This window comes from Triticum urartu, chromosome 4A (assembly GCF_056163025.1).
Source record: "Triticum urartu cultivar PI428250 chromosome 4A, HENAU_Tu73, whole genome shotgun sequence".
Classification (NCBI taxonomy): domain Eukaryota; kingdom Viridiplantae; phylum Streptophyta; class Magnoliopsida; order Poales; family Poaceae; genus Triticum; species Triticum urartu.
The window spans coordinates 211090850-211162938 of NC_141876.1; the positions used below are offsets into that span (position 1 = coordinate 211090850).

At 47.3% G+C, this 72089-nt stretch overlaps 1 long non-coding RNA gene across 2 annotated transcripts; it reads right to left on the reverse strand.

Moving 5' to 3' along the window:
- Positions 1-33749: 33749 nt before the first annotated feature.
- On the reverse strand, positions 33750-40978 carry LOC147975403 (uncharacterized). Of its 2 annotated transcripts, XR_015600732.1 has the most exons (3): positions 39996-40942; positions 39079-39167; positions 33750-37836 (listed from the first exon to the last, which is right to left on the reverse strand). It is a non-coding gene; the product is annotated as an uncharacterized LOC147975403 (long non-coding RNA). The 2 variants fall into 2 exon arrangements; XR_015600731.1 differs by having other exon boundaries at positions 39079-40978.
- Positions 40979-72089: the final 31111 nt, after the last annotated feature.

The window sequence follows — 72089 nt, forward strand, 5'->3', positions numbered from 1 at the left end:
TGCAGGTGCCGATGAGTCCGTGCAGATGACGCAACCAAGCTCAGGAGGAGCTCGTTGAAGATCTTGTCCTCTGTGTTGTTTCCGTTCTAGTTGATCAGTAGTGGAGCCCAGTTGGGGTCGATCGGGGACCTTCGTCGCATTTGGGGTTCTTCTTTTATTTTGGTTCCGTAGTCGGACCATGAGTGTATTTGATTGACGTAATGTTTATTCCTGTAATTGTGTGAAGTGGCGATTGTAAGCCAACTATGTATCCCTTTTCCTTATGTATTACATGGGTTGTGTGAAGATTACCTCACTTGCGACATATGCCTTCAATGCAATTATGTCTCTAAGTCGTGCCTCGACACGTGGGAGCTATAGTCGCATCGAGGGTGTAACAACCCACCTGGTCGAACCGTACGTAGCGTTGTCATTCTGGTTACGAACATGTACGTACATATGATCTGTCTGTCTGCAGGCTGCAGCGATGAACTGTGGCCGTGTAAGGAAGTGCACGTGTCATAGTATAGGCACGCACGTGTCGTAGTAGAGGAGCGCACGTAGCATCTCACGCAGTCCTGTTAATCTCATGTACATGGACGTACAGCCATGGTGCAAGAAAGTAAATATGGCCATGTACGTACATACGGGCTTGGTCTCGAATGCCAACTCGCGCATACGTAAGGCCAGGGATCATGTACATGGATGTGTAGGAATGGAGAAACTGCATCGTCGTGTTCTTCGGGAGCCAAACGGCTTGGACTGAACAACCGATCGAAACGAGCCTGGCATACTGCAGAACGGAGAAAACGGCCTTGTGTTTGACCGGCCATGGTCGAAACGGGATCCTGTTCATCGGGAGGGGTCTGGCGTGCCGCAAAACGGAGGAAACAGACTTCTCTTGGACCTCCTACATTCGAAACGGGGTACTGTTGATCGGGAGGGGTGTGGCATACCGCAAAAAGGAGGAATCAAAATTGTGTTGGAGCACTACAGTCGAAACAGGGGTCCTATTCATCGGACGGGTGTGGCGTACCGCAAAACGGGATTCCACGGGATACTGTTCATCTCCAGCGTCGACTGCCTCCACGGGCTACTGTTCATCCACCATTGACCTCCTCTAGCCTCCACCTGCGACTGTTCATCCATGATGTCTCCCTCCTGCCTTCACCAGCCATTGTTCATCCATGGGCTCCTGTTCATCCAACCTCCACTGCTCCTCCACCGACTACTATTCAACCAGCCCTCTCCATGGGGTCCTGTCCAACCGCCCCTCCACGGGCTACTATTCATCTAGCCCTCCACCGTCTACTCTTCAACCAGCCCTCCACAGGGTCGTCTTGTTCATCCAGCGGCAACGGCCTCTACTACCACGGTGTCCTATTCATCCAACCCGTCATCGGGAACTATTCATCCAACCCCCCCAACAACGCTCACTATTCGTCAAGGGAAGGAGGCAGCAGGTTTTGAGAAGCTTCAGTTAGCAGTAGTAGTGTCTGTGTATTAGGAACGTTGGTACCCAGACTTGGCTGCCTGCGGCCCACGGCGTGGCTCCATCGGTGGCCCGGTACGCCCCAGTTCGGCAGTAACAACACAAGACCCAGACATCAAGAGCTCCCTAGGGGCGGCCTCACTAGGCTGGCTCCCAAGGAGCGGAGATATCAAGGCAAGGCACTCCTCACGAGGTTCACATGATGTGAGCCATGACGACCAAGGCCAGGCAGGCGCTAGCGTGCGCTAGCGGATGCAGCGTACCAGTTTCCCCTTTGGTGTCAAGGGGGCAAGCGCAGGGGCGGAGTCCCAAGGAATCAGGCAAAGGTTCCCATATTGGTACACCAAGACCAAGACCGCTAGGACGACAGGACGAAGGTCATCGTGGAGCCCACTATAGCGTAACCACCAGAGCCTTTGTACATGGCTGACTCCGGGTGGCTTGTCATGGCCCGGTGAACGCGCAGGCTGCGTTGCTCATGGCACATGAGCTCCTGCGCTACCGCCCAGTCAAGGACCTCTACAAAGACTGGCTCGACTGGCTCGCCAAGCTAGTCAGCACGGCTGGGGGCTCAGCTGCACCGTCCCACTCATTGCCTTGCCTGCTGCCCACTACGCGCGACATAGCCCATGGAGCGCCTCCGCCACCTCCTCGTCAGGACGCCACCCTCGGTCTAAGATGCGCGGTCCCACGGCGTGACCCACCACGCGGGCGCCCGCGCACAAAGAAGAAAGCTGTCGGGAGGTCCAACGGCCTCAAGAAGGTGCCCCAGCGCTCCTCCACCAACACGTCAAGACCGCGCGCCGCCTGCGGATCGTGGTGCGTGCTCACCAAGATCAGGCTCCACCTCCACGACGAGCTCCGGTGACCACCGCGGGCTGCCGCGCCTTCACCCCTGAGTTGCGCAGTGTTGTCTGGCCAGGCAAGTTCAAGCCTGACCTACCTCCACGTTATGACGGTACCCCTGACCCTGCAGAGTTCCTACACCTCTACGAGCTGAGCATCGGGGCGGCCAGCGGCGACGAAAAGGTCATGGAAAACAGGTTCCACATGGCCCTCAAGGATGGCACACGCTCGTGGCTCCTGATTCTGCCTGCGGGGTCGATCTCCTCCTAGGGAGAGATGTGCGAGCTTTTCATTGCCAACTTCCAGGGCACTCGTGACCGCCCACCTACTGTGGGTGACTTGCCATGCATCAAGCAGCAGCCAGGGGAGACCCTGCAGAAGTATATCCAGCGCTTCAACAAAGTTCGCCTCAAGATCCCCAGTGTTTCTAACGAAGCCATCATCTCAGCGTTCTCCGATGGCGTCTGCGATGTCAAGATGAAGGAGGAGCTCGCCATCCATGACAACCTGTGCAAGGCTTTGGAGATGTTCAACATGGCTACAAAGTGCGCGAGAGCTGAGGAGGGGCACCTCTCCCTCCTCGAGCTCCCAACTGCCGACCCGGAAGACATGAAGGCCCAAGTCAAGGACACGAAGTGCAAGGGGGCTGCCGTGCTCGCGGCTGAACCAGAGATGAATTAAGCGGCTGCGACCACCCAGAGTCGTCCAAGAGCAGCCGTCCCTTTTGCGTCTTCCACAACATACACAACCACAACACGAATTACTGTCAAGAGCTCAGGGCCATCCGCGACGGGCACCTCGGTTGATGCCCCGAGCACAACGATCGAGGCTACAACCGTCGAGGAGGCAGAAGCGGAGGATATTGGGATGACCGCGGCCCCCACCAGGACTGGCGTGACCAGCTTTGTGAGGATCGCTGGCAAGGCTAGCCTCGCTAGGGCGCCTGGAGAGACCAGCCTCGTGAGGACCATCCTCAGGGCAATACTGGCGTCCCTCCGCTGCCACCACCACCGAAAAGAAATGACGACCACCACTAGGACGAGGGGGCTGGGGGCTTCCAGGAGCCTCGTGCCATCGCCTGCATCTTGGGTGGCGCTCAGACCCCAGCCTCACACCGCATCTTCAAGCAGTTCGCTCATGAGGTGAGCGCGGCCCTCCCTAGGTTCGAGGGCACACGTCCGCTCAGGTGGTCCAAGTGCACCATCACCTTCAGCTCCTCCGACTAGCTCAAGAGCGCTGTGAGGGAGTCCTGGATTATGGGGTCCTCAGGCGTCCGGGCTATGTGACGTGGGCCAGACTGATGGGTCGTGCAGATACAAGACAGAAGTCCTTCCCCCGTGTCCGGATGGGACTCTCCTTGGCGTAGGAGGCAAGACTGACATGCAAATATGAAGATTCCTTTCTATATAAACCGACATTGTACACACCTAGCCCCCTCCGCTGTCTATATAAACCGAAGGGTTTAGTCTGTAGAGGCAATCATAATCATACATCCTAGACATCTAAGGTTTAGCCATTACAATCTCGTGGTAGATCAACTCTTGTAACCCCTATACTCATCAAAGTCAATCAAGCAGGACGTAGCGTATTACCTCCATCAAGAGGGCCCAAACCTCGGTAAACACTGTGTCCCTGTCTCCTATTACCTTCGATCCTTAGACGCACAGTTCGGGACCCCCTACCCAAGATCTGCCGGTTTTGACACCGATATTGGTGCTTCCATTGAGAATTCCACTTTGCCGTTGTCGAAAGGCTCAAAGGCTCGCCTTGTCATCAAGGACATTATCACTTCCGGAGGAGCCCTAGTTTCAGGGAAAACTCTCCGGCTTGGCGGCTTCACCATGGGTGCCCGCTCAGCCGTTAAGCCGAAAGTGACCCCCCAAGTCGCCGAAAATCCTGTCCGTATTACCCCTGAATACTCCGACAAGATGGATCCGATAGATCTATCATCGTTGAACGAGCTGCTAGATCGCATCGCCGCCCTCGGGGTCTCAACTGACTATGATCGGACTGGGCTTAAACCCAACCAGAGAGAAATCAAAACTCCACCGATCACCCATCAGGTAGCGATTGTGGTGGAACAAGCTGACAATAACTCTTCTCCTACGTTGAGAAGAAACTATGTTCGGATTTCCAAACCTAGAAAACCGGATACCCGTCCTCGGGAGGACACTCCCTGCCCTCCGAACACAAAATCAGATATTAAGCCTGAGAATTCACCGGACACTCCGGAACCTGGGCTGGCAACCTCAAAAATTCTTGGATCTCCGGATTCCATAGTGGGTCAAGGTGCGAATTTAATCCCGCCCACCCACCACAAGCAATATTCTCCAAGAAATTCCGGCCCTCCGAACATATGCGACCTAACGTATGTGTGGCAGTAGCCTTGGGAGACAGTCCATCTCTTTTGGGCCAAATTCCTTCTTGTTAAAAACAAGATAAAAGACTGCTGCAACGACGACACAATTTTAGTATTTCGCAACAACTGCACGGACGAGGGAATCCTTAATGCCCTCAATCTCCGTCGTGTACTGCACTTTGCATATTTGGCACACATAGTACAGAAGTATTGCACAATGGAAAGCGCCTGGAGAAGTTAGACAACCCGCTGGGAACCGCAGGCCTTTAAGCCATCTCCCAGGTGGGCAAAAAGGATGCACCCTCGCGGGGCACCTGATCATCATCTCGTGGACAAGAAACCCAAGCCCTTTACGGGACAAAGAACTTTCTTCGAGGAATGGCTCGATAGGCCGTGTCAAATACACATGACGCCGAATACCGAACCAACACGCAGCCTACGGGCATGTTGGATACTGCGGCAGGTGGCCAAGAGTGGCGAGGGTATCCTCACCAACAATACCCCAGAGAAGTACTCTTCGGAGAACACCTATTTCAAGGTATTCACGGTCTTCGAGACCTTCTCATCAAATAATCGGTGCAAAAGGGCGTTCCGCGACCTCGCTGAAGTTTGCCAAATAGCAGCAATAAAACCCTTGGAACGATACGGTGATCACTTTCAATGCCAAGGACGAACCAAGGTCCCGCTTAGTCCGGGCACTCGTAGGTAGTATCGGCGCGCACGTGTCGTAGTAGAGGAGCGCTCGTAGCATGTCACGCAGTCCAGTTAATCACATGTACATGTACATACAGCCAGGGTGCAAGAAAGTAAATATGGCCATGTACGTACATACAGGGCTTGGTCTCGAATGCCAACTCGCGCATACGTATGGCCAGGGATCATGTACATGGCTGGGTAGGAACGGAGAAACTGCATCGTTGTGTTCATCGGGAGCCAACCGGCTTGGACTGAACAACCGATGGAAACGAGTCCTGGCGTACCGCAGAATTGAGGAAACGACCTTGTGTTTGACTAGCCATGGTCGAAACAGGACCCTGTTCATCGGGAGGGGTCTGGTGTGCCGCAAAATGGAGGAAACAGACTTCTCTTGGACCTCCTATGGTCGAAACGGGGTCCTGTTGCTCGGGAGGGGTGTGGCATACCGCAAAACGGACGAAACAAACTTGTGTTGGAGGGCTACAGTCGAAACAGGGGTCATGTTCATCGGGAGGGGTGTGGCTTACCGCAAAACGGGATTCCACGGGATACTGTTCATCTCCACAATTGGCTGCCTCCACGGGCTACTGCTCATCCACCATCGACCTCCTCCAGCCTCCACCTGCGAATGTTCATCCACATCGTCTCCCCTCCTGCCTCTACCAGCCACTGTTCATCCATGGGCTCTTGTTCATCCAGCCTCCACCGCTCCTTGACCGACTACTATTCAACCGCCCCTCCACGGGCTACTATTCATCCAGCCCTCCACCGTCTACTCTTCAACCAGCCCTCCATGGGGTCGTCCTGTTCATCCAGCCCTCCACCGAGGCCTGTTCATCCAGCGGCAACGGCCTCTACTACTACAGGGTCCTGTTCATCCAACCCCTCATCAGGAACTGTTCATGCAACATCCACCCCCCCCCCCAACAACGCTCATTGTTCATCAAGGAAGGAGGCAACGGGGTTCGATCAACTTCAGTTAGCAGTAGTAGTGTCGGTGTCCTAGGAACGTTGGTACCGAGATTTGCCTGCCTGCAGCCCACGGCGTAGCTCCTTCAGCGGCCCGGTACAGCCCGGTTTGGCAGTAACAACACAAGATCCTCGCGAGGGGCCAAGCCTCATGAGGCGGACAACACCGAGAGCTCCCTAGGGGGCGGCCTCACTAAGCTGGCTCCTAAGGAGCAGAGATATCAAGGCAAGGCGCACCTCAAGAGGTTCACATGATGTGAGCCATGACAACCAACGCCAGGCGGGTGCCAGCGGGTCAGCGTACCAGTTTCCCCTTTGGTGTCAAGGGGGCAAGTGCAGGCGCGGAATCTCGAGGAATCAGGCAAAGGTTTCCATAATGGTGCAGCAAGACCTAGACCGCAAGGATGACAGGACAGAGGACATCGCAGAGCCCGCTACAGCGTCACCACCAGAGCCTTTGCGGGCGAAGACTACTTTTGTCAGGATAACTTGTACTAGTTGTCTCCCTTTGAATTTGGCCGTTGTGGGATCCCTTCCCGCCTACATTTGGGAAGAGGACCAAGGCCACTATAAATAGGACTTAGCCACCACCAAAAAAGGGGATCATATCCATTGCACCCTCACCACCTCTCTAGCTCATCGAGCTCAAGAACACCTCGCCTCCTGGAGCTGTTCAACCACTATACTGCTTCATCCTCAGCCCCTCGACACAATCCATCACAAAGCTGGAGTAGGGTATTACACCGCTAGGTGGCCCAAACTAGTATAAACATATGTGTCTTTTGTCCCTTGGGTTCATTGAGCTAGGCTGTGGAATCGTTGGGCCGCAAGGAGTTCTTCATATGCCCCCCAGTGTTCGAACCTCTCAAGGGTCTGCGGAGCCCGGAATCCGAAATTTGGCACGCCAGTTAGGTGTGTGTCGGAGCTTCTCTTCCGTCAATCGACTCGCCGCCGCTCCACCATCTCCATGGCAGATGCTCGCCGAGCCCGCAATGAGCGTCGAGCCGCTCTTGCCGTGCACGTCATCCAGACGGCGCCAGTTGGCGGGCCTCCCTGTGATTCTCCATCACCTGCCGCCCACGCCGTCACCAGCCCAGCGGGGCATGAGTAGCAAGCATCGTCGCAGCATCCCTCCATGCGGTGGCACGGACGCACCGCCACCCTGTCGCTGACTCCGGCCAACTCATCATCCCACTCTTGTCACGGCCTGGTGAACGCGCAGGCTACGTTGCTCATGGCACGTGAGCTCCTGCACTACCGCCCGGTCAATGACCTCTGTGAAGACTGGCTCGACTACCTCGCCGAGCTAGTCAGCGTGGCTGGGGGCTCGCCTGCATCGTCCATCTCATTGCCTTGTCCGCTTCCTACTACTGGCGACATAGCCCATGGAGCGCCTCCACCACCTCCTCGTCAGGACATCACACTCGGTCCAACACGCGCGGCCCCGTGGCATGATCCACCATGCCGGGCGCCAGCGCACAAAGAAGAAAGCTGTCGGGAGGTCCAACGGCCACAAGAAGGTGCCCCAGCGCTCCCTCCATGACCACGTCAAGACCGTGCACCGCCCGCAACGGTGGTGCACACGCACCAAGATCAGGCTCCACCTCCACGACGGGCTCCGGTGACCACCATGGGCTGCTATGCCTTCACCCCTGATGCTGCGTAGCGTTGTCTGGCCATGCAAGTTCAAGCCTGACCTGCCTCAACATTACGAAGGTACCCCTGACCCTGCAGAGTTCCTGCAACTCTACGAGCTGAGCATCGAGGTGGCCAACGGTGACGAAAAGGTCATGGAAAACAGGTTCCCCGGAGCTCTCAGGGATGGCGCACACACGTGGCTCCTGATTCTGCCCGCGGGGTCGATCTCCTCCTAAGGCGAGATGCGCGAGCTTTCGTCGCCAACTTCTAGGGAAATCGCGACCGCCCACGTGCCGTGAGTGCCCTGCGGCGCATCAAGCAGTAGCCAGGGGAGACCCTGCAGAAGTACATCTAGCGCTTCAACAATGTTCACCTCAAGATCCACCAATGTTTCTAACGAAGCCATCATCTCTGCGTTCTCCGATGGCGTCTGCGATGTCAAGATGAACAAGGAGCTCGCCATCCATGAGGACATGTGCATGGCTTTGCAGATGTTCAACATGGCTACCAAGTGCGCGAGAGTTGAGGATGGGCGCCTCTCCCTCCTCGAGCTCCCAACTGCCGACCTAGAAGACAAGAAGGCCCAAGTCAAGGACATGAACTGCAAGGGGGCTGCTGTGCTCGCGACCGAAACAGAGATGAATTAATCGCGGCTGCGACGACCCAGAGTCGTCATAGAGCAGCCGTCCATTTTGCGTATTCCCCAACATACACAACCACAACACGAATTACTATCAAGAGCTCAGGGCCATCCGCGACGGACACCTCGGTCGATGCCCCGAGCGCAATGATCGAGGCTACGGCCGTGGAGGAGGCAGAAGCGGAGGACGTTGGGAAGACCACGGCCCCTGCAAGGAGTGGCGTGACCAGCCTTGTGAGGATCGATGGCGAGGCTAGCCTCGCTAGGGCGCCTGGAGAGACCAGCCCCGTGAGGACCGTCCGCAGGGTAATACTGGCCTCCCTCCGCTAACACCATCACCGAAGCACGACTTAGAGGCATAACCGCATAGTAGGCATGTCGCAAGAGGGGTAATCTTTACACATCCCATGACCTGAATAAGAAAGGGATAAAGAGTTGGCTTACAATCGCCACTTCACACAATACATAAATATAGCATTACATCATCCAGAATACAATCAAGGTCCTACTACGGAACCAAAATAAAGAAAGACAACCCCTAATGCTAGATCCCCGATCGTCCTGACTAGGCTCCATTACTGTAAAACCCACGATGCAGATATATCTCCCACGTGTCAGAGCATGACTTAGAGGCATAACCGCATAGTAGGAATGTCGCAAGAGGGGTAATCTTTACTCATCCCATGTACTGAATAAGAAAGGGATAAAGAGTTGGCTTACAATCGCCACTTCACACAATACATAAATATAGCATTACATCATCCAGATACAATCAAGGTCCGACTATAGAACTAAAATAAAAGAAGACCACCCCTAATGCTAGATCCTTGATCGTCCTAACTAGGCTCCACTACTGATCAACTGGAAACGAAACAGCACAATGAACACGATCTTCATCGAGCTCCCACTTGAGCTGGATTGCGTCACCTACACTGGCATCATCGGCACCTGCAACTGTTTTGGAAGTATCTGTTAGTCACGGGGACTCAACAATCTCACACTCGCGATCAAGACTATTTAAGCTTATGGGTTGGAAAAGGTAGTGAGGTGGAGCTGCAGCAAGCACTAGCATATACGGTGGCGAACTTACGCAAATGAGAGCAAGAAGAGAAGCAATGCACGGACGTGAACTAGAAGTGATCAAGAAGTGAACCTGAAACTACTTACATTCAAGCATAACACAAGACCGTATTCTCTTCCCGGACTCCGCCGAAAAGGGACCATCACGGCTACACACGCGGTTGATTCATTTTAGTTAAGTTAAGTGTCAAGTTTTCTACAACCGGACATTAACAAATTCCCATCTGCCCATAACCGCGGGCACGGCTTTCGAAAGTTCAAAACCCTGCGGGGGTGTCCCAACTTAGCCCATCACAAGCTCTCACGGTCAACGAAGGATATTCCTTCTCCCAGGACGACCCGATCAGACTCGGAATCCTGGTTACAAGACATTTCGACAATGGTAAAACAAGACCAGCAAAGCCGCCCGAATGTGCCGACAAATCCCGATAGGAACTGCACATATCTCGTTCTCAGGGCACACCGGATTGTCCAAACTTCCGGTAGGCCAGCCCATAGTTGCCCCTGGTGGCCACCAGCGGCTGACAGGTTGGACCAACACTCAGAGGAGCACTGGCCCGGGGGTTTAAAATAAAGATGACCCTTGAGGCTGCACAACCCAAGGGAAAAAGGCTTAGGTGGCAAATGGTAAAACCAAGGTTGGGCCTTGCTGGAGGAGTTTTATTCAAAGCGAACTATCAAGGGGTTACCATTATAACCCAACCGCGTAAGGAACACAAAATCAAGGAACATAAACTGGTATGACGGAAACTAGGGCGGCAAGAGTGGAACAAAACACCAGGCAAAAGGCCGAGCCTTCCACCCTTTACCAAGTATATTGGTGCATTAAAGTAAACAAGATGTAATAATGATATCCCAACAATATCCATGTTCCAACATGGAACAAACTCCATCTTCACCTGCAGCTAGCAATGCTATAAGTGGGGCTGAGCAAAGAGGTACATAGCCAAACAACGGTTTGCTAGGACAAGGTGGGTTAGAGTCTTGACATGGCAATATGGGAGGCATGATATAGGAAGTGGTAGGTATCGTGGCATAGCAATAGAGCGAACAACTAGCAAGCAAAGATAGAAGTGATTTCGAGGGTATGGTCATCTTGCTTGAGATCCCGCAAGGAAGAAAAACGAGTCCATGAAGAAGACAAGCGGACGTAGTCGAACGAATCCTCAAAAACGCGACGTTACAGGAACTAGCCCGAAGAAGCAACACCGGAAAGAAGCAAACAACATGGTTAACGGCCATCACATAATCATGGCATGATGCACAACCAAGTATGATGCATGTCTGGTTGAAATATGCATGGCATGGCAAAGTGCACAAACAAAACTACAAGTTAAATGGAGCCCAATATGCATCGGGATGCATATTGACAGAACACCACATCAATTATTTAGTTCTCTCTCGGTTATGTACTGACCAATATTAAATGTTGTTAAGCATGGCAAGAGGTGAAACATAAAGTAAACTACACATTTAGGCAATTTTAAGTGAGGCCGGAAGCAACAAATAACCATTCTGGTAAATCCCCACATGCATTTATCAATTTGGTGCAACAAAAATTTTAAACATTTAAATGTTATTATCATGATGCGAATGACATGTGCAAGTTTTATGCAATATTTATGAAAATGTTGATAAGAGCATTTTATGAAGCATTTGTCACCGTGATAGAAAGAAAGGGGTGCCACGGCGATGAAACAGAAATGATGCCATGGCAACATTCCGGTTCTGGTAACTCGACTAAGATGCCGGTGAAAAGATGGGGCATGGGCGAGTAAAGCAATATGGTGGGGTGCTCCCGACTACCGGGTTCCCACGGGTTAGTGGCATGGAAACGAGTGGTAATTCGGACACGGTGCAGACAAAGGGTGCATCTCATACGACACTGGCATTCATTCTCAGGCGGTCGTTCTCGGCGGTTATACCTTCGAAGTGTGCAAATGGGACGGTTCTCGTTCGGTGCAAATTAGAGGAAGTAGACGTTCTCGGGACAGTCATAGTGGAAGTAGTCGTTCACGGTTCGTTGTGGGAAGTAGTCCATCTCGTGGCGACGGTAGTGGAAGTAGTGATACTACCGGTCCTCAGCGATGGTAGTGGTACTAGCGACCTTGGCGACGGTATTTGTTCACGTTCTTAGTCTCACAAGTTTCCGTAGATGTTTGGGGTCACGACGAGGAACTTGACGTCCACGAGGTCTTGGAGGGTCGACGGTAGTGATACACAAGTCGTCGTGGGAGTAGTGGTCCACGCCACGGTAGTCGAACTTGACGAACCCTAACTCTTCGAGGGTCGTCGTGGTGCTTGACGATATCCAGGACGATCTTGTGATTTGCCGGTCTCGACGAACTATAGGGGTCCCTCATCTCGGGTTTTTGCGATGGTAGTGGAACTTGGCGCATCCAATGCCTTTGGGCGTAGAGGTACTTGCAAAAACCGAGATGGTCTTGATGATCCAGCGAGACGACGTGGTTCAGGGCGGTCTCGATCTTGATGGTCCTTGAGTCCAACAATACTAGGTGATCTAGGCCTCCAAGACTGTAAGGAAAAAAAAGAAAAAAAAATATGTGCACGGGATGCAACAGAAGGTGATGGTGATGCAGGGGAGCAGTGCAGGTGAGGAGGAGTCCCAGCAGCGGAACTCCTTGAGCAGAGAAGAAGCCGTTGGCGCGGAAGGCCGGGACAGGAGGTTGCCGCTGGGTGTCGGGGCCTTACGGTTCCAGGCAAGGTTGCCGCAGCAGAGCAGTAGCGACCCGAGGTCAACCACAGGAGGTGGGAGCGACGAGCTCGCTCCGGTAATGGCGGGTTACAAGGCGTGGGCGTGGCCGCACGCTGGGGATGGCCGGAGACGGAGGCGTTGCGAACTGCAGCGGTGGGCGCAGTCTTGGAGCACCCCAGCCGGAGGACGAGGCAGGGGCACGAGGGGCGGCGGAGGCCATGGATGAAGCAGCAGGGCGGCGTCGGACGTTGAACGACGAGGGCGAGGGGGATCCAATGGAGCTCGGGCTCCTGGCGAGAAGGACAAACAGGGAGGAGGAGATCCGGGCAAGGACACGGGGTTCATGAAGGTCGAGGTTGACGGGTAGGCGCGGAGGTCAGAGGGCGCGGCGACGAGGCTCGACGGCGCTCCAGGGAAAGAGATCGAGGGAGAGAAGGAGGAGCAATGCGGTAGTAGGTGGCGGGCACGGGAACAAAGGGATGGGCTAGGGTTACCACGGGCGCACGGCTGGGCTACAGATGGGCCTTAGAGGCCTCAGCGCAAATGGGCCGGCGTGGCAGGACTAGGCCCAAGAGGCTGGGCTTCTCTCTCTTATTCCCTTTTTATTTATTGCGTAAACAGAAATAAAGTGAAAAGTACAGAGGGTTTGGGGTTGAAGTAGGGATGGAGGTACATATTTCTGGAAACCATGAAATTTTCCCGATTTAAACAAATTAGTTTAGAAATTTTTACAGACTATAAATTTAAACATGTTCGAATTTAATTCAAACTTGCATGAATTTATAACCTAACCAAACTGAAACCAAATGGGCTTAAATTTTATAGGATGACCCTACATAATAAATATGATTAATGGGCAAAAGATGAACATTTATTTGAGCAATTCTATTTGCAACTCATATAAATAGAGAAAAGGGAAAGAAGGAAGTGGCATAGGGATATGAAACTTGGGTGAAACCAAGTTGGAAGTGATCATGGGGTTGATGGAAGGATCAAGATAAGAAAAAGAAGTTGCAATGAACATGAGCAACTAAATTAAATAAACACAACAATGGTATGGAGGAGATGCATTATGCAAAATAAAATAAAACAAACATCACAAGCGAGCAAGCACGCATGAACATAACACAAAATAAAAATAAAAAAGGAGGTCTCGGTCTTGGGGCGTCACAACACTCCACCACTACGAGAGGATCTCGTCCCGAGATCTAGGATGGCACCGGAGAGAAAATGGAAGAGGAAGAGGTAAAACAAAGTTGCTTCTTTGACAAACAAGTGAAACCAATGAACCTTGAGAGGTTAAAAATTGGAAAGAAGAATACAACTGAGATGAACGAAGTTGAAAACACTCCGTTAGAAAAGAGGAACAAGGAACATTACTAGAACTTTGTAGGTTGAAAGACCTAAGAAAAAAGGGTTGCAATGGACAAGAAGTACATTCAAGCACTCCGGTAGAAACGAGATGTACAAGGAACTATTAGGATCAATTACGACAACACTCCGGTTAGAAATGGAAGGCAAAGAATATGGACTTGGCAAAACAAGATGATGTGTTGAAGAGGGCAACATCACAAAGCCACCGGAAGAAAGAAAGAGTAGAATCAAATGAACGGAGGGAAACAAGATCTTGTGAGAGCACGCTTACGACAAATGCTAGAACAGAGTTGTTGGATTATCAACAACGAAAAGGATAAGCATGATGTGGGCTTATAGAAGACAACTCAAAATTATGAGATGAAATTCTGCCACTAACGGAAATGATAGATTGGATTGATATGAACAAGGAGACGAGAAGCTTATTTCACCAGGAGGATAAATGAAGAGTTTGGTTCATTTATGAGCACCATAAATAGCAACAATCCTTAGGGACGGCTTTTTGGTGAAAATGACACAAGATAACTCCAAAGAAGAGATTGATGGGTTGAGAAGAGCTCATGCTCGAAGAAATTGATGGGTTTAACTATCTCATACTTGACAACTTGCGAATCATGAAACACGAAGGGAAATTTTCAAAAATGACATAACACCATCTCAAAACATAAGATAGAAAGAATTGCGCTTCGGAATGCAAGATGAAGAATACTTGAAGTATAGTTTGGTGGATCGTAGCTTTGAGAGATATCTTGAAGAACAATTGAATAATGAAAAGAAACCTTGACAAACCACGAAGTAGACCCTCCATGAAGAACTCCGGTAACAAAATGATGATAAAAGAAAGAGAAGTTGAAAACACAAGGTGAAGCCTTGTAATGATTCAAGATGGATCTTCGTGGTGATATAGTTGAGATCTTGGAAGTCTGGGAAAAGAAAGATGAAACAAGAAAAAGAATTGCATTATGTTTATCCTTCACCAATTTAAATTAATGAAAAGCAACGGATTTGACATACTACTTATTCTCGTAGAAGGGATTAAGATAGATATGGCGGAAACTTGAGAAGGTCTTCAATGAACCAACGATAGGATTGGGAAGAACGAATGAATTGATATGATAACGAAGGAAGGGAACTCTTGAAAGAGCCACCATAAGACTTCAAAATGAAAGTAGCAAAGTCACAAAACACCGGGAAGAATTGGAAAATGAATGAAGATACTTGCTAGGATTTAGATACATGAGAACAAATATATCACGAGATAATTAGAAAAAACTTGAATGATGCACCAGTAAGATTTGGAGAACGAGAGCTGAAAGCTAAAAATGAATACTTCTGAGATGATGGGCTCCAGAGAATCAAACTGAAATACTCTTGAATTGCTCCGGATGTGTGAAAAGAATTCTCACAACCAAAAACAATTATGAGAGGATGGCAACAACTAGAACCATGAATCTTGAACAGAATGGAGCAAGATTGAGAGAAAAAATCTTCTTCGGTCTTCAAATGTTGAGAATGATGATTAGAAACATCACCATGAATTGTTTAGATACTCCGGGAGAATCAAAAGCGAAGAGGTTGAGCCAACGATGAAAAGAATTTGACCGATCTTGGAGAAATACATATGACTGATGATAATTCATTCTTACATCAACTTTAAAAGATTTGAGAATAGCTCCGGTAAAATTGGAAGAGTCGGGTAAGATCCTGGAAAAAGACATGTGGGTTAGGGCCCACTCAAAAGATACACCGTTGAACGATTACTTAAAAAGGAGATTGCTCCGGTTGAATTAAATGGCTTGAATGAGATAACAACCTCGAAATAATTTGAACGGATCGAGAATGGAAACGTGAATCTTCTAAGATATCTTCAGCACTCCGGAACAATTGAATAACGAGAAGTGGATGATTAAGAGGTGCACCGGCATGATAAAATATGTGAAACAAGGAAACGAATATGATCAACACTGAAAACTTGAATTGAATCCACCGGAGAAGAAAATGAGTGTAGAGTCATAAGCTTGAAGAGCATCTTCATGAGAATCACCGGGTAAAAACATTGATTGAGAAGAATGAAGAGACTTCACATTGATAAAATGGATACTTGATTAAGATATCTGAGTTCTTGAAGAAACAAGGGTGGGAGGGCGGGAAAACAAAGGCAACTTGGCACGGATGAAACAAACACTGTTGCAAAGAACTGAGAATTGATCTCGTGAATGTTGAAATGATCGGATCCGCTTGAAGAGAAACACGCCGGTTGAAAAGGATTGACATGACAATCTCGATGATCAAGAAGTATTAGTATTCACATAGGAATATGAGAACACCACTTAGGAAATATATGGAATCAACACTTGACTTCGATTACCACAACTCAAAACAAAACAAAGGATTGGCTTGCAGAATAAGCCTAAAACAAACATATGATAGACCCCATATCGTATCATGTGTCTGTTGGAAAGATATCTTACGATATACTTGAATTCCCACTGATAAACTCCTGAAACTTTCTGGTTATGCAATCAGGTGTTGGGGATACAGGGGAAGCATAATATCTCACCCAAAACTAGCAAATCCTACATCCAGTTGTATCCATCTTTCAACACATAACCAAGAAACCTTCGGAAATCATTTACCTCAACCTTCGAAAAGCATCCGTTATACAAGTTATGGAAATACTCCTGAACTCCCGCCCCAGTATTGGGTGGCGTCGAGGTTATCTCACCAACAACTGCATAAAAGAGATTTTCGATGTCGACGAAACTCAGGAATTCCAGAACTGCAACGATAAAATTGTGACGACAACACCTCGGAGCTCAACTCCTCGGGACACTGCCACAACCCCTAAATGTCAGGAGGCACCAAGAACAATGTTCTCATCACAAAACCATCGGAACGATTCCAAGATACCCGCGTGATCCTAAATTTTTTTAGTGAAAGTTGAGAAGAGAAGAGTCAAAAGTCTACATCAGGAGGCCTCACCAGAGTGACGAAGTGACTGAGGAGTAAAAAGAATCCTACTCTCCGATATATATAATCCTACGACTCAAAAACATTTTTCTAGACTCAACAACGTCAGCGATTCCATCAACCAGGGGGCTCCTAAGTCGGGGAAGGCTCTGATTACCAACTTGTAACACCCACGATGCGGATATATCTCCCACGTGTCGAAGCACGACTTAGATGCATAACCGCATAGTAGGCATGTCGCAAGAGGGGTAATCTTTACTCATCCCATGTACTGAATAAGAAAGTGATAAAGAGTTGGCTTACAATCGCCACTTCACACAAAACATAAATGTAGCATTACATCATCCAGATACAATCAAGGTCCGACTACGGAACCAAAATAAAAGAAGACCACCCCTAATGCTAGATCCCCGATCGTCCCAACTAGGCTCCACTACCGATCAACAGGAAAAGAAACAACACAACGAACACGATCTTCATAGAGCTCCCACTTGAGCTGGATTGCGTCACCTGCACTGGCATCATCGGCACCTGCAACTGTTTTGGAAGTATCTGTGAGTCACGGGGACTCAACAATCACACACTCTCGCGATCAAGACTATTTAAGCTTATGGGTAAGAAAAGGTAGTGAGGTGGAGCTGCAGCAAGCACTAGCATATATGGTGGCTAACTTACGCAAATGAGAGCGAGAAGAGAAGCAATGCACGGACGTGAACTAGAAGTGATCAAGAAGTGATCCTGAAACTACTTACATTCAAGCATAACATGAGACCGTGTTCTCTTCCCGGACTTCGCCGAAAAGAGACCATCACGGCTACACACGCGGTTGATTCATTTTAATTAAGTTAAGTGTCAAGTTTCTACAACCGGACATTAACAAATTCCCATCTGCCCATAACCGCGGGCACGGCTTTCGAAAGTTCAAAACCCTGCGGGGGTGTCCCAACTTAGCCCATCACAAGCTCTCACGGTCAACGAAGGATATTCCTTCTCCCAGGACGACCCGATCAGACTCGGAATCCCGGTTACAAGACATTTCGACAATGGTAAAATAAGACCAACAAAGCCGCCCGAATGTGCCGACAAATTCCGATAGGAGCTGCACATATCTCGTTCTCAGGGCACACCGGATTTTCCAAACTTCTGGTAGGCCAGCCCAGAGTTGCCCCTGGTGGCCACCGGCGGCTGGCAGGTTGGACCAACACTCAGAGGAGTACTGGCCCGGGGGATTAAAATAAAGATGACCCTTGAGTCTTCAGAACCCAAGGGAAAAAGGCTTAGGTGGCAAATGGTAAAACCAAGGTTGGGCCTTGCTGGAGGAGTTTTATTCAAAGCGAACTGTCAAGGGGTTCCCATTATAACCCAACCGCGTAAGGAACGCAAAATCAAGGAACATAAACTGGTATGACGGAAACTAGGGCGGCAAGAGTGGAAGAAAACACCAGGCAAAAGGCTGAGCCTTCCACCCTTTACCAAGTATATAGGTGAATTAAAGTAAACAAGATATAATAATGATATCCCAACAATATCCATGTTCGAACATGGAACAAACTCCATCTTCACCTGCAGCTAGCAATGCTATAAGAGTGGCTGAGCAAAGCGGTACATAGCCAAACAACGGTTTGCTAGGACAAGGGGGGTTAGAGTCTTGACATGGCAATATGGGAGGCATGATATAGCAAGTCGTAGGTATCGCGGCATAGCAATAGAGCGAACAACTAGCAAGCAAAGATAGAAGTGATTTCAAGGGTATGGTCATCTTGCCTGAGATCCCGCAAGGAAGAAAAACGAGTCCATGAAGAAGACAAGCGGACGTAGTCGAACGAATCCTCACAAACGCGACGTTACAGGAACTTACCCGAACAAGAAACACCGGAAAGAAGCAAACAACATGGTAAACGAGCATCACCTAATCATGGCATGATGCACAACCAAGTATGATGCATTTCCGGTTTAAATATGCATGGCATGGCAAAGTGCACAAACAAAACTACAAGTTAAATGGAGCCCAATATGCATCGAGATGCATATTGACGGAACACCACATAATTTATTTAGTTCTCTCTCGGTTATGTACTCACCAATATTAAATGTTGTTAAGCATGGCAAGAGGTGAAACATAAAGTAAACTATACATTTTAGGCAATTTTAAGTGAGGCCGGAAGCAACAAATAACCATTCCGGTAAATCCCCACATGCATTTATCAATTTGGTGCAACAACAATTTTAAACATTTAAATGTTATTATCATGATGCGAATGACATGTGCAAGTTTTATGCAATATTTATGAAAATGTTGAAAAGAGCATTTTTGTCACAGCCCTAGAATTTGTTTGTAAGTTGCATTTCAGAGGATCATGCATCATGTCTAAATTCTGAAAGTTAAATTGAGGTTAGTTGAAACCCTCAGAAGTCACTTCACAAATAATCAACATTAAAATCTTTTCGAATGGGTCCAAGAAAATGTTCATGTTTCTCTTTGAAAATATTGGCCAGAAGTAAAATTCAAACCAATATTTTCACGAGCTCATAAATATTTATTTTGGGCATTTGGAATTAATTCAATAATTATTTGCATTTGATTTATATTTGATATATTTAAAATATGATCCAATAATTCTGGAAATTGTTGTGGGGCTTTATATTAATGTCACTAGTCCATACAACAATTTACAGAAGCTCAAAAAAAGATTTGGGTTAAAAATCAAATCAAAATAGAGTTACAGAAAATTAGAAAACAGAAAGAATTAGAAAAAGAGGGAGAGAGAGAGAGAGAAAACCACCTGGGTTTCTACCTTAGCTTACCTTAGCGGCCTGCTACTGTAGCTAGCCGGCCCAGCCCACCTGGTGCTGCCAGTCGTCGTCCACCTCGCGCCAGGAGGACACGAGCGCGTGCCCGGCGCGCGCACGCCACCTCCTCTTCCACCGCGACGCCTCGGCCCTTCTAGCATCGCCACGCGACCCTTCTCGGTCCCCTGTCACTTTCCCCTCTCTCCCTGGAGCTCCTCCCCTCCTCTATCTCTCGGCCCCAAGCGAGACCGAGAACCGCCGTCGCCGCCGTTCGCCGTAGTCACAGCCACCGCCACCCCCTCGCCCCTCTGACGTGCCCATGGGCTCCGCCTCCATCATCTATGCCTCCTCGACGAGCCAAGCAACCGGAGATGCACCGTATCGCCGCCATCGATATCATCTTCAAGCTCCAGCGCCGGCAATCACCGTCTCCACTCCGTCGTCTCCAGAGCCACCCCCGAGCTGACGAGTACTTGAGGCGACACGTTGTGAGCTACTGGTCGTTTCCCCCATCCTCCCCTGCTCGATTTCTTCCTCTAGCCTCATCGCCCGTGAAACCGAGGCCGCCGTCCGCCATGGCCGGCGAGCCCGCGCTCCAGAGCCTCTCCTGCTCGCTCCATGGGCACTGACACGCTCCTGGCGCTTCTAGGAGGCCGCCTAGCCACTCCGTTTGCTTGCTCAAGCGCTGCAGCCGCAACCCCGCACTCACCCAAACTCTGGCGCCATCGCAAGCTCAATTCCGGCGAGCTCCGTCCACCCCAAGGCCTCCCACCTGCTCCGTTAGATGCGCGCGAGCGCAAGCCACCTTCAGCACCCATCCGCGCGTGGAATGGACGCCGGAGCAGCGATTCGGCGTGCCTCCGCCATTGGCTGTGGTCGTCGCCGGCCATGCTCCGGCGAGTGTCGACGTGGCTATCATTAGACGCTAACCCCGCCACCTAAGCAACCCTAATAGCCACTAACAGCGGGCCCTACTGCAGGGTCAAACCCAGTCAGCATTGGGTTTGACCGGTTTTAGTCCCTGTGTCACTGACGTGCGGGCCCGTGTCTGTTAATCTTTAGTTAGATTTAGATTAGTGCTAATTAACCCTTGCAGTTAGTTTAGACACTGACCAGTGGGCCCAGGCCCTAATTAACCTAGATTAGTACTAACGTAACACTAACTACTCTGTTAGTTAGTTGTTACACTGACATGTGGGTCCCATCCGTTAGGTTTGACCAGGGCTGGCGCCTTTGACCTGCTGACATCACCCCGACATCATGTTGACGCAATAACTCTTTTCTGGATTTTTTCTTTCACAGGAAATTCCAGAAAATGTTTTAAACTTCTAAAAATCATATAAAATCAACCGTAGCTCAGAAAGAAATAAATTATATATGAAAAATGATCAGAAAAATTCAATCTTTCCAGATGTACTAGTTTCATGCATGTTAGAACACTTTAACCTCGCTGTTTAGGTGAATCAAGTTAATGCACTAATATGACTTCATTAAAGGGGTTTGCATTTGAATCTTTGGTTCAAATGGACTCATTTCAATATATTCTAGCTTGCATTAGCACAAAACACATTCATATTGCCATATCGTCATTTGTTGATTGTGTTCATTCTCAGTCGCTGGTGTTTGTCCCCCCTCAGTAGACGTTGATCCAGCGATGAATTCGATGACACCGATGAAGAGCTATACTATCTTCAGAAGTGCTAGGCCAGCAAAACCCCCTTGTTCATTCTGATACAATCCCACTCTCTCTCGCTCCATCTCTCTTTTACTGCATTAGGACAACAACGATTCAACCGTTACATGTTGCGGTAGTTGAACCCCTTTCCCATGCATGACCTGTCATTGCCACAGTAAATAGATGAAACCCACTAGTATGAGTAGGAATTGTTTGAGCGCTAATGTGCCTACTCATTCATGCTTGTTGTCATGCCTGCTACTGATTAGAGTTGAGTCAGGTCCGATTCATCGGGGATGAATTCGAATGTGGTGAACATGTCCTACTATTGAGAGCTAAGTGTGTGAACATGATTTGGTAAAGGTAGTGGTGAGAGGCCATGTAGGAGTACATGGTGGGTTGTCTCATTGCAGCCGTCCTCAGGAACTGAGTTCTGTGTTTGTGATCCATGAACAGTTACTACCACACATTGGGTTCCGGGTGCTCCAAGCTCTCTCGACTTATTAATCAACCTGATCTCTGTCCAGGAGTTGCAACTAGTTTCTGGTGTTTATAGGTAGTGTTAGTAGTCTACCAAGTGGCACCCAGTACAGGTGGGCTTGGGACAGACTAGGCACAGTGGCACGGTGCACCAAATGGCACCTGGATGGTGGGCTTGGGAACCCTGCACACATCGTTTGGGGCTGTGAGCGACACCCCGGCGAGATCTCCTTGCGGATGGAACCCGAATAGGCGATAAACCTGGACTAGAGACTTGTTGATTAGTCAGGTCGTGGCTGACTCCCTCGCCAGGCTTCCGCTTGAAGGTTGCCGAGATACACGATGTGTACATGGTGGTAGGTGGCGAGAGCGTGTGTGAAGAAGTACACCACTGCAGGGTTATCATTGTCTATTCGAATAGTCAGATTCCTCCGATATGGAAACTTGGACCGCTTGCATAGTTCATAGACAAGTTAAAGTGTATACTCTAAAATGCACAAGATAAGCATGAGTTCTATTGATGGCGTTCTCGTAGGGAGATGGGAGCGGATCCATAGTGGTGTATTGATATGGTGAATATGTGGACTCGTGTGCGCCACCTCAAAAGAGTTACTTGCAGTCGTAGTTAAGGATAGCCACCGAGTCAAAGCTGGCTTGCTGTAGTTAAACTCCACTACCCCTTTGTTGATAAAGATGCATATGTAGTTAGTTCTGATGTAAGTCTTGCTGGGTACATTTGTACTCACGTTTGCTTAATTTATGTTTTGCAGAGAGACTTCAGTCTCGCTAGTAGTTCTACGTGGACTTCGACGTTTACCTTGTTACCTCAGCTACGATCTTGTACCCTTCGGAGGGTCTTGTAGTTAGTCAGGCTTCTGAGCCTTCTTCATTTGTAGTTGTCTGTACTCAGACAAGTTAAGCTTCCGCATGTGCTTGTTGCTTGTATGCTCTGTATGTTGGGTCATGAGACCCATGTTTGTAATACTTGGCTCCTCGGAGTCTAATGAATAAATACTTGAGTCGTAGAGTTACGTTGTGATGCCATGTTGTGTTTACACATATCGAGCATATTGTGTGTATGATTGAAATGCTTGGTATGTGTGGGATCCGACAACCTAGTTGTTCATCCTTGGTAGCCTCTCTTATGGGGAAATGTAGTCTTGTGCTTCCATGAGCCATAGTAGTCTGCTACAGCCCGTTTCACCGGAGTCCTGCTAGCCCAGCACTACTGCTCTGGAACACTTGACTGGCCAGCATGTGATTCATTGCGTTCCTGTGTCTGTCCCCTCGGGGAAATGTCACGCGGTGACATCCGGAGTCCTGCCTAGCCTGCTACAGCCCAGTTCACCGGAGTCCTGTTAGCACAGTGCTACAGCCCGGATTCGCACGCTGCTGACCGACATGCTCAATGTTGATTCATGTATGCCTGTCCCTGTAAGTTATTGCCACTTTGGGTTCACGACTAGTCATGTCGGCCCGGGTTCTTTGTCATGTGGATGCTAGCTACACTATCATATACGTGAGCCAAGAGGCGCAAACGGTCCCGGGCCATGGTTAGGCGACACCCGTAGGAATACCGTGCGTGAGGCTGCAAAGTTATATGAGGTGTTACCGGCTAGATCGATGTGACTTAGAATCGGGGTCCTGACTGCTTTGGTATCAGAGCCTGACTGCCTGTAGGATTAGCAAGCCAAGCTGGTCGAAGTCGTGTCTTGAAATGCTTTAGTTATATAAGGGAATTGATTGTGGATGGGAACGTAAGGCTATTTTTACTCCTTATCCTCATGACCTTCTGATCTGAGTCATCTTATATTTTCTACGGAGTTAAGAACTAGGCTTCTCTTCTATCTCTCAGGATGACGTGTTACTAAACCGTAGTTGCCTAGGATTGTTGAGTTCAAACCTCAGTTCAGTTCCTACTACTTCCATATGTTCATAGCTGGCCTCAGAACCTTGATATTGTGATGTTGAGTAGTTATGCCACCATTTTTTGCAGGATGTCTCAAATCATTTTGAGCATTTACAGCCGTTATGCTTCCCGAGTCATCCCAGGTTTCTAAATAGTCCGATGCACTTGCAAATCTTTCCTCCATGTTCCCGTTATATTTTTGGGCCAGACTTAGCACACTAATCGGTGTGTTGAGGTACTCCGTTGTCTTGACGTGTATGTTGGAGTTAGTATTATGACCCTAGGTGTCCTCGAGAATTTAGCAATGCTTCCGTATCCCTAGTGTGATGATTCTGTCCATCATTCTTGAAAGCATCCTGTGATGCCATTTAGTAGTAGGTATTCTACTCCTGGGTTTTGAACCCGAGATTCACCCTACTTCATGTTGTTAGTATTTGCTAGTTCCCTTAAGATATTAGTAACCTTGCGATAGTCCTTGAGGTCCGTGGTATTTCCTTCTTCCAAATACCATGAACCATTAAGGCAGAAGTTCTTTGAACCAAAAGATCACCATTAGAGTACTCATGAGGAGTTCTCCATTCATAATTGTGATTCCGCCAGTTCTACCTTTCTGCATGGGTTATCCGGAAGAAATATGTTGAACTCGTTCGACATACTAATCTATGCATCCACAACTCAGAAAGTTATATGTTCCTTTAAGTTGTCTCCCTTCAGTTATATTCTGACCTTCATCTATCAATTGATAGTCAAGAGTATGTGAGCATTCGTTCATCGGTGCCTATCATTATTGTGGTCCGTCAAACCATTCTAGTTCAGAATGACTAGGAGAAACAAACTCCAATACCTCATCCATTTCTAGGATTGGGTCAAAGCTGTCGTATTTCGCAGATCAAATGCAATCAAGCTATTGGTCTGTTCTACCCTGTAGTATTATCCACTTTATGTCAAGAATGTCATGAGAATTGCACCTTACCTTATGAATTCTTGACGTAGTGATACTTCTCGCCATCATTATTCATTCCTCAATGTCGTGTTGTGGCAACCGGAATACCGACAAGTGAATCGTGATGTGTGAAATCAATACTCCTAGCAACCCTTTACTTGGTAGTTAATGGACATTAATATCATTCTTAGTGTGCTCATTATTGAATCATCACCCTAAGGTTGATCGTGCTACCTAGTCCTTATTTCCTGGTGCACTCTTCGATCAACGGGTTAGGATTTTGCCAAACCCTTGCTCTTTTGATCATATCGTCTTGCCCTGAAAAGCAAGATTGATCTCGAGCTTAGTATCATGTCGGTGGTTCGTGATTTTCCGAATATCTTCTCGGAAGTATTACCAGGTTGTCACCTGACCTCTATGTGGAGTTCGTGATCAAGTTGGTTTCTTGCAAACCATCCATTCTCCAAGAATCTGTGTCGGTTACCGCCCCCCCTGAGCTAGTTGGTTAAGCTAAACAATAAATTGGAGAGTTGGAAGATAAAAGCTTGCCAGCTTAGTTCGTCTCAAGGGATATATTTGCGTGTGTTGAAGATAGATGATATCTTCATCGATTGGTCCCTGTGATCAGTTGTTGGACCTATTGTCGTATCAAAACTTTGATTTGAGTACGGGCTATCATCAAATCAAATCAGAACCACGATGTTCATAATGTTGTATTACTCGTGGTTGATCCCTCGAGCATACACCATTATATCTTCTGGGTCTGACCAATGCTATCACTTGTTCACATAATTATGGAATTCCGTCTCCATGGAAACCAGGATGAATTGTTGTTGAGCCCATCAGCAACACTGCTACCTTCTCCATGATTCGTGTTGAACATCGAGCTAGCATTGTAAACTTTATAAGCATTATCTTCATGTTTCGTTCATGAAGCATATGTTTGGATGAAGAAAGTGACTACCTTTGATTCACGTGCATTTGGTGAAAGTTGCCACTGTGAATTCGAGAAAGTTAGTTTTGCTTTCTCTGGAATCATCCCAAGTCAGTCATGCACATGTGCGAAGTATTCTATGGTTTGGAGACTTGCAACCTTCATTCTAAATGTATCCCTAGCACACGAAGCCACTGATTGATTTGTTCAAGGATAAGAAGTTCAAATTCTATTCCCGAAGGGCCCAGACGGACATGCACAAGACTTTTTTATTTCAATGATGGTTCCAATCAGAACTCGGTAGTGTTTCGTTGTAAGACTACTATGTGGTCATGCTTGTCTGCGACAACGTGTTCACATGTATGTAGCAGAACCATCTCATGTTGTGGAGCTTGCTATCTTAGTTCATTCCTTGAGAATCTCGCAACGCCATCTCATCGACTTGTGTTGCAAACTTTCTTTTCAGACATGCTGGGTCTGAAGTATCCTATCACCAATCGGATCTGAATCTCAGGCAGATATGATGGTTGGAACATTCCCAACAGTTGCATTTTGTTCCCAGCTTGCACCGCTGTTGTGCCAATTTCCCATGGGCTGCCCTTCTCAACAGTTGTTGTCCAAGATCATCTTCAAAAGTGGACATACCATGGGTCCCATCCATTTCCGATGATAAGCTAAAAATCATCCATTGTGTTGTCTTCAACAAGGTAGTCCACACCATCCATTCTAGTATGAGTATGCCATTTCTTCAAGATCCTTCACACGATCGTTTGTGATTGCCTCAGGCTGGTGAGAAGAGTTTCAATGATCTTTGAATCAAAAGTAATTCTTTTTGCCACTTAAGGGAATATTTCTGCGAGTCACCTTCGTTAAGATGTCTCGTTTTGGTATCATGGCAATTATCTCCTCGCTACTTCGAAACCATGCACTATCCTACTCCAGCATGGAATTGTCGCCTACCAATTTGAACCTTTGCCATATGTTTCTCATCCATCATCTCTGATCTTGTGTTCACTAAGATCGATGATCCATTCTTGTGAGGTTCTCTTGCTCTCTTGTCGCCATGATGGATGAAGTTCTCGAGGGTAAGGATGTCATGATCAAAGATGATGATCGAATCAGCGCTCTTATGAAGTGCAACATGGATTGTGAAGACCGTGTCAGTTCCGTGTCCCCTCTGTCTTCTTACCTCACGTCTTGAATCTCGGGACGAGATTCATGTTTAGTGGGGGTGAGTTGTCACAGCCCTAGAATTTGTTTGTAATTAGTTGCATTTGAGAGCATCATGCATCATGTCTAAATTCTGAAAGTTAAATTGAGGTTAGTTGAAACCCTCAGAAGTCACTTCAGGAATAATCAACATTAAAATCTTTTCGAATGGGTCCAAGAAAATGTTCATGTTTCTCTTTGAAAATATTGGCCAGAACTAAAATTCAAACCAATATTTTCAGGAGCTCATAAATATTTATTTTGGGCATTTGGAATTAATTCAATAATTATTTGCATTGGATTTATATTTGATATATTTCAAATATGATCCAATAATTCTGGAAATTGTTGTGGGGCTTGATATTTATGTCACTAGGCCATACAACAATTTACAGAAGCTCAAAAAATGATTTGGGTTAAAAATCAAATCAAAACAGAGTTACAGAAAAATAGAAAACAGAAAGAATTAGAAAAAGAGGGAGAGAGAGAGAGAACCACCTGGGCTTCTACCTTAGCTTACCTTAGCGGCCTGCTACTATAGCTAGCCGGCCCAGCCCACCTGGTACTGCCAGTCGTCGTCCACCTCGCGCCAGGAGGACGCGAGCACGTGCCCGACGCGCGCACGCCACCTCCTGCTTCCCCCACGACGCCTCGGCCCTTCTAGCATCGCCACGCGACCCTCCTCGGTCCCCTGTCACTTTCCCCTCTCTCCCTGGGGCTCCTCCCCTCCTCTATCTCTCGGCCCCAAGCGAAACCGAGAAACCGCCGTCGCCGCCGTTCGCCGTAGTCACAGCCACCGCCACCCGCTCGCCCCTCTGACGTGCCCATGGGCTCCGCCTCTGTCATCTATGCCTCCTCGATGAGCCAAGCAACCGGAGACACGCCGTATCGCCGCCATTGACATCATCTTCAAGCTCCAGCACCGGCGATCGCCATCTCCACTCCGTCGTCTCCAGAGCCACCCCCGAGCTGACGAGTACTTCAGGTGACACGCTGTGAGCTACTGGTCATTTCCCCCATCCTCCCCTGCTCGATTTCTTCCTCTAGCCTCATCGCCCGTGAAACCGAGGCCGCCATACGCCATGGCCGGTGAGCCCGCGCTCCAGAGCCTCTCTTGCTCGCTCCAGGGGCACTGACACGCTCTTGGCGCCTCCAGGAGGCCGCCTAGCCACTCCGTTTGCTCGCTCAAGCACTGCAGCCGCAACCCCGCACTCACTCGAACTCCGGCGCCGCCGCGAACTAACTTCCGGCGAGCTCCGTCCACCCCACGACCTCCCACCTGCTCCGTTAGATGCGTGCGAGCACCAGCCACCCTCAGCACCCATCCGCGTGTCGAATGGACGCTGGAGCAGCGATTCCGGTGTGCCTCCGCCATCGGCTGTGGTTGTCCCCGGCCATGCTCCGGCGAGTGTCGATGTGGCCGTCATTAGACGCTAACCCCGCCACCTAAGCAACCCTAATAGCCACTGACAGCGGGCCCTACTGCAGGGTCAAACCCAGTCAGGATTGGGTTTGACCGGGTTTAGTCCCTGTGTCACTTACGTGCGGGCCCGTCTCTGTTAATCTTTAGTTAGATTTAGATTAGTGCTAATTAACCCTGACAGTTAGTTTAGACACTGACCAGTGGGCCCAGGCCCTAATTAACCTAGATTAGTACTAACGCAACACTAACTACTCTGTTTGTTAGTTGTTACAATGACATGTGGGTCCCAGCCGTCAGGTTGACCTGGGCTGGCGCCTTTGACCTGTTGACGTCATGTTGACGCAATAACTCTTCTCTAGATTTTTTCTTTCACAGGAAATTCCTGAAAATGTTTTAAACTTCTAAAAATCATATAAAATCAACCGTAGCTCAGAATAAATAAATTATATATGAAAAATGATCAGAAAAATCCAGTCTTTCCATATGTACTAGTTTCATGCATGTTAGAACACTTTAACCTTGTTGTTTAGGTGAATCAAGTTAATGCACTAATATGACTTCATAAAATGGGTTTGCATTTGAATCTTTGGTTCAAATGGACTCATTTCAATAAATTCTAGCTTGCATTAGCCCAAAACACATTCATATTGCCATGTCATAGCATGCATCATATTGTTGCATATCGTGATGTGTTGATTGTGTTCTTTCTCTGTTGCCGGTGTTTGTCCCCCCCTCAGTAGACGTTGATCCAGCGATGGATTCGATGACACCGATGAAGAGCCATACTATCTTCAGAAGGGCCAGGCAAGCAAAACCCCCTTGTTCATTCCGATACAATCCCACTCTCTCTCGCGACTGCTCTCTTTTACTGCATTAGGACAACAACAATTCAACTGTTACATGTTGCGGTAGTTGAACCCCTTTCCCCTGCATGACCTGTCATTGCCAACGTAAATAGATGAAACCCACTAGTATGAGTAGGAATTGTTTGAGCCCTGATGTGCCTACTCATTCATGCTTGTTGTCATGCCTGCTACTGATTAGAGTTGAGTCAGGTCCGATTCATCGGGGATGAATTGGAATGTGGTGAACATGTCCTACTATTGAGAGCTAAGTGTGTGAACATGATTTGGTAAAGGTAGTGGTGAGAGGCCATGTAGGAGTACATGGTGGGTTGTCTCATTGCAGCCGTCCTCAGGAACTGAGTTCTGTGTTTGTGATCCATGAATAGTTACTACCACACATTGGGCTCCGGGCGCTCCAAGCTCTCTCGACTTATTAATCAACCTGATCTCTGTCCAGGAGTTGCAACTAGTTTCTGGTGTTTGTAGGTAGTGTTAGTAGTCTACCAAGTGGCACCCGGTACAAGTGGGCTTGGGACAGACTAGGCATAGTGGCACAATGTACCAAGTGGCACCCAGATGGTGGGCTTGGGAACCCTGCACACATCGTTTGGGGCCGTGAGCGACACCCCGGCCGGATCTCCTTGTGGATGGAACCCGAATAGGCGATAAACCTGGACTAGAGACTTGTTGGTTAGTCAGGTCATGGCCGACTCCCTCGCCAGGCTTCCGCTTGAAGGTTGCCGAGATACACGATGTGTACATGGTGGTAAGTGGAGAGAGCGTGTGTGAAAAAGTACACCCCTGCAGGGTTATCATTATCTATTCGAATAGCCGGATTCCTTGGATATGGAAACTTGGACCCCTTGCATAGTTCATAGACAAGTGAAAGTGGATACTCTAAAATGCGCAAGATAAGCGTGAGTGCTATGGATGGCGTTCTCGTAGGGAGACGGGAGCGGATCCATTGTGGTGTATTGATATGGTGAATATGTGGAGTCGTGTGCGCCACCTCAAAAGAGTTACTTGCAGTCGTAGTTCAGGATAGCCACCGAGTCAAAGCTGGCTTGCTGCAGTTAATCTCCACTACCCCATTGTTGATACAGATGCATATGTAGTTAGTTGTGATGTAAGTCTTGCTGCGTACATTTGTACTCACGTTTGCTTAATTTATGATTTGCAAAGAGACTTCAGTCTCGCTAGTACTTCCACATGGACTTCGATGTTTAGCTTGTTACCTCAGCTACGATCTTGTACCCTTGGGAGGGTCTTGTAGTTAGTCAGGCTTCTGAGCCTTCTTCATTTGTAGTTGTCTGTACTCAGACAAGTTAATCTTCCGCATGTGCTTGTTGCTTGTATGCTCTGTATGTTGGGTCATGAGACCCACGTTTGTAATACTTGTCTCCTCGGAGTCTAATGAATAAATACTTGAGTCGTACAGTTATGTTGTGATGCCATGTTGTATTTACACATATCGAGCATATTGTGTGTATGATTGAAATTCTTGGTATGTGTGGGATCCGACAACCTAGTTGTTTATCCTTGGTAGCCTCTCTTATGGGGAAATGTAGTCTTGTGCTTCCATGAGCCATAGTAGTCTGCTACAGCCCGGTTCACCGGAGTCCTGCTAGCCCAGCACTACTGCTCCGGAACACTTGACTGCCGGCATGTGATTCATTTTGTTCCTGTGTCTGTCCCCTCGCGCAAATGTCACGCAGTGACATCCGGAGTCCTGCCTAGCCTGCTACAGCCTGGTTCACCGGAGTCCTATTAGCCTAGTGCTACAGCCCGGATTCGCACGTTGCTGACCGACATGCTCAATGTTGATTCATGTATGCATGTCCCCGTAAGTTAGTGCCACTTTGGGTTCACGACTAGTCATGTAGGCCCAGGTTCTCTGTCATATGGATGCTAGCGACACTATCATATACGTGAGCCAAAAGGCGCAAACGGTCCCATGCCATTGTAAGGCGACACCTGTGGGAATACCGTGCGTGAGGCCGCAAAGTGATATGAGGTGTTACCGGCTAGATCGATGTGACTTAGAATCGGGGTCCTGACAATTTTATGAAGCATTTGTCACTGTGGTAGAAAGAAAGCGGTGCCACGACGACAAAACGGAAATGATGCCATGGCAACATTCCGGTTCCGGTAAGTCGATTAAGATGTCGGTGAAAAGATAGGGCATGAGTGTAACACCCCGTATGTAACATGCCATATTTGTATTCCAACTCCTGCCATTTCTGGCACTAAGTTATGATATTTCATCGTTGTCGGGTTTTTGTCTTCGAGTGCTTTTGTCTTTGTCATGTATCTCATATCATGTCATCACGTGCATCGCATTTGCATACGTGTTCGTCTCATGCATCCAAGCATTTTCCCCGTTGTCCGTTTTGCATTCCGGCGCTCCAATGTCCTCCGGTGTCCCTTTCTACCTCTTTTCGTGTGTGGGTATTAAATATTCTAATATTGGACCAAGACTTGCCAAGCGGCCTTGGTTTACTACCGGTAGACCACCTGTCAAGTTTCGTGCCATTTGGACTTCGTTTGATACTCCAACGGTTAACCGAGGAGCCGAGAAGGCCTCGTGTGTGTTGCAGCCCAACACCTCTCCAAAGTAGACCAAAACCCACCAAAATCCCCTCCATCATCTAGGCTGTTCGATCACGATCGCGTGGCCGCAAACCGTGCTCAATTTGGAGCCTCCTAGCTCCCTCTACCTATATAAAGACATCTTCCCCCGAAAATCATGGACGAAACCCTAGCAAAACTTTCCTCGCCGCCGCCGGACATGTCCGCCACCCGCCGGACGCTTCGGTGCCGCCGCCATGTGTCCCGGTTGCCACCCCCGCGCCGCCGGCCCGCGCGGCCCGCAGCAGGCCTGCGGGCCCATCCCACCGCCGCCGCAAGGGCGCGCCCACCCGCGGTCGCCCGACCTCGTCGACGCCGCGCCCTCCGCCGCCGCCTTCATCCCGCGCCGACGACCGCCGACTCCGTCGCTCGGGTCGCTGCTCCGCCCCGCTCCACCGTGCCGGCGCCGCCTCGTCGCCGTTCATCGACCCCGGCCGCATCCCGCATCCCCGGCGTCCACGTCAACTCCGGCCACCACCATCTCCATCTCCGGCTTCAACTCTGGCGAGATCCGCCGCCGCCTCAGTTCGCGTGCCGGACATACCCTAGATCTGGATCGGGTTGAATTTTTGCCCTTATTTTAGTAATTTTAGCATATTTTCATCATGCCATAACTCTGCATCTGTGTCGCCGTTTTGGGCGTGTAGCATATCAAATTGTTCGTCTCAATGAGTACTTCATTTCATTCCATTGCACAATGTTCATTTGAGTTCATCTTGATGCTCTAAATGCTGTTGCAAGAGTGCTATGCAATGTTAGTTTAAGATTCTTATCAATAATTGGACATTTGTCATTTTTGCTATGATTAATGTGTGCCTCCTCTGAACTTGAGCCCTACATGAGTTTTGTAGTATGTCATGCCATCTTTACAGGGGTATATGCCATGTATTTTTGTGATCTTTGTGGTGACTAGCACAAGCATGCAAAGTAGCCCTCGTAATGTTGCTGATTTCAGGGACTTAGAAATCTTCTATGTCTTTGTCCTGTTAATATTTTTATGCTATGTATTCTTGTTGATACAGAGTGATCCATGCCTCTTTTGTGCATGATCAGTAAGCATGTTTTGTAGATATTGTGGTGCTCTATCCATCCATGTCTTTGTTTGAAATTATGGAGCACCCTAGCTTGACTCAATCGAGCTCTAATTTTGCCATGAAATGTTCCTGGCAGAATGTTTACTTGTTAAGCATTTTGCCGAGGTTGTTATATTTGCTCCATGCATGTTATGATGTTGTTCTTGCCATGTTTAGCTTGTATAACATGTCTACTTGCTGGGTGTATGCTTAGTTTGTCATGCCATTCCTTGTGGTGAGTGCATCGAGCTCGCAAACATGCCTACTTAATATCTGTTTTGCCATGTTCCAGTTTTCTACAAAGTCTGAATCTGTTAACGATAGTTGCTATGTTCACATGGTTGCCATTGTATTTTCTGATCCCTTTTTGGCTTATGGTCAGTAAGGGACTTTTGTTGTATGCTTTGAGTAGCTTCATCCCATGCCTTGATTTGCCATGATATGGTCCTGTAGCATGTAGTTTTCATGCTCTAAACTTTACTTCCTGATGTTAAATTCCTGACATGTTATTTTCACTAAGTCTGTAACCTGATATCTTTTGCACTTTTGCCATGCTTGTTTGAACCTGCTATTGAGTGAATTAGCCGTAGCTCGGTGTTCATCTTTTTTCAAGCATCTTGAGTGGATCCCTGCCATGTGATTTGTTTTCATGTTAGAGTGAGTAGCTTAATTTTCTTGATGCATTTAGATGGCCTCGTGCTGTTAATCGCAGCTTTGTGCCATTATTATTTTGCTTGCCATTTGCAAACCATGCATCCGTTTCCGGTGATCTCTATATCGATTTCGACCGAAATCAACTCATCTTTCCAGTGGCACTCTTGGTTTTCCGAGTTGAGGCCAGGTTCAATCTTTCTTTTCCGAAACATGCATATGCACCGCATATCTCATCCCGCATATCATGCCATGTGTTGCATCATGTTGTTTGTGCATTGCACGTGGTTGATTGTGGTTCCCTTTGTTTGTATCCTTGCTTTGGGTAGAGCTGGGAGACGAGTACATGATCAAGGAATTGGTTGAGTACGCTTACGAGGATCAAGCTAACGTCAACTGGGAGAACTTTGCACGCAAGATGACCATACCCTCGAAATCACTTCTATCTTTGCTTGCTAGATGCTCTTTCTTTTGCTATGCCTATGGTATGATACGTACCACTTGCACATCGTACCATGTTTTGCATCATGTTGCTTGAGCATTGCAGGTGGTTGATTGTGTTCCTTTTTTCTTGTTGTTCTTGCTTGGGTAGAGCCGGGAGACGAGTACGTGATCGAGGAGCCCGTTGAGTACGCTTACGAGGATCAAGTCAACTCAGAGAACTTTGCATATTAAGATGACCATACCCTCGAAATCACTTCTATCTTTGCTTGCTAGATGCTCGCTCTTTTGCTATGCCTATGCTACAATACCTACCACTTGCTTATCATGCCTCCCATATTGCCATGTCAAACCTCTAACCCACCTTGTCCTAGCAAACCGTTGTTTGGCTATGTTACCGCTTTGCTCAGCCCCTCTTATAGCATTGCTAGTTGCAGGTGAAGATTGGAGTTTGTTCCTTGTTGGAACATGTTTATTGTTGGGATATCATTATTATATCTTGTCTACTTTAATGCATCTATATACTTGGTAAAGGGTGGAAGGCTCGGCCTTATGCCTGGTATTTTGTTCCACTCTTGCCGCCCTAGTTTCTGTCGTACAAGTGTTATGTTCCTTGATTTTGCGTTCCTTACACGGTTGGGTTATAATGGGAACCCCTTGACAGTTCTCCTTGAATAAAACTCCTCCAGCAATGCCCAACCTTGGTTTTACCATTTGCCACCTCGCCTCTTTTCCCTTGGGTTTCACGGACTCAAGGGTCATCTTTATTTTAAACCCCCGGGCCAGTGCTCCTCTGAGTGTTGGTCCAACCTAGAGCACCATGCTGGGTCGTCCTTTGGCAACTTGGGTTACGTTGGCTCCCGTACGCTTAGCTTATCCGGTGTGCCCTGAGAACGAGATATGTGCATCTCCTATCAGGATTTGTCGGCACATTCGGGCGGCTTTGCTTGTTTAGTTTTACCATTGTCGAGATGTCTTGTAACCGGGATTCCGAGTCTAATCGGATTGTCTTGGGAGAAGGAATACCCTTCATTGACCATGAGATCTTGTGATGGGCTAAGTTGGGACACCCCTGCAGGGATTTGATCTTTCGAAAGCCGTGCCCGCGGTTATGGGCAGATGGGAATTTGTTAATGTCCGATTGTAGAAAGCCTTAAACTTAACTTAATTAAAATGAATCAACAGAGTGTGTGGCCGTGATGGTCTCTTTTCGACGGAGTCCAGGAAGAGAACACGGTCTTGTGTTATGCTTGAACGTAGGTTGTTCTAGGATCACTTCTTGATCATAGTTTATCGACCGTGCCTTTGCCCCTCTCTTCTCGCTCTCTTTTACGTATGTTAGCCACCTTATATGCTAGTGCTTGCTGCAGCTCCACCTCATACCTTTTACCCATCCTATAAGCTTAAATAGTCTTGATCGCGAGGGTGTGAGATTGCTGAGTCCCTGTGACTCACAGATTACTTCCAAAACCAGATGCAGGGACCGATGATACCGCTCCAGGCGATTCGACTGAGCTCAAGTGGGAGTTCGATGAGGACTCAGGACGATACTATGTTTCCTTTCCAGACGATTAGTAGTGGAGCCAGTTGGGGGGATCGGGGATTTTGTTGCATTTTGGGGTTGTCTTTATTTTGGTTCCGTAGTCGGACCTTGATTGTATCTGGATGAATGTAATGTTATTTATGCTATTGTGTGACGTGGCGAGGGTAAGCAAACTATGTATCTCTTTCCTTTATTCAGTACATGGGTTGTGTGAAGATTACCCCACTTGCGACATTGCTTACAATGCGGTTATGCCTCTAAGTCGTGCTTCGACACGTGGGATATATAGCCGCATCGTGGGTGTTACAGTGAGCGAGTAAAACAAGATAGTGGGGTGCTCCCGACTACCGGGTTCCAACGGGTTAGTGGCATGGAAACGAGTGGCAATTCGGACAAGGTGCAGACAAAGGGTGCATCTCACACAACATAGGCATTCGTTCTCGGGCGGTTGTTCTCGGTGGTTATACCTTCGAAGCATGCAAATGGGACGGTTCTCGTTCGGTGTAAAGTAGAGGAAGTAGACATTCTCGAGACAGTCGTAGTGGAAGTAGTCGTTCACGGTTCGTTGTGGGAAGTAGTCCTTCTCGTGGCGACGGTAGTGGAAGTAGTGATACTATCAGTCCTCGGCGATGGTAGTGGTACTAGCGACCTTGGCGATGGTAGTTGTTCACGTTCTTAGTCGCACAAGTTTTCGTAGATGTTTAGGGTCACGGCGAGGAACTTGACGTCCACGAGGTCTTTGAGGGACGACGGTAGTGATACAGAAGTTGTCGTGGGAGTAGTGGTCCACGCCACGGTAGTCGAACTTGACGAACCCTAACTCTTTGAGGGTCGTCGTGGTGCTTGACGATATCCAGGACGATCTTGTGATTTGCCGGTCTCAACGAACCGTAGGGGTACTTCATCTCGGGTTTTTGCGATGGTAGTGGAACTTGGCGCATCCAATGCCTTTAGGCGTAGAGGTACTTGCGAAAACCGAGATGGTCTTGATGATCCGGCGAGACGACGTGGTTCGGGGCGGTCTCGGTCTTGATGGTCCTTGAGTCCAATAATACTAGGTGATCTAGGCCTCCAAGACTGTAAGAAAAAAAAAAGAAAAAAAGGTGTGCACGAGATGCAACAAAAGGTGATGGTGATGCAGGGGAGCAGCGCAGGCGAGGAGGAGTCCCAGCAGCGGAGCTCCTCGAGCAGAGAAGAAGCCATTGGCAAGGAAGGCCGGGACAGGAGGTTGCTGCTGGGTGTCAGGGCTTGACGGTTCCAGGCGAGGTCGCCCGCAGCAGAGCTGCAGCGACCTAAGGTCAACCGCAGGAGGTGGGGGCGACGAGCTCACTCCGGCGATGGCGGGGTACAGGGCATGGGTGTGGCCGGACGCTGGCATGGCCGGAGACGGAGGCGTTGTGAACTGCAGCGGCTGGCGCAGTCTTGGAGCACCCTAGTCGGAGGACGAGGCAGGGGCACGAGGGGCGGCGGAGGCCATGGAAGAAGCAGCAGGGCGGCCTCGGACGTTGAACGACGAGGGCGAGGGGGATCCAGTGGAGCTCGGGCTCCCGACAAGAAGGACAAACGGGGAGGAGGAGATCCGGGCACGGGCACGGGGTTCTTGAAGGTCGAGGTCGTCGGGTAGGTGAGGAGGTCAGAGGGCGCGGCGACGAGGCTCGGCGGCGCTAAAGGGAAAGAGATCGAGGGAGAGAAGGAGGAGCTATGCGGGAGTAGGCGGCGGGCACGGGAACAAAGGAATGGGCTAGGGTTACTGCGGGGGCACGGTTGGGCTACAGATGGGCCTTAGAGGCCTCAACGCAAATGGGCCGGCCTGGCAGGACTAGGCCCAAGAGGCTGGGCTTCTCTCTCTTATTCCCTTTTTATTTATTGCGTAAACAGAAATAAAAAGAAAAGTACAGAGGGTTTTGGGTTGAAGTAGGGATGCAGGTACATATTTCTGGAAACCATGAAATATGCCCGATTTAAACAATTTAGTTTAGAAATGTTTACAGACTATAAATTTAGACATGTTCGAATTTAATTCAAACTTGCATGAATTTATAACCTAACCAAACTGAAACCAAATGGGCTTAAATTTTATAGGATGACCCTACATAATAAATATGATTTATGGGCAAAAGATGAACATTTATTTGAGCAATTCTATTTGCAACTCAAATAAATAGAGAAAAGGGAAACAAGGAAGTGGCATAGGGATTTGAAACTTGGGTGAAACCAAGTTGGAAGTGATCATGGGGTTGATGGAAGGATCAAGATAAGAAAAAGAAGTTGCAATGCACATGAGCAACTAAATTAAACAAACACAACAATGGTATGGAGAAGATGCATTATGCAAAATAAAATAAAACAAACATCACAAGCGAGCAAGCACGCATGAACATAACACAAAATAAAAATAAAAAAGGAGGTCTCGGTCATGGAGCGTCACAACTACTACTCAAAAGGAAACAAACAAAACAACGACCAAGATCTTCATCGAGCTCCCACTTGAGATGGGTTGCGTCACCTGCACTGGCATCATCGGCACCTGCATCTGGTTTTGGAAGTAATCTGTGAGTCACGGGGACTCAACAATCTCACACCCTCGCGATCAAGACTATTTAAGCTTATGGGTAGGGAAAGCTAGTGAGGTGGAGCTGCAGCAAGCACAAAGAATATAAGGTGGCTAACTTACGCAAATAAGAGCGAGAAGAGAAGCAATGCACGTTCGTGAACTAGAAGTGATCAAGAAGTGATCCTGAAACTACTTATGTTCAAGCTTAACACAAGAACCATGTTCACTTCCCGGACCCCGCCGAGAAGAGACCATCACGGCTACACACGCAGTTGACTCATATTAATTAAGTTAAGTGTCAAGTTCTCTACAACCGGATATTAACAAATTCCCATCTGCCAATAACCGTGGGCACGTCTTTCAAAAGTAGAAAACCCTGCAGGGGTGTCCCAACTTAGCCCATCACAAGCTCTCATGGTCAACGAAGAATATTCCTTCTCCCAGGAAGACCCGATCAGACTCGGCATCCCGGTTACAAGACATTTCGACAATGGTAAAACAAGACTAGCAAGACCGCCCGATGCGCCGACATCCCGATAGGAGCTGCACATATCTCGTTCTCAGGGCAACACCGGATGAGACATCCTACGAGTAAAACCAAACCTCAAGTTTCCCCCGGGTGGCCCCACAGTATACTCGGTTCGGACCAACACTTAGACAAGCACTGGCCTGGGGGGGGGGGGCTTAAAATAAAGATGACCCTCGCGCTGGGCAACCCGAGGGAAGGGTAGGCGGTGGTGAGGCAAATGGTAAAACCAAGGTTGGGCCTTGCTGGAGGAGTTTTATTCAAAGCGAACTGTCAAGGGGTCCCCATAACACCCAACCGTGTAAGGAATGCAAAATCAAGGAACATAACACCGGTATGACAGAAACTAGGGCGGCAAGAGTGGAACAAAACACCAGGCATAAGAGACGAGCCTTCCACCCTTTACCAAGTATATAGATGCTTTAATTAAAATAAGAGATATTTTGATATCCCAACATATCCATGTTCCAACATGGAACAAACTTCATCTTCACCTGCAACTAGCAACGCTATAAGAGGGGCTGAGCAAAGCGGTAACATAGCCAAACAACGGTTTGTTAGGAAAGGTGGGTTAGAGGCTTGACATGGCAATATGGGAGGCATGATATAGCAAGTGGTAGGTATTGCAGCATAGCAATAGAGAGAGCAACTAGCAAGCAAAGATAGAAGTGATTTTGAGGGTATCGTCATCTTGCCTGAGATCCCACAAGGAAGAAGAACGAGTCCATGAAGAAGACAAATGGAAGAAGTCGAACGAATCCTCACAAACGCGAAGTTATCGGAACTAACCCGAGGAAGCAACACCGGAAAGAAGCAAACGACATAGTAAACAACCATCACATGAACATGGCATGATCCACAACCAAGTATGATGCATGTCCGGTTTAAAGAGGCATGGCATGGCATGGCAAGGCAAAGTGCACAAGCAAAACTACAAGTTAAGTGGAGCTCAATATGCAACTCCGTTGCATATTGACGAAACACCACGTTCAAGTTATTTAGTTTGATCTTGTTTATGTACCCAACAATATTAAATGTTGACTAACATGGAAAGAGGTGAAGCATATGAAAACTACCTATCTAGGCAAGTTTAAATGAGGACGGAAACAATGAACAACAATTCTGGTAAATCCCCATGTGCAAATTATGGCTTTGGTACTGTTCTGCCCGAAAAATAATTTTGGAGTTGTTAAACATGCAAAGTAAGTACACCATGATAAACTAGGCATTTTTCTACCCCATTTACCTATAAAATTTATTAAAATCCGAGTTACGGTTATTTAGTTATGAAATAAAGCATTTTAGCATGCCATTTGAGCAAATTTAAACAAACAGCAGTTTAAACATTTTAAACATGGTTGAAAGTTGGATATTATGAAACTAGACACAATTTTAAGCATTTTTCATATATAAAGTTTTTACATAAGATGCACTATTTGTGAGTTACGATATGCATGAAGTTTAGGGACCAAACCGTAAAACGGTAATTCTCTGGATAAAAGCTAAAAACGCAGCAGCAGGTGAAAAAATAGAAATGGGCCGAATCTGGGCAGCCCAACAGTGCATGGCCCAACAGTAGGAAAAAAAGAAGGCGCTCAGGGGGTGGCCTCACCCAGTGGGCTTCGGCCCAGGTTGGTTACGGGTTGGGTAGAAGGGGGCGCTGGAGCGGCCGGTCGAGGCATTGTGCGAGTCAATGAGGCAGGGACGCGCTCAAGACGAAGCAGAGGCAGGGCGTTGACCTCGGGGCGGCTATGCGCGAACGAAACAGGAAGCAGGGCGAGGCGACCTGGCCGTGGTCTTCGCCGGCAGTGGCGGAGAGGCGCAAAGGCTCGATGCGGGACGGCGGCGCAAGGACTGTAGGGCTCTGGCAGAAGAGGCACAGGGGCTTGTGGCTCGTCGCTCCGGCGCGAAGACGGACTGGGCACGGGCGCTCCTCCTGGTGGTCCTTGACGGTGGCGACAGGGCGCTAATGCTCCAGCAGCTTGGTCGCCGGGAGAGCAACAGACGAGGGCAGGAATGCAGGGGCCTCATCCGATCTTGCAGAGACGGAGACGAACGGAGCAGGCCGGCGGAGGAGCTGCAAGGACATGGCAGGGAATCAAATTCAGAGAAGTAGCAGCGAGGGAGGAAGGAGAGGTTTCCTGAGGGGTTCACCAATGGCATGGCTAGCCGGAGCTGCGGGAGCTGCTGCTGCTCATCACTGACGGGGACGGCTAGCTCGACCCGCTCGGGATCGAGCTCCTGCGGGGCGCGCGCGAGGGAGGCTGCTCGGGGCCGCTTGCAGCTGGCTTGGGACGCGATTCAAATCGGGCACCGGGCGAGACAGGGCGGAGGAGAAAAGCGTGATGGGGAACGGAGCTCATCTGCTCGGGCTCCGATCCAGAACGGGCAGGAAGGCAGAGGAGGGCTGGATCGAGGGGAGGCCTCGGGTTGGTGGGGAGAGATCGAGAGGATTTGGTTCGGCCACACAGGCACTGATTGGATGAGGATGAATCCCGATGTGGGGGTGAGTGCGGAGGCGGCAGGGAACAAATCCCTAGATTTTAGGGTTAGGCTAGAGTTTGGTCCGGTGCATATATAGCAGTTGGGTTTTGGTTAGGGGCTAAACTGGACCCTTCGATCGAAAACGGGCGGTCAAGAAAAAAATAGATTAGGGAAGTCTATATAAGAAACGCAGATGTTTTATAGATGTTTGGGGATGATTTGGATCCATCGGTAATGACAACCCAGGTCGGGTTCGGGTCAGTTTCGGACACGCGCAAGGGGTTTCTCAGAACTGAGCGGAGAGGAGGTCTAACAAAAGGCCACGGAGGCAAGGGCGGTTTGATGGGCTCAGAAAAGGAGAGAAGAGAAGGAGAGGCCCGGCAACTGTTTCCGAAGACCGAAAACGTCCGACGATAGACCGTCTATACTGCCGCTATAAATATCCGTTGGGGCATCAAACAGACTCCAAATGCGATGAAACTTGGCAGGCGGTCTATCTACACTAATATAAGAGCGCACGTCAACTTTCATCGTAATCTGAGAACATTTTCCGACCACTTATAAAATAATATTTCGGAGGTGCCACGGGCATGTGCAAGTGTGTCTGGGCTCAGAACGGGCAATGAAAAGAACTGGGAAACCCATACGAATGCAAGTTTTGAAAAACATGATGATGCAATTCACATGATGACAAGGCAAGGTGCAACACACAAGCAAATGACATGGCAAGACAGCGAATAACTGGAAGACACCTGGCGCATCAGTCTCGGGGCGTCACAACACTCCATCACTACGAGAGGATCTCGTCTCGAGATCTAGGATGGCACCAGAGAGAAAACGGAAGAGGAAGAGGTAAAACAAAGTTGCTTCTTTGGCAAACGAGTGAAACCATGAACCTTGAGAGGTTGACCCAATTAAAAGAATACAATGAAGATTAACAAAGTTGAAAACACTTAGGTAGAAAAGAGGAACAAGGAACATTACTAGAACCTTGTAGGTTGAAAGACATAAGAAAAGTGTTACAATGGACAAGAGGTACATGCAAGCACTCCGATTGAAACGAAATGTACAAGGAAAGATAAGGATCAATTATAACAACACTCCGGTTAAAACAAACTAGAGAAGGAATAAGAATGATATAATTTGGGCAGCACTCCGACTGTAAATGGAAGGAATCGAACAAGAATTTGACAAGAAGAGAGGATACTTGTGTTGGGGAACGTTGCAGAAAACAAAAATTTCCTACGGTTTCACCAAGATCCATCTATGAGTTCATCCAGCAACGAGTGATTGGATTGCATCTACATACCTTTGTAGATCACGCGCGAAAACGTTCAAAGAACGGGAATGAGGAAGACGTACTCAACGTGATCCAAATCACCGGAGATCCTAGCGCCGAACGGACGGCACCTCCGTGTTCAACACACGTACGGTCAGCGTGACGTCTCCTCCTTGTTGATCCAGCAAGGGGGGAGGAGAGGTTGATGAACATCCAGCAGCACGACGGCGTGGTGGTGGATGCAGGGCGTCACAGTAGCAGGGCTTCGCCGTATACTGCGAAAGAGAGAGGTGTAGCAGGGGAGAGGGAGGCACCAAGACTCAAGGTATGGCTGCCCCCTCCCCCCCCCCTTTATATAGGCTCCCCTAGTGGGGGCGCCGGCCCTAGGAGATGGGATCTCCTAGGGGGGCGGCGGCCAAGGGTGGAGTAGCCCCCAAGGCAAGGTGGGGCGCCCCCCCACCCCTAGGGTTCCAACCCTAGGCGCATGGGGTGGGCCTAGGGGGGCGCACCAGCCCACTATGGGCTGGTTCCCCTCCCCACTTTGGCCCATGGGGCCCTCCGGGATGGGTGGCCCCACCCGGTGGACCCCCGGGACCCTTCTGGTGGTCCCGGTACAATACCGGTGACCCCGAAACTCTCCCGCTGGCCGAAACTGCACTTCCTATATATAATTCTTCACCTCCGGACCATTCAGGAACTCCTCGTGACGTCCAGGATCTCATCCGGGACTTCCAACAACTTTCAGGTTACTGCATATTCATATCTCTACAACCCTAGCGTCACCGAACCTTAAGTGTGTAGACCCTACGGGTTTGGGAGACATGTAGACATGACCGAGACGGCTCTCCGGTCAATAACCAACAGCGGGATCTGGATACCCATGTTGGCTCCCACATGCTCCTCGATGATCTCATTAGATGAACCATGATGTCGAGGATTCAAGCAACCCCGTATACAATTCCCTTTGTCAATCGGTACGTTACTTGCCCGAGATTCGATCGTCGGTATCCCAATACCTCGTTCAATCTTGTTACCGGCAAGTCACTTTACTCGTACCGTAATGCATGATCCCGTGACCAGACACTTGGTCACTTTTGAGCTCATTATGATGATGCATTACTGAGTGGGCCCAGAGATACCTCTCCGTCATACGGAGTGACAAATCCCAGTCTTGATCCGCGTCAACCCAACAGACACTTTCGGAGATACCTGTAGTATACCTTTATAGTCACCTAGTTACGTTGTGACGTTTGGTATACCCAGAACTCCTACGGTATCCAGGAGTTACACGATCTCATGGTCTAAGGAAAAGATACTTGATATTGGAAAAACTCTAGCAAACGAACTATACGATCTTGTGCTATGTTTAGGATTTGGGTCTTGTCCATCACATCATTCTCCTAATGATGTGATCTCGTTATCAATGACATCCAATCTCCATAGTCAGGAAACCATGACTATCTGTTGATCAACGAGCTAGTCAACTAGAGGCTTACTAGGGACATGTTGGTGTCTATTATTCACACATGTATTACAATTTCCGGATAACACAATTATAGCATGAATAAAGACAATTATCATGAACAAGGAAATATAATAATAATCCTTTTATTATTGCCTCTAGGGCATGTTTCCAACAGTCTCCCACTTGCACTAGAGTCAATAATCTAGTTACATTGTGATGAATCGAACACCCATGGAATTCTGGTGTTGATCATGTTTTGCTCTAGGGAGAGGTTTAGTCAACGGATCTGCTACATTCAGGTCCGTATGTACTTTACAAATATCTATGTCTCTATCTTGAACATTTTCACGAATGGAGTTGAAGCGACGCTTGATGTGCCTTGTCTTCTTGTGAAACCTGGGCTCCTTGGCAAGAGCAATAGCTCCAGTGTTGTCACAGAAGAGTTTGATTGGCCCCGACGCATTGGGTATGACTCCTAGGTCGGTGATGAACTCCTTCACCCAAATTGCTTCATGCGCTGCCTCCGAGGCTGCCATGTACTCCACTTCACATGTAGATCCCGCCACGACGCTCTGCTTGCAACTGCACCAGCTTACTGCCCCACCATTCAAAATATACACGTATCCGGTTTGTGACTTAGAGTCATCCAGATCTGTGTCGAAGCTAGCGTCGACGTAACCCTTTACGACGAGCTCTTCGTCACCTCCATAAACGAGAAACATTTCCTTAGTCCTTTTCAGGTACTTCAGGATATTCTTGACCACTGTCCACTATTCCTTGCCGGGATTACTTTGGTACCTACCTACCAAACTTACGGCAAGGTTTACATCAGGTCTGGTACACAGCATGGCATACATAATAGAACCTATGGCTGAGTCATAGGGGATGACTCATCTCTTCTATATCTTCTGCTGTGGTCGGACATTGAGCTGAGCTCAATTTCACACCTTGCAACACAGGCAAGAACCCCTTCTTAGACTGGTCCATATTGAACTTCTTCAATATCTTATCAAGGTATGTGCTTTGTGAAAGACCTATGAGGCGTCTTGATCTATCTCTATAGATCTTGATGCCTAATATATAAGCAGCTTCTCCAAGGTCCTTCATTGAAAAACTCTTATTCAAGTAGGCCTTAATGCCGTCCAAAAGTTCTATATCATTTCCCATCAAAAGTATGTCATCTACATATAATATGAGAAATGCTACAGAGCTCCCACTCACTTTCTTGTAAACACAGGCTTCTCCATAAGCCTATGTAAACCCAAATGCTTTGATCATCTCATCAAAGCGAATGTTCCAACTCCGAGATGCTTGCACCAGCCCATAAATCGAGCGTTGGAGCTTGCACACCTTGTCAGCATACTTAGGATCGACAAAACCTTCCGGCTGCATCATATACAATTCTTCCTTAAGGAAACCATTAAGGAATGCCGTTTTGACGTCCATTTGCCATATCTCATAATCATAGAATGCGGCAATTGCTAACATGATTCGGACGGACTTTAGCTTCGCTACCGGTGAGAAAGTCTCATCGTAGTCAACCCCTTGAACTTGTCGATAACCCTTAGCGACAAGCCGAGCTTTATAGATGGTCACATTACCATCTGCGTCTGTCTTCTTCTTAAAGATCCATTTATTTTCTATGGCTCGCCGCTCAACAGGCAAGTCAGTCAAAGTCCATACTTCGTTTTCATACATGGATCCTATCTCGGATTTCATGGCTTCTAGCCATTTGTCGGAATCCGGGCCCGCCATCGCTTCTTCATAGTTCGAAGGTTCACCGTTGTCTAACAACATGATTTCCAAGACAGGATTGCCGTACCACTCTGGTGCGGAACGTGTCCTTGTGGACCTACGAATTTCAGTAGGAGCTTGATCAGAAGTATCTTGATATTCATCATTACCTTCCTCTCTAGTCGATGCAGGCACCTCAGGAACATTTTCTTGAGTTGCGCCATTTTCCGGTTCAAGAGGTAATACTTCATCAAGTTCTACTTTCCTCCCACTTACTTCTTTCGAGAGAAACTCTTTCTCTAGAAAGGATCCATTCTTGGCAACAAAGATCTTGCCTTCGGATCTGAGGTAGAAGGTATACCCAATAGTTTCTTTAGGGTATCCTATGAAGACGCATTTTTCTGACTTGGGTTCGAGCTTTTCAGGTTGAAGTTTCTTGACATAAGCATCGCACCCCCAAACTTTTAGAAACGGCAGCTTAGGTTTCTTCCCAAACCATAATTCATACGGTGTCGTCTCAACGGATTTTGATGGAGCCCTATTTAAAGTGAATGCGGCAGTCTCTAAAGCATAGCCTCAAAAAGATAGCGGTAAATCGGAAAGAGACATCATAGATCGCACCATATGTAATAGAGTGCGATTACGACGTTCGGACACACCATTACGCTGAGGTGTTCCAGGCGGCGTGAGTTGTGAAACTATTCCACATTTTCTTAAGTGTGTGCCAAACTCGTGACTCAAGTATTCTCCTCCATGATCTGATCGCAGGAACTTGATTTTCCTGTCACGTTGATTCTCAACCTCACTCTGAAATTCCTTGAACTTTTCAAAGGTCTCAGACTTGTGTTTCATTAAGTAGACATACCCATATCTACTCAAGTCATCAGTGAGGGTGAGAACATAACGATAGCCACCGCGAGCCTCAACACTCATTGGACCGCACACATCAGTATGTATGATTTCCAATAAGTTGGTTGCTCGCTCCATTGTTCCTGAGAACGGAGTCTTGGTCATTTTACCCATGAGGCATGGTTCGCACGTGTCAAATGATTCGTAAGCAAGAGACTCTAAAAGTCCATCAGCATGGAGCTTCTTCATGCGTTTGACACCTATGTGACCAAGGCGGCAGTGCCACAAGTATGTGGGACTATCATTATCAATCTTACATCTTTTGGTACTCACACTATGAACATGTGTAGCATTACGCTCGAGTTTCATTAAGAATAAACCATTCACCATCGGAGCATGACCATAAAACATATCTCTCATATACATAGAACCACCATTATTCTCAGATTTAAATGAGTAGCCATCTCGAATTAAACGAGATCCTCATACAATGTTCATGCTCAAAGCTGGCACTAAATAACAATTATTAAGGTTCAAAACTAATCCCGAAGGTAAATGTAGAGGTAGTGTGCCGACGACGATCACATTGACCTTGGAACCATTCCCGACGCGCATCGTCACCTCGTCCTTCGCCAGTCTCCGCTTATTCCGCAGCTCCTATTTTCAGTTACAAATGTGAGCAACCGCACCGGTATCAAATACCCAGGAGCTACTACGAGTACTGGTAAGGTACACATCAATTACATGTATATCACATATACCTTTCGTGATGCCGGCCTTCTTGTCCGCTAAGTATTTGGGGCAGTTCCGCTTCCAGTGACCACTTCCCTTGCAATAAAAGCACTCAGTCTCGGGCTTGGGTCCATTCTTTGGCTTCTTCCCGGCAGCTTGCTTGCCGGGCGCGGCAACTCCCTTGCCGTCCTTCTTGAAAGCTTTCTTTCCCTTGCCCTTCTTGAACTTAGTGGTTTTATTCACCATCAACACTTGATGTTCCTTTTTGACTTCTAACTCTGCTGATTTCAGCATTGCAAATACTTCAGGAATGGTCTTTTCCATCCCCTGCATATTGAATTTCATCAAAAAGCTCTTGTAGCTCGGTGGAAGCGACTGAAGGGTTCTGCCAATGACCGCGTCATCCGGGAGATTAACTCCCAGCTGAGTCAAGCGGTTATGCAACCCAGACATACTGACTATGTGCTCACTGACAGAACTGTTTTCCTCCATCTTACAACTGAAGAATTTGTCGGAGACTTGATATCTCTCGACCCGGGCATGAGCTTGGAAAACCATTTTCAGCTCTTCGAACATCTCATATGCTCCGTGTCTCTCAAAACGCTTTTGGAGCCCCGGCTCTAAGCTGTAAAGCATGCCGCACTGAACGAGGGAGTAGTCATCGGTACGTGCCTGCCAAGCGTTCATAACGTCTTGTTCTGCAGGGAGAACAGGTGCGTCACCTAGCGGTGTTTGTAGGACATAATCTTTCTTGGCAGCTATGAGGATGATCCTTAGGTTCCGGACCCAGTCCGTGTAGTTGCTGCCATCGTCTTTTCAGCTTGGTTTTCTCTAGGAACGCGCTGAAGTTGAGGACTACGTTGGCCATTTGATCTACAAGACATATTGTAAAAATTTTAGACTAAGTTCATGATAATTAAGTTCATCTAATCAAATTATTCAATGAACTCCCACTTAGATAGACATCCCTACAGTAATCTAAGTATAACATGATCCGAGTTAACTAGGCCGTGTCCGATCATCACGTGAGACGGACTAGTCAACATCGGTGAACATCTTCATGTTGATCGTATCTTCTATACGACTCATGCTTGACCTTTCGGTCTTCTGTGTTCCGAGGCCATGTCTGTACATGCTAGGCTTGTCAAGTCAACCTAAGTGTTTGCATGTGTAAATCTGTCTTACACCCGTTGTATGTGAACGTTGGAATCTAACACCCGATCATCACATGGTGCTTCGAAACAACGAACTGTCGCAACGGTGCACAGTTAGGGGGAACACTTTCTTGAAATTATTATGAGGGATCATCTTATTTACTACCATCGTTCTAAGTAAACAAGATGCAGAAACATGATAAACATCACATGCAATCAAATAATAATAGTGACATGATATGGCCAATATCACATAGCTCCTTTGATCTCCATCTTGGGGCTCCATGATCATCTTGTCACCGGCATGACACCATGATCTCCATCATCATGATCTCCATCATCGTGTCTCCATGAAGTTGCTCGCCAACTATTACTTCTGCTACTACGGCTAACGCGTTTAGCAATAAAGCAAAGTAATTTACATGGCGTTTCTCAATGACACACAGGTCATACAAAAAATAAAGACAACTCCTATGGCTCCTGCCTGTTGTCATACTCATCGACATGCAAGTCATGATTCCTATTACAATAGCATGAACATCTCATACATCACATATATATCATTCATAATTAATCACAACTTTGGCCTTATCACATCACAGAACACTTGCTGCAAAAACAAGTTAGACGTCCTCTAATTGTTGTTGCAAGTTTTACGTGGCTGCAATAGGGTTCTAGTAAGAACGTTTTCTTACCTACGTGAAAGCCACAACGTGATTTGTCAACTTCTATTTACCCTTCATAAGGACCCTTTTCATTGAATCCGCTCCAACTAAAGTGGGAGAGACAGACACCCGCCAGCCACCTTATGCAACTAGTGCATGTCAGTCGGTGGAACCGGTCTCACGTAAGCGTATGTGTAATGTTGGTCCGGGCCGCTTCATTCCACAATACCGTTGAAGCAAGATAAGACTAGTAGCGGCAAGAAAGTTGACAACATCAACACCCACAACAAATTGTGTTCTACTCGTGCAAGAGAACTATGCATAGACCTAGCTCATGATGCCACTTTTGGGGAACGTTGCAGAAAACAAAATTTTTCCTACGGTTTCACCAAGATCCATCTATGAGTTCATCTAGCAACGAGTGATTGGATTGCATCTACATACCTTTGTAGATCACGTGCGGAAGCGTTCAAAGACGTACTCAACGTGATCCAAATCATCGGAGATCCTAGCGCCGAACGGACGGCACCTCCGTGTTCAACACACGTACGGTCAGCGTGACGTCGCCTCCTTCTTGATCTAGCAAGGGGGGAGGAGAGGTTGATGAAGATCCAGCAGCACGACGACGTGGTGGTGGATGCAGGGCGTCACAGTAGCAGGGCTTCGCCGTATACTGCGAGAGAGAGAGGTGTAGCAGGGGAGAGGGAGGCGCCAAGACTCAAGGTATGGCTGCCCCCTCCCTCCCCCCCTTTATATAGGCTCCCCTAGGGGGGTGCCGGCCCTAGGAGATGGGATCTCCTAGGGGGGCGGCGGCCAAGGGTGGAGTAGCCCCCAAGGCAAGGTGGGGCGCCCCCCACCCCTAGGGTTCCAACCCTAGGCGCATGGGGTGGGCCTAGGGGGGCGCACCAGCCCACTATGGGCTGGTTCCCCTCCCCACTTTGGCCCATGGGGCCCTCCGGGATGGGTGGCCCCACCCGGTGGACCCCCGGGACCCTTTCGGTGGTCCCGGTACAATACCGGTGACCCCGAAACTCTCCCGCTGGCCGAAACTGCACTTCCTATATATAATTCTTCACCTCCGGACCATTCCGGAACTCCTCGTGACGTCCAGGATCTCATCCGGGAGTCCAAACAACTTTGGGGTTACTGCATATTCATATCTCTACAACCCTAGCGTCACCGAACCTTAAGTGTGTAGACCCTACGGGTTCGGGAGACATGTAGACATGACCGAGACGGCTCTCGGGTCAATAACCAACAGCGGGATCTGGATACCCATGTTGGCTCCCACATGCTCCTCGATGATCTCATCAGATGAACCATGATGTCGAGGATTCAAGCAACCCCGTATACAATTCCCTTTGTCAATCGGTACGTTACTTGCCCGAGATTCGATCGTCGGTATCCCAATACCTCGTTCAATCTCGTTACCGGCAAGTCACTTTACTCGTACCGTAATGCATGATCCCGTGACCAGACACTTGGTCACTTTTGAGCTCATTATGATGATGCATTACTGAGTGGGCCCAGAGATACCTCTCCGTCATACGGAGTGACAAATCCCAGTCTTGATCCGCGTCAACCCAACAGACACTTTCGGAGATACCTGTAGTATACCTTTATAGTCACCCAGTTACGTTGTGACGTTTGGTATACCCAGAGAACTCCTACGGTATCCAGGAGTTACACGATCTCATGGTCTAAGGAAAAGATACTTGATATTGGAAAAACTCTAGCAAATGAACTATACAATCTTGTGCTATGTTTAGGATTTGGGTCTTGTCCATCACATCATTGTCCTAATGATGTGATCTCGTTATCAATGACATCCAATGTCCATAGTCAGGAAACCATGACTATCTGTTGATCAACGAGCTAGTCAACTAGAGGCTTACTAGGGACATGTTGGTGTCTATTATTCACACAGGTATTACGATTTCCGGATAACACAATTATAGCATGAATAAAGACAATTATCATGAACTAGGAAATATAATAATAATCCTTTTATTATTGCCTCTAGGGCATGTTTCCAACAGTCTCCCACTTGCACTAGAGTCAATAATCTAGTTACATTGTGATGAATCGAACACCCATGGAATTCTGGTGTTGATCATGTTTTGCTCTAGGGAGATGTTTAGTCAACGGATCTGCTACATTCAGGTCCGTATGTACTTTACAAATATCTATGTCTCTATCTTGAACATTTTCACGAATGGAGTTGAAGCGACGCTTGATGTGCCTTGTCTTCTTGTGAAACCTGGGCTCCTTGGCAAGAGCAATAGCTCCAGTGTTATCACAGAAGAGTTTGATTGGCCCCGACGCATTGGGTATGACTCCTAGGTCGGTGATGAACTCCTTCACCCAAATTGCTTCATGCGCTGCCTCCGAGGCTGCCATGTACTCCGCTTCACATGTAGATCCCGCCACGACGCTCTGCTTGCAACTGCACCAGCTTACTGCCCCACCATTCAAAATATACACGTATCTGGTTTGTGACTTAGAGTCATCCAGATCTGTGTCGAAGCTAGCGTCGACGTAACCCTTTACGACGAGCTCTTCGTCACCTCCATAAACGAGAAACATTTCCTTAGTCCTTTTCAGGTACTTCAGGATATTCTTGACCGCTGTCCAGTGTTCCTTGCCGGGATTACTTTGGTACCTACCTACCAAACTTACGGCAAGGTTTACATCAGGTCTGGTACACAGCATGGCATACATAATAGAACCTATGGCTGAGGCATAGGGGATGACACTCATCTCTTCTATATCTTCTGCCGTGGTCGGACATTGAGCTGAGCTCAATTTCACACCTTGCAACACAGGCAAGAACCCCTTCTTAGACTGGTCCATATTGAACTTCTTCAATATCTTATCAAGGTATGTGCTTTGTGAAAGACCTATGAGGCGTCTTGATCTATCTCTTTAGATCTTGATGCCTAATATATAAGTAGCTTCTCCAAGGTCCTTCATTGAAAAACTCTTATTCAAGTAGGTCTTAATGCTGTCCAAAAGTTCTATATCATTTCCCATCAAAAGTATGTCATCTACATATAATATGAGAAATGCTACAGAGCTCCCACTCACTTTCTTGTAAACACAGGCTTCTCCATAAGTCTGCGTAAACCCAAACGCTTTGATCATCTCATCAAAGCGAATGTTCCAACTCCGAGATGCTTGCACCAGCCCATAAATCGAGCGTTGGAGCTTGCACACCTTGTCAGCATACTTAGGATTGACAAAACCTTCCGGCTGCATCATATACAATTCTTCCTTAAGGAAACCATTAAGGAATGCCGTTTTGATGTCCATTTGCCATATCTCATAATCATAGAATGCGGCAATTGCTAACATGATTTGGACAGACTTTAGCTTCGCTACCGGTGAGAAAGTCTCATCGTAGTCAACCCCTTGAACTTGTCGATAACCCTTAGCGACAAGCCGAGCTTTATAGATGGTCACATTACCATCCGCATCTGTCTTCTTCTTAAAGATCCATTTATTTTCTATGGCTCGCCGCTCAACAGGGAAGTCAGTCAAAGTCCATACTTCGTTTTCATACATGGATCCTATCTCGGATTTCATGGCTTCTAGACATTTGTTGGAATCCGGGCCCGCCATCGCTTCTTCATAGTTCGAAGGTTCACCGTTGTCTAACAACATGATTTCCAAGACAGGGTTGCCGTACCACTCTGGTGCGGAACGTGTCCTTGTGGACCTACGAATTTCAGTAGGAGCTTGATCAGAAGTATCTTGATCTTCATCATTAACTTCCTCTCTAGTCAGTGCAGGCACCTCAGGAACATTTTCTTGAGTTGCGCCATTTTCCGGTTCAAGAGGTAATACTTCATCAAGTTCTACTTTCCTCCCACTTACTTCTTTCGAGAGAAACTCTTTCTCTAGAAAGGATCCATTCTTGGCAACAAAGATCTTGCCTTCGGATCTGAGGTAGAAGGTATACCCAATAGTTTCTTTAGGGTATCCTATGAAGACGCATTTTTCCGACTTGGGTTCGAGCTTTTCAGGTTGAAGTTTCTTGACATAAGCATCGCACCCCCAAACTTTTAGAAACGGCAGCTTAGGTTTCTTCCCAAACCAGAATTCATACGGTGTCGTCTCAACGGATTTCGATGGAGCCCTATTTAAAGTGAATGCGGCAGTCTCTAAAGCATAGCCCCAAAAAGATAGCGGTAAATCGGTAAGAGATAACATAGATCGCACCATATCTAATAGAGTGCGATTACGACGTTGGGACACACCATAATGCTGAGGTGTTCCAGGCGGCGTGAGTTGTGAAACTATTCCACATTTTCTTAAGTGTGTGCCAAACTCGTGACTCAAGTATTCTCCTCCACGATCTGATTGCAGGAACTTGATTTTCCTATCACGTTGATTCTCAACCTCACTCTGAAATTCCTTGAACTTTTCAAAGGTCTCAGACTTGTGTTTCATTAAGTAGACATACCCATATCTACTCAAGTCATCAGTGAGGGTGAGAACATAACGATAGCCACCGCGAGCCTCAACACTCATTGGACCGCACACATCAGTATGTATGATTTCCAATAAGTTGGTTGCTCGCTCCATTGTTCCTGAGAACGGAGTCTTGGTCATTTTACCCATGAGGCATGGTTCGCACGTGTCAAATGATTCGTAAGCAAGAGACTCTAAAAGTCCATCAACATGGAGCTTCTTCATGCGTTTGACACCTATGTGACCAAGGCGGCAGTGCCATAAGTATGTGGGACTATCATTATCAATCTTACATCTTTTGGTACTCACACTATGAACATGTGTAGCATTACGCTCGAGTTTCATTAAGAATAAACCATTCACCATCGGAGCATGACCATAAAACATATCTCTCATATAAATAGAACCACCATTATTCTCGGATTTAAATGAGTAGCCATCTCGAATTAAACGAGATCCTGATACAATGTTCATGCTCAAAGCTGGCACTAAATAACAATTATTATGGTTAAAAACTAATCCCAAAGGTAAATGTAGAGGTAGTGTGCCGACGGCGATCACATTGACCTTGGAACCATTGCCGACGCGCATCGTCACCTCGTCCTTCGCCAGTCTCTGCTTATTCCGCAGCTCCTATTTTGAGTTACAAATGTGAGCAACCGCACCGGTATCAAATACCCAGGAGCTACTACGAGTACTGGTAAGGTACACATCAATTACATGTATATCACATATACCTTTCATGATGCCGGCCTTCTTGTCCGCTAAGTATTTGGGGCAGTTCCGCTTCCAGTGACCACTTCCCTTGCAATAAAAGCACTCAGTCTCGGGCTTGGGTCCATTCTTTGGCTTCTTCCCGGCAGCTTGCTTGCCGGGCGCGGCAACACCCTTGCCGTCCTTCTTGAAAGCTTTCTTTCCCTTGCCCTTCTTGAACTTAGTGGTTTTATTCACCATCAACACTTGATGTTCCTTTTTGACTTCTAACTCTGCTGATTTCAGCATTGCAAATACTTCAGGAATGGTCTTTTCCATCCCCTGCATATTGAATTTCATCACAAAGCTCTTGTAGCTCGGTGGAAGCGACTGAAGGATTCTGTCAATGACCGCGTCATCCGGGAGATTAACTCCCAGCTGAGTCAAGCGGTTATGCAACCCAGACATAGTGACTATGTGCTCACTGACAGAACTGTTTTCCTCCATCTTACAACTGAAGAATTTGTCGGAGACTTGATATCTCTCGACCCGGGCATGAGCTTGGAAAACCATTTTCAGCTCTTCGAACATCTCATATGCTCCGTGTATCTCAAAACGCTTTTGGAGCCCCGGCCCTAAGCTGTAAAGCATGCCACACTGAACGATGGAGTAGTCATCGGTACGTGCCTGCCAAGCGTTCATAACGTCTTGTTCTGCAGGGAGAACAGGTGCGTCACCTAGCGGTGCTTGTAGGACATAATCTTTCTTGGCAGCTATGAGGATGATCCTCAGGTTCCGGACCCAGTCCGTGTAGTTGATGCCATCGTCTTTCAGCTTGGTTTTCTCTAGGTACGCGTTGAAGTTGAGGACTACGTTGGCCATTTGAGCTACAAGGCATATTGTAAAAAATTTAGACTAAGTTCATGATAATTAAGTTCATCTAATCAAATTATTCAATGAACTCCCACTTAGATAGACATCCCTGCAGTAATCTAAGTATAACATGATCCGAGTTAACTAGGCGTGTCCGATCATCACGTGAGACGGACTAGTCAACATCGGTGAACATCTTCATGTTGATCGTATCTTCTATACGACTCATGCTTAACCTTTCGGTCTTCTGTGTTCCGAGGCCATGTCTGTACATGCTAGGCTTGTCAAGTCAACCTAAGTGTTTGCATGTGTAAATCTGTCTTACACCCGTTGTATGTGAACGTTGGAATCTAACACCCGAACATCACGTGGTGCTTCGAAACAACGAACTGTCGCAACGGTGCACAGTTAGGGGGAACACTTTCTTGAAATTATTATGAGGGATCATCTTATTTACTACCGTCGTTCTAAGTAAACAAGATGCAGAAACATGATAAACATCACATGCAATCAAATAATAATAGTGACATGATATGGCCAATATCACATAGCTCCTTTGATCTCCATCTTGGGGCTCCATGATCATCTTGTCACCGGCATGACACCATGATCTCCATCATCGTGTCTCCATGAAGTTGCTCGCCAACTATTACTTCTACTACTACGGCTAACGCGTTTAGCAATAAAGTAAAGTAATTTACATGGCGTTTCTCAATGACACGCAGGTCATACAAAAAATAAAGACAACTCCTATGGCTCCTGCCTGTTGTCATACTCATCGACATGCAAGTCGTGATTCCAATTACAATAGCATGAACATCTCATACATCACATATATATCATTCATCATTAATCACAACTTTGGCCTTATCACATCACAGAACACTTGCTGCAAAAACAAGTTAGATGTCCTCTAATTGTTGTTGCAAGTTTTACGTGGCTGCAATAGGGTTCTAGTAAGAACGTTTTCTTACCTACGTGAAAGCCACAACGTGATTTGTCAACTTCTATTTACCCTTCATAAGTACCCTTTTCATCGAATCCGCTCCAACTAAAGTGGGAGAGACAGACACCCGCCAGCCACCTTATGCAACTAGTGCATGTCAGTCGGTGGAACCGGTCTCACGTAAGCGTACGTGTAAGGTTGGTCCGGGCCGCCTCATTCCACAATACCGTTGAAGCAAGATAAGACTAGTAGCGGCAAGAAAGTTGACAACATCAACGCCCACAACAAATTGTGTTCTACTCGTGCAAGAGAACTACGCATAGACCTAGCTCATGATGCCACTTTTGGGGAACGTTGCAGAAAACAAAAATTTTCCTACGGTTTCACCAAGATCCATCTATGAGTTCATCTAGCAACGAGTGATTGGATTGCATCTACATACCTTTGTAGATCACGTGCGGAAGCGTTCAAAGACGTACTCAAGGTGATCCAAATCACCGGAGATCCTTGCGCCGAACGAACGGCACCTCCGTGTTCAACACACGTACGGTCAGCGTGACGTCTCCTCCTTCTTGATCCAGCAAGGGGGGAGGAGAGGTTGATGAAGATCCAGCAGCACGACGGCGTGGTGGTGGATGCAGGGCGTCACAGTAGCAGGGCTTCGCCGTATACTGCGAAAGAGAGAGGTGTAGCAGGGGAGAGGGAGGCGCCAAGACTCAAGGTATGGCTGCCCCCTCCCTCCCCCCTTTATATAGGCTCCCCTAGGGGGGGCGCCGGCCCTAGGAGATGGGATCTCCTAGGGGGGCGGCGGCCAAGGGTGGAGTAGCCCCCAAGGCAAGGTGGGGCGCCCCCCCACCCCTAGGGTTCCAACCCTAGGCGCATGGGGTGGGCCTAGGAGGGCGCACCAGCCCACTATGGGCTGGTTCCCCTCCCCACTTTGGCCCATGGGGCCCTCCGGGATGGGTGGCCCCACCCGGTGGACCCCCGGGACCCTTCCGGTGGTCCCGGTACAATACCGGTGACCTCGAAACTCTCCCGATGGCCGAAATTGCACTTCCTATATATAATTCTTCACCTCCGGACCATTCCGGAACTCCTCGTGACGTCCAGGATATCATCCGGGACTCTGAACAACTTTCGGGTTACTGCATATTCATATCTCTACAACCCTAGCGTCACTGAACCTTAAGTGTGTAGACCCTATGGGTTTGGGAGACATGTAGACATGACCGAGACGGCTCTCCGGTCAATAACCAACAGCGGGATCTGGATACCCATGTTGGCTCCCACATGCTCCTCGATGATCTCATCAGATGAACCATGATGTGGAGGATTCAAGCAACCCCGTATACAATTCCCTTTGTCAATCGATACATTACTTGCCTGAGATTCGATCGTCGGTATCCCAATACCTCGTTCAATCTCGTTACCGGCAAGTCACTTTACTCGTACCGTAATGCATGATCCCGTGACCAGACACTTGGTCACTTTTGAGCTCATTATGATGATGCATTACTGAGTGGGCCCAGAGATACCTCTCCGTCATACGGAGTGACAAATCCCAGTCTTGATCCGCGTCAACCCAACAGACACTTTCGGAGATACCCGTAGTATACCTTTATAGTCACCCAGTTACGTTGTGACGTTTGGTATACCCAGAGCACTCCTACGGTATCCGGGAGTTACACGATCTCATGGTCTAAGGAAAAGATACTTGACATTGGAAAAACTCTAGCAAACGAACTATACGATCTTGTGCTATGTTTAGGATTTGGGTCTTGTCCATCACATCATTCTCCTAATGATGTGATCTCGTTATCAATGACATCCAATGTCCATAGTCAGGAAACCATGACTATCTGTTGATCAATGAGCTAGTCAACTAGAGGCTTACTAGGGACATGTTGGTGTCTATTATTCACACATGTATTACGATTTTCGGATAACACAATTATAGCATGAATAAAGACAATTATCATGAACAAGGAAATATAATAATAATCCTTTTATTATTGCCTCTAGGGCATATTTCCAACAACTTGATGAAATCAACAACACACTGCCTTCGGAACTATTGGAAGAATGGCACAATGGGTAAGAAAGATTTTAGATAGCACTCCGGTTGAGAAGAGATGCAAGACTTGACAGAATGGGAAGAACTTGAAAAGGGAACTTGAAAAGAGGAAAATAATATGATGATGATATGGCAAAATGATGGTTCGAAGAGAGCAATGTGACAAGGCCTCCGATGAAAGAATAGAATATAGATCAATGAAAGAAAATGAACACAGAAGAAAATGACAACTTCTCCCATAATTGAATTTGAAATAGCATCCATACAAAGATGGATTGAACTGAGTTGTTGGAAGAATCAACAACGAAAAGAATAAACTTGATGTGGGCTTATGGAAAAACATCTCAAAACTTGAGGTGAAATTCTGCCACTAACTTAAACAATTGATTTGATTGAGAGCACCAAAGAGATGAAAATTTGCTTCCACCAAGATGATAAAAAGATAACTTGGAACAGTGATAAGAACCATAGTAGCAACATTCCCAATGGATGGCTTTAGGTGAAATCTATACCAATCTAACTCGAATGAAGAGATTGATGGATTGAGAAAAGCTCATGCTCGAAGAAATAGATGGGTTTAACTACCTCATTCTTGACAAGTGTTGCATCATGAGACACGAAAGAAATTGTCAAGAATGACATAACACCACCTCAAAAGATAAGGTAGAAAGAATTGCACTTCGGAATGCAAGAAGAAAGAATACTTGAAGTATAGCTTGGCGGATCATAGCTTCGAGAGAACTCTTGATGAACAGTTGAAGAATGAAAGGAATCCTTGACGAACCACCATGTAGAGCCTCTGTGAAGAACTCCAGTAATAAAAGAATGATCAAAAGAAAGGAAAGTTGAAAAGGACTCCGGGAGAAGCCTAGCAATGATTAAATGGACCTTCGTGATGATATAATTGAGAGAGCTTGGAACTCCGGGAAAGAAAAGATGAAATAATTGAAATCGAGAACTTGATGAGCCTCCGAAATAAGGAATTGAATTTACTTGATGAAACAAGAATAATAATTCCATTATGCTTATCCTTCGTCAATTAAATTGATGACACACAATGGATTTTTGCATACTACTTATTCTCGTAGAAAGGATTAAGATAGATATAGCGCCAACTTGAAGAGGCCTTCAATGAACCACCGGTAGGATTTGGAAACAACGAATAAATTGATATGAAAATGAAGGAAGGAGAAACTTGAACAAACCACCGTAAGAATTGAAAAACGAACGAAGTAAAGGGATGAATCACCGGTAAGAATTAGCAAATGAACAAAGATACATGAGAGAGTTTAGATATGAGAGAACGAAGAGATCATGAACTGATTAGAGGATATTTGATTGATGCACCGGTAATATTTGGGGAAACGAGAGCTGAAAGCTGGAATGAATAAACCCGCAATGATGGTCTTTGGAGAATCAAACTAAAAAGAGTCCTGGATTGCTCCGGATGGGTGAAAAGAATTCTCACGATCGAAAAACAATTATGGAAGGATGGCATCAAGCTAGAACCACGAGTCTTGAGAGAACGGGTAAGATTGCAGCGAAACTCTTCTTCGGTCTTCAAAAGCAGAGAATGACGATGGGAAACACCAACATGAATTGTTGATGCACTTCGGAATGAAAATTAGAAAGGATGAACTAATGACGAAAAGAATTTGAAAGATCTTGGTGAAATACATTTAACTGATGATAACTCATTCTTACGACAAACTTTGAAATGAATTTGAGAATAACTCCGGGAAAATTAGCTGAGTCAGGTAAGATCCTGGGAAAAGACCTGTGGGTTAGGGCCCACTCAAAGAAAACACCATTGAACGATTTAAATGAGGGATTGCACGGGTTGAATTAAATGGTTTGAATAAGGTAAGAGATCGAAATATCTTGAAAGGATTATGAATAGAAACTTGAATCTTCTGGGAAATCTTTAGCACTCCAGATAGCAAGTGGTGGATGATTAAGAAGTGCACCGGCATGAGAAAACATTTAAAACGATGAAAGGAATATGATCAACAAAGCTTTAATTGACTCCACCAGAGAAGATAAAAGAAACGAAGAATGATGAACTTAAAGCTCCGTTAGTATCTTCCTAAGAATCACCGGATAAGAATATTGACGGAAAAGAATGGAGAGACTTCACATCAATAAAATGGATACTTGATTGAGAAACATGAGTCCTTGAAGAAAAAGGGTGGGATGGCGGGAAAAACAAAGAGAACTTGGGCAGATGGAAAGGATACCATTGAGAAAACTTAGAGTTGATCTTGCGGATGTTGAAAATGATCAGATCCACTTGAAGAAAAACACGTCGGATGAAAAAGGATTGACATGACAATCTTGATTATCATGAAGGATTAGCATTCACATAGAAATATGGGAACACCGCTTAGGGAAGGTATGGAAACCACACTTGACATTGAAGCAACTCAAAAACCACAAACCAAAACAAAACAAAGGATTGGCTTGCAGAATAAGCCGGAAACAAACATATGATAGATCCCATATCGTATCATGTGTCTGTTGGAAGGATATTCTACGTGATACTTGAATTCCCACTTATAAACTCCTGAAACTTACTGGTTATGCAATCTGGTGTTGGGGATACAGGGGAAGCATAATATCTCACCCAAACTAACAAATCCTACATCCAGCCATATCCATCCTTCAACACATAACCAAGAAACCTTCGGAAATCATTTACCTCAACCTTCGAAAAGCATCTGTTATACGAGTTATGGCAATACTCTCGAACTCCCGCCCTAGTACTGGGTGGCGTCGAGGTTATGTCACCAACAACTGCGTAAAAGAGATTTTCTGTCTCGGCGAACTCAGGTATTCCAGAACTGCAAACGATAAAATTGTGATGACAACACCTCGGAGCTCAACTCCCCGGGACACTGCCACAACCCCTAAATGTCAGGAGGCACCAAGAACAAAGTTCTCGTCACAAAACCATCATAACGATTCCAAGATACCCGCGTGATACTAATTTTTTTCATGAAATTTGAGAAGAGAAGAGTTAAAACTCTACATCAGGAGCTCTCACCAGAGTGACGAAGGGACTGAGGAGTAAAAGAATCCTTCTCTCCGATATATATATTCCTATAAGACTCAAAACATTTTTCTAGACTCAACAACGTCAGCGATTCGATCAAGCAGGGGGCTACTAAGTCGGGGAATGCTCTGATTACCAACTTGTAACACCCACGATGCGGCTATATCTCCCACGTGTCGAAGCACGACTTAGAGGCATAACCGCATAGTAGGCATGTCACCAGAGGGGTAATCTTTACACATCCCATGTACTGAATAAGAAAGGGATAAAGAGTTGGCTTACAATCACCACTTCACACAATACATAAATATAACATTACATCATCCAGAATACAATCAAGGTCCGACTACGGAACCAAAATAAAGAAAGACAACCCCAAATGCTAGATCCCCGATCGTCCAGACTAGGCTCCACTACTGGTCAAAAGGAAGCAAACAAAACAATGAACAAGATCTTCATCGAGCTCCCAATTGAGCTGGGTTGCATCACCTGCATTGGCATCATCGGCACCTGCATCTGGCACTACTAGGGAAAACCTTATACACAGAATCTTAGCAGCAGCGCGGCATAAAAAGAGGCGCTGCTGCTAATTAGTAGCAGCGCGGTTACGGAAAGCGCGTTACTGGTGCAAATTTAGCAGTAGCGTGTGATGTTTAAACCACGCTGCTACAAAAATCCACCAACAGTACACAACGACCTAAGTTTACCAGTAGCGCAACGTCAGGAAGCGTGCTGCTGCTAATGCCATAGTAGTAGCGCTCTTTTTAGTCACGTCGCTGCTGGTAATTTTGAAATTGTCCACATGGTTGGCCTGTTTAGTAGTAGTGCGTGATAGGAAAGCGCACTGCTGCTACACTCTTAGCAGCAGCGCACTTTTGCTCCCGCGCTACTGCTAAGACGTAGCACCACCACCTTTTCCACCTCCCCCTCCCCATCTCCTCTCCTCCCTTTCCCCTACCTCCCACATCCTCCCTCTCTCACTCTTCTTCTTCCTCAATACTTCTCCCCCCATTACTCCCTCTTCTACCTATCTTTCTCTCTCTTCATTACTCCTAGCTATAACTACACCACCTCCATTAATGCATCTCCTTTCTCTTTTTCCTTCCCCCTCCACAAGTTGAAGTTGTCTCCTCCCAAATTAGGTAGCTAGGTATATGTAGCATTTAGTTAAGTGACCTATTTGCCCCTAACTAGATCTATCTTTGTCAAGAAGAGATTTGTGCACTTTTGATCTCCGTACAACATCATCTCCACCGTGTGCTCGATCTTGAGTTAGAGGTGATTAAAATTTCATGCTTTTGCAAAATGGAAATATGTTTATGTGTGTGTGATATGTTTATGGAAATTTTGTGTGTGGCATGAGTTGACGCCAAATTGTGCTTTTGAGTTGCCTATGTTTTGCCGAAATGTCGATTTATTTCCGTTTCGGCGAATTCCGGGCAAACTCTAGATCTATATATGTCCTATTTTTAAGGAAGGTCATACCGAATTTTTGTATGACTTTGATGAATGCACGCATTTTTATAATCAATTTGTTTATTATTACCGTGCAGAGTTGACGATGGTCATTGGAACAATGGTGGACAGGTGGTTGCGGTCGGCGGTGCAGGACATGAAGGAAAATAACCTGACAGAGGTTTTATGTCCATGTCGAAAATGCAAAGGAATAGTTTGGCTCGACCCCCATGACGATGGTCATGTCGAAGCGCACCTGCTCATGACTAGTTTCATGGATGGCTATACTCGGTGGATAATTGAAGATGAGGATGACGATGTTGAGGATGCCGACGGGGCAGGCAATGATGACACGGGGCAAGACGAAGAGATGATCAATAATGGTGGCGGGGAAGAGGCCGGACATGGCGGCGGAGAAGGGGCCGAACATGGGGGCGGAGAAAGGGCCGGACATGGCGGCAGAGAGAACTACATGGACTCCACGCAGCAGAGTTTGTCGGTACTAAGTTCAATCGTGCGGGACCCTCATGTTCAAGCATTGCTTCGCAAGGAGACGAGTACTGAGAGAGCTGCTTCTAGAGAGGAGGCTAAGCTGGAGCAACTGGTGGTAGACTCGAACACTCCATTGTATGATGGTTGCAATCCTAAGGTGACCCGCTTGAGTTTCACGCTCCAACTCTTGAAGACGAAGGCTAAAAACAAATGGACCGACACTAGCCTCGATGAGCATCTCAAGTACCTAAAGGATGTTCTTCCCGCAGGTAATCTATGTCCTAGTAGTGTTGATGAGGCCAAGAAGATCGTGTGCCCTCTTGATCTGCCACACATTAGATACCATGCATGCATCAACGATTGCATAATTTATCTGAAGGAGCACGCGGAAAAAACAAGCTGTCCGGTGTGCAATGCTTCTCGATACAAGAAGGCTGGGAAGAAATGTCCCCAGAAAGTGGTATGGTACTCACCGATCACTCCCCATCTCCAGAGGTATTTTGTAGATCCCAAGGAAGCAAAGCTAATGCGCTGGCACGCGGAGAGGAAGATGCCCGATGATGGAGATGATCCGAAGCTGAGACACGTCAAGGATGGAAGCCTGTGGAGAGCGTTGAACAACTTCTATCGGTATTTTGGATGTGATGCAAGGAACATCGTGCTCGGCGCGTGTACCGATGGCATGAATCTATTTGGCAATCAGAACACCAACCATAGCACATGGCCCGTGTTCGTATGGATGTACAACCTCCCCCCTGGTTGTGCATGAAATCGAAGTACATTCACATGAGCATGCTTATTCAAGGGCCGAAACAACCAGGAAATAATATTAATTTGTATCTGGGGCTACTTCAAGAGGAGTTAGACACGTTATGGAAAACACCGACCAAGACATGGTATGCCAGCAAAGGCGAGTATTTCAACATGAGAGTCGCGCTCATCACGACAGTGCAAGACTATCTCGGTTACGGATATGTGGCAGGCCAGGTGTGCCATGGATATTGCGGATGCACGCGGTGCATGGATGATACGACGTCTCAGCAGCTATTGTTAAGGAAAGATGGTGGGTCTGGGAAAATCATGTACATGGGGCATTGAAGATGGCTCGAACAGGACGACCCGTGGAGAAACCGTGGAGATCTATTCAATGGTCACGCTGAGCATCGAGGACCTCCACGTAAGCAGAGCGGTGCCGAAATCGATGAGCTGTTGAAAAACTGGAAGGAGTGCCCCGCATTGGGAAAGACGATGGGAAAGGCACCGGAGCCGCTGCTGAAGGTATGGAAGACGAGGTCTGTGTTCTAGGACTTGGAGTACTGGCACAAATGCGATACACCTCATTGCCTTGATCAAATGCATATCTGTAAGAATGTCCTTGAGAGCTTGTTCGCAACACTGATGAACATGCCGAATAAGACCAAGGATGGGCCGAAGGCAAGAAATGACTTGCAAGATTTGAAAATCAGGGAAGATCTGCACATGCCACCCCGTAAAATGTCAGATGAGACAGAGACGGAGACAGAGGCACGGGAGAAGAAGGGCAAGGAAATAAAGAAAGAGGATTATTGCCCCCCCTTCTTGCTTCACCTTAAGTCAGGCTGAGATCCATCAATTCTTTAAGTGCCTTACCGGAGTCAAAGTTAGTTCTGGTTACTGTGGCAAGATAAGCAGATATCTAGACACGGACAAGAAAAGGTTCAGCGGGATGAAGTCCCATGACTGTCATGTGATGATGACGCATATACTACCTGTTGCCCTTAGAGGGATAATGGACAAGCACGTCCCTGACACGCTTATTGGTCTCTGCAACTTTTTCGACGTCATCTCTCGAAAGTCGATCAGTGTGAAGCAGCTCCGAAGGCTACAGGAAGAGATCGTTGTGATACTGAATGAGCTTGAGATGTACTTCCCGCCCGCGTTCTTTGACGTCATGGTGCATCTATGTGTCCATATTGTGGATGGCATAATAGACCTGGGGCCGTCATTCCTGCACAACATGATGCCGTTTGAGAGGATGAATGGGATCATCAAAGATTCATTCATAACATGTCCCGTCCGGATGGAAGCATCATCCAGGGCTATTTGACACAAGATTGCATCTCTTTCTCTGAGAATTTTCTATATGGCGCAGACCAGCTGCCTGGTGTTAGTGTTGGTTTGCCCATTAACAAGCACGATGGGAGGCTCGAAGGAGAAGGTCACTACATCGGTCGCAGGGAATTGCACGTGGCATACTCAGATCAACGCAACGACTTTGACAGAGAAAACTTGGTAGTGCTACAACATCTAGACGAGGTAGATCCTTTCGTGGCACTGCACAAAGAAATTATCGCAAAGAAGTATCGTGACCGGGGGGTATGCAAGACAGACGCCGAAGTTACTAGAGAGCACAACTCCACTTTCCTGCATTGGTTTAAAGAGCATATTATTGCTAATCCCCCGGAGGAGGGCTCTAAGGATGGATTGCTCATATACTCCTTAGCACATGGCCCCTCGCCCAACCTCGTAACCTATCAGGCATATGATATCAACGGATACACGTTCTACACGGAGGAAAAAGATATGGACAGTGATGATCAGAACTCAGTGGTGACGATGGAATGCATGACCGGCAGCGACAACGGCGCAACTGAACAATTTTATGGAATGGTCGAGGAGATCAGGGAGCTTGACTACTCTGGACTGCACAACACGACGATGTTCCATGTCAGATGGGCTAAGAATGTCGAAAGAGAAAACCGGATTTTCACTACCATGACTATACCCAACGCCAAGAGCGCTACCGTGAACGCTATTGCAAAAAACGAGCCATGGGTACACGCTAAGCACGTGACACAATGCTTCTTAATAACCGACCCATGCAATCCCAGTCGTGTTGTCGTGAGGAGAGGCAAAAGGAACATCATTGGAGTGGATGGAGTCGCCAACGAGGAAGACTATGATCAGTACGACAACCCAATGAGGGAAGATGACGATGATGATGAAGTATACGTCAAAAGAAGAATCAATACTACATTACCTAAGAAAAATCGTACTCCATGGAAAAGGCAAAGTCACAATGAGGGGCTCAATTATTCTTCGACAAACAAGAAGGGAAAGAAGCTGACTCAAAAACGAAAACGTCAGCGCTGAGGAATCGGTCAAATGATTTAATATATATATATATATGTTCCTATTTTGTATACACACTTAGCCATTATTATGCATGGGTCCAATGATGTAATATATATGTTCCTATTTTGCATACATATTTAACCGTCAAATGATGCAATATATATCGCCTTCCCTTCGTTCACTGCTCTCGGAAAAAAGTGAGAAAAATAAAGGAAAAGAAAAAGGGAAACTGGTTATAGCAGTAGTGCTTTACTGAAAAAGAGCTACAACTAGTCAAGGTAGCAGTAGCCGTTTCCGTATAAAACTGCTATAGCTGCCTTTAATAGTAGTAGCGCGTTTTGTCTAAACGTGCTACTGCTACATCAACTTAACCCAAAATTCTCACTCTCCCTGCTTCATCCCACCTCTTTTCCCCCAAATCCCCACTCTCTTCCCCCTGTCGCACCGCTGCGCCCGACCCGGACCCGGCGCTCGCCCCCGACCCTGGCGCGCTCGCCCCCGACCCGTCGGCCCTCGCCTCCATCCTCTGCTTCCTCCCCTCCCAACCTCGACCGTCGTCGAGCCTGCCTCCTCGCCCCTGCACCCTCTGTAAACCACCCCCCCTCTCTCTCTGCTAGCTAGGGTTCTTCGGTTAATTTACTTAGGTTTTAGTTATGTTAATTAGGTTATCTATTTAGTTATGAATTTCGATAGGTTTCAAAATTAGCTGAATTTATATGCAAATTTGAACTGGACATGTGATATGTGGATATGTCATGTTTTGGACTTGTCATGTTTTGGTAAATGATCCGAGTGGCCTATGTTATGCCAGAATGTTGAATCATTTCCGTTCCGGTGAATTTCAGGCGCTCGATATGTCCATTTTTTTAGCAAAGGTCATGCCGAAATTTCCCGTGAATAAAGGCATGATTTGTGCTACATAGTTGGCATATCGAGTGCTGGCACATAGATTTCTTTTTTATGTCATTTCTCATTTATTCATACTTTTATAAATAAATGAGGACACTTAGTCATAGGAAACATGTCGAACAACGAAGAAACTGGGCCTTCTGACCAAGATGCATACGAGATGGATTATCAGGGTGAACAAGACTACCTCGACTTTTTGACTGCTAAGCAAGGTTTGCAGGTCCACCTCGATGATGGTACTGACACCGACATCGACACTGACGGCGCTGGCACCGAGACCGGCGGGGAAGGTACCGGCGGGAAAGGTACCGGCGCTGATGCCGCTACCGAAAACAGGAAGCATAAGAAGCAGAGGATACGAAAACCTAACAAACTAGGGATTGGACGACTTGTGATCACAAAGATGGCACCTGGCAAGTTTGAGCCGTTATAGCCGGAAAAACCTCGCAAGTGCTATGGGAACCAAGTAGGATGCATCCTACGGGAATGCGTGAGCATCAACGACGATGACATAAGGAGTAAAGAACATTTGACGCAGTTGCTCCTAACAAAGTTGCACAAGAGATTCAAGTTCCCCGACCGGGATGATAACATAGAACAACTGTGGGATGATCCGAAGATGAAAAAGATTAACAATGACACCATGGGCATGTTCACCAATGATTTGGCCTCCTGGAAAGGGAGGGTGAAACGAGCTATTGAGGCTGAGGAAGCCCTGTCCAAGATTCTGGAGGAAAATCCGACACTTATGGAAGAGGAGTTCGAAAAGTTCAAGGACACTTGCGCTACGGAGGATGCCAAGGCTAAGGCTGCGATATTCAAGAGCCTTCAGCAAAGGAACACGGGGAAGCATCGCCTCAGAAGCCATGGCTACCTCGGTAAAAGGCCCATATGGGATATGGAGGATGCGGAATGTGAAGCCGCGGGTCTCCCAGACCCCTTCGCGAAGTTCACCAACCCCTTGGAGCGTGACTTCATCAGGGCCCGCTACAAGTGGGATAAGGAGAAAAAGGTTTTTTTTACACGGAACAGATCATGAGGAAATTGATTAGACTACTGGAGAAGCAACACTAGCTTGCAGCCAAAAGCCCTACTTCTCCGATGAGGCCCAAGTGGGACACCCCTCTCAACCGGACCTTGAACTAACTTAAGGGACTCCCTTTGGGCCAGCGACCGCAATATGGTCGTGTGTACGGCGCTGGAGACGGCGCCATGTGGAAGGTGTTTTTGTTTGTGATAGGACGAGAGATCAATTACAGTGTTCGGTTCAAACTAGGCCAAGAAGCAGAAAAAGAAGTTTAGTCAGGAAGACATCGACGTGAAGGTGAAGCTTGCGGTCGAGAAAAAAGCAGTTGAGGACGCGAAAAAAGCAGCCAAGGACAAATATGAGTTGCTACAGCAGGCAGTCAATGCAGCTGTAACTGCCTGCAGAAATGATTTCGCTACTAGCTTGGTTCCAGTTATCATCAACTAGACGAAGGAAAATCCAGACAAGACGGTACATGATTTCCCGTTGCCCAGTTTCGTCGGGAGCAACTCCATGAACAACAACACCATCGCACCATCACTTGCCCACGCAACCGGCCTCTTCTCGCAGCCGCTCCCGCTCATAGCAGCCCGTCCTCAGTCTCTGGCGTGCTCAGTGGGCCTTCATCTTTGGCTGAGCTCGACGCCATCACGGTAATTACATGTCACACCAACATATATATATATATAATATTCCATTTTTGTTGCCTTTCGGATGTTTTACGCCATAGACATATGTGTTTGCAGGCGAAAGAAACCCCGTGCACCATACTCTAATTGATCAAAGGCCAGAAGGTGGACGTGGGAAAGGGGATGATAATGGACCCCTTGCAACCCACGTTTCACAACCAGCCGATCCCTGCTAGGCACTTCAGGGTTAGCTTGTCCAATGTTAAATAGGGGCACGAGGATTTGCCTCCTCCAGTATAGCATGTGGGAGCGGACAACGAGACCCCGCCATGGATTGGAAGCTGCAAGGGTTGGGTGCTACTATGGCCGAAGAATCTTATTCGTCTGGAGCCGGCCGAGAGCACACCAATAACCACACATCAACAAGCATGTGCGGAGACCACCACCCCGCCTACGCAATTACCAGCTCTTGTAGTGCCGGGTGAGAGCGGCGGACAACATGATGAAGGGGGTGCAATAGTACTGGCTGATGTAATTTGTCCTATAGAACAGAGAATGGATGATGAGAAGGAGGTCGACCCTGTGGATTTCCTCAATTCAAATGCGTATGACTGTGACATAGAATTGATGAGTCAAACATATGACGAATCGGGCTATCAGCTTGCTAATGAGGATATGGATGATATGCCCGGGCAGGAAGGTCGTAGCAGGGATTGCAAAAAGTCTCTCTTCATGAAATCCTCACAGGACACACCTGAAGATGCCTCCTCAACACAGGCTCAACTAGCCGGGCGCGAGGGTCATACAATACTTAGCCCGGGAACACTGGGGCAGGGGTTAAGGAAGGGTCTACAAGGTGTGCCCAAGAAAAAGGAGAGAAAAAGATCGGGAAAGATAGCTGCCTCCAAACAAGCCAGAGCACATAGCAGCCATACGATGCATTCTGAAGAGCGTGTACCCGTGAAAGGTGCGGCCATGTTCCATCTCATGGGCGAGCCGCTGCTACCGCCGAAACCGCTGGAGGCACTATCAGGGGATCTCAGGAGACTGCACGACCATGTGCTATCGACTGAGAAAAGCCTACTAGCCTCAAAGGATCCAGGATATCCGACATACGCGGCTCGTGTGCCTGAGGGGAAATGCTACATCGAGACACGGCCCGCGGAGGTGTTCTTCCTGCGGTTTGACCAAATCTTTGAGATGTTTCTGACAAGGCTGCTCGATTTAACAATCGTCCGCCTTTTTGTGCTTCATATGAGCTCCGTCATGAAGAGTGAAGAAGTCTCACAAATCTGTGTGGCGGATCCGTACTACATGCACGAGTCTTTCTTGAGTCTCAGTGACTTTGAGCGTGAAACTGCTAGGGAGTACCTCCAAAACTTCACGGTACAGAATAAGGACCGGGAAATTGTCCTCGTGCCTTATCATCCAAAGTAAGTCAGTTCCGGACAACCCTTTCCTACATTTCAATCATTCCTTCTCTCTCATATGGGGAATAATTTGAGGTGTCTTTTCCCCGCAGCAACGGGCGCGCCGTCCTTATCGTTCTTTACCCGCAAGTCTCCCACGACATGTATTTTGACCCTTCCAGAGACTACGAGAAAAAAGACTACACCCACACAATGAATATTCTAGATGATGCTCTCCAAGGCTTCAGCATTAGAGGTGGCCACATGCAGATCAGGAAACAAAGGAACAAGAAGATGGGTTTCGCACATAAAACTAACTTCTCCTGCATCCATGACCAAAACCAAGCAAGAAGGATGGATTCTACATCGTCCATCTCATGATTCAGTTCAACACGAATCACCAAAAGCTTCGCATGAAAAGCAGAAATGATGATCATATCCACAAGTGGCTATAATCTCATGGAGAAGCGGATTATAAACTTAGAGATGACTTCTTTCGCATCCAAAGCGACGTTGCAACGATCATCATGAAAGAAGTCATCGATGAGAAGGGGATGTTCCACCACGGCCCTATATTGCGAGCTGACGTCCGAACTCGCATGGGCATGCAACGTCTAGACCTCAAGCCGTTAAAGAAGCTAGGGTCCATCCTCGATGATATGGAAGGATGGAACTTCTAGTGATTTATGATGCCGATGATGATGATATGTGTCGTTTGACCTTGTATACTTTTTGTAGCGATGAAACTTTGTGATGTCCAGGGTCCCTACCGAACTTGCGTAACGCTACTTTGTTAGTTTGCGTATGATGACCTGCGTACCTCTCGTTAATTAATTTGTGTACTGTATGTTGCATCTAGTTGCTAACCCTTTCTTTTCGGTGTTGCTCTAGTATATTTTGTTGCATATATATGATTGTACATCCTCTTCATGAACAAGCATCTCTAACAGGTACCTAGTTTCTTGATGGCGAGATGGAAGTGCTATGTCATGTACAAAGGGAAGGTTCCGGGGGTGTACAACGAGTGGCATGAGTGTCAGGCGCAAGCGAATGGGTTCTCGGGCGCCAGCCATAAAGGCTTCAAAAGTAGACAAGAAGGAGAAGCTAGTTACTTGAGGTTCACGCTAGCGCGAGAGAGGACTCGTAACCGCCACTTTATCTACTGCATAGTTCCTCTCTCACTCATAGTGATAGCTCTTCTCGCGTATACCTTTGTTTAGATGGATGACGTTGTAGTTGCAAGTATTCGAGACTTGCATGTATTGCTATTTTCGAGATAATGACAAGATACCACTTTGTGATGGATGATGATTATGATGAGACTATTTGTATGTATATGCTATGATTACATTTGTGGTCTCGCATGCATTTGTATGTGTATCATGATGACATTTGTATGTGCTAAAGATTCTTCTATAAAGCCTGTTCAAATACAAAACAAATATGCCCCAAAAAAACAAAAAACCACTAAAATTAGCAGTAGCGAGTGGAGAAAAGTTAGCAGCAGCGCGGTAGTAGCAGTAGCGCGCACAGGAGAAGCGCGCTATAGCTATTAGCAGTAGCGAGTTTCCATTAAGCGCGCTGCTGCTACACTTGTGTAGCAGTAGCGCTGGTGAGCACGCGCTACTGCTACGTGTTAGCTGTAGCACCTTATTAGTAGCGCCGGTCCCCACGCTACCGATACACCTAAAACCCGCGCTGTTGCTAGCCTTTTCCCTAGTAGTTTGGTTTTGGAAGTAATCTATGAGTCACGGGGACTTAGCAATCTCACACCCTCGCGATCAAGACTATTTAAGCTTATGGGTAGGGAAAGGTAGTGAGGTGGAGTTGCAGCAAGCACTAAGCATATAAGGTGGCTAACTTATGCAAATAAGAGCGAGAAGAGAAGCAATGCACGGTCGTGAACTAGAAGTGATCCTGAAACTACTTACGTTTAAGCATAACACAAGAACTGTGTTCACTTGTCGGACCCCGCCGAGAAGAGACCATCATGGCTACACACCTGGTCGATTCATTTTAATTAAGTTAAGTGTCGAGTTCTCTACAACCGGATATTAACAAATTCCCATCTGCCCATAACCGCGGGCACGACTTTCAAAAGTTCAAAACCCTGCAGGGGTGTCCCAACTTAGCCCGTCACAAGCTCTCATGGTCAACGAAGGATATTCCTTCTCCCAGGAAGACCCGATCAGACTTGG